The sequence below is a fragment of the Glycine max genome, chromosome 9 (genome assembly GCF_000004515.6).
Source record: "Glycine max cultivar Williams 82 chromosome 9, Glycine_max_v4.0, whole genome shotgun sequence".
NCBI classification, from domain to species: domain Eukaryota; kingdom Viridiplantae; phylum Streptophyta; class Magnoliopsida; order Fabales; family Fabaceae; genus Glycine; species Glycine max.
The window spans coordinates 26,051,485-26,123,573 of NC_038245.2; the positions used below are offsets into that span (position 1 = coordinate 26,051,485).

The window sequence follows — 72,089 nt, forward strand, 5'->3', positions numbered from 1 at the left end:
GCTTGGATGAATCTGAGCTTAAATGACATTTTTTAAAACTTAAATTATAGGCTAAAATATGTTTTTCATTCCTATCAATGTCAAAATGTTCATAATTTATCCCTATAAATTTTTTAGTCTTTTTTCATAATCGAAAAATTGAAATCTATTACTTTTTAGTCTGGACGTAAGTTCGGGTATCCGAACCTACGTGTCACTCTTTCATAGGTTCCATTAATGGTTATGGGAGTGACTATTTTTGGGGGTTAAAAACCGCCACAAAATACAGAAAAAAAATCTTACAAATTTGTAAATCCCTCTTTTCTAACCTTCTTCCCTAACTTTCTTCATCTTTGAATTTAATTAAATAATTTTTTTCTTTTTAAATGTTACGAATGCCAATTCTAATGTTTTATCAAAATCAAACGTCGTCGACAAACTCAACAACCTGACTTCCGAATTCACCTCTCTCTTGGATTAGTCTGGTGGACGAAGATGAAGAAAGTTAGGAAAGAAGGATGTTAGAGAAGAGAGATTTACAAATTTGTAAGTTATTTCCTGGTGATTTTTAACCCATAGAAATCACTCTACTCTCATAGTCATCAATGGAACCAATAAAAGAGGGCCATAGATTCGAATACCCGAACCTACATTCAGGCCAAAAAGTAATAAATTTTAATTTTTTAAGGACAAAAAATATATTTTAGCATATAATTTAAATTTTTAAAAATGTCACATAGGCTTGAATTCATCCAAACATATCTCGGAACTAAAAGACAATACATTACAATTTTATGAAGACAAAACATACCAAAAACTTTACAACGACGGATTACAAACTTTTTAATATTTATAAGGAAAAAAACATATTTTAATGTTTTCGGTAACTTTTGTCTTTATATAATAAAAAATCAGAATATTTGTATCCTCTTATCTAACAAGGAAAAGAGAACACGTTTTTAGCCAATTTGATCTTTCTTATATTTATACAAGACACATCTTTGTCAAACAAATTTACAAAATGGGTACTGCATAGGTTACGTGGCGGACAAACATGTGCCTTACATAGGTATGCATGCTTAGTCATTCCAAAACATGAATTAAACTTCAGCTCTGACACAATTACATAGAATTTAGACAATGCTAATTTATTTGAAGCTCTCTTTGGGGATGTTAAGAAAAATAGAACAGAGGCATATTTGACTGGCACCGTGTGCCTCAAATAGACCACGGATAATTCTTTATAGACATATTGTATACACATAAATAGAGAGGATATTCAGTTTCCTGACTTTCCTCTAGATTAGGATAATACAATGAATGCAAAATACTTAAAGAAGAATATTAGATTTTCAAGAGGGGCATTCATAAAAATATCACTAATAAGAATAGTATACTATTCAAATACTTTGGTCCATTGGTTCAACCTTCTTCCATCTCCTTTCACATTTTGTATTTCACAATCTTAACTCTTATGACTTTCTCTTGAATAGGCTACAGTTAGGATTTGCATTCAACAGTTTTGCTGTATATTATTATGTTTTTAACATCTCTCTTTGCACTAAGAGCAACAGGAAAGCAATATTATAAGTGACTGAATAGGAAGGGAAAAGAGTAATTGCTTTGTACATTTTGTACTCCAGGCCTTCCTCAAATCCATGAGAATGAAAACTATATTGTTTTGATTGAAGACTACAACCTACAAAGAATATTAAACTTGGTGACCAATCAAAGAGTCGTTCAATCAAGAATCAAGATTCAAGAGAAGATTCAAGATATACAAGAACTTCAAGAAAAGCGTCAAGATAAGTATAAAAAGATTTTTTCAAAAGAAAAGATTGAATAGCACAATTTATCCAAAAGATTTTTTCAAAGAAAAATCTTTTACCAGAGCTTTTACTCTCTGATAATCGATTACCATAAGGTAGTAATCGATTACCAGACGCCCAAACAGTTTTATAATTGTTTTACAAAATAGTAATCGATTACCATGAGCATGTAATCAATTACCAATGTTTTTTAACGTTGGATTTCAAATCTCAACATGAAGAGTCACAACTTTTGATAAAATAAATTGTGTAATCGATTACACTATTATGGTAATCGATTATCAGTGACTGATTTTGAAAAATAAATTACCAAAAGTCACAATTTTTAAAGTGACTAGTTTTCAAGAGAGTCGCAACTTTTAAAGTGACTAGTTTTGAAGAAATTGTCAAGAGTCACAACTTTTAGCTTGTTTTTTCAAGAGCCATCAAATGGCTATCAATATGGGACCATGACACGAATTTAAAAAAAGAAGAAGAGGAATTCATTCAATTATTCTCAACATCTTTCTAAGAGTTTTTGTTCAATACTTGCTTTGTCAATAAAAGTTTATTGGGCAAAAACTTGTGCTTATTCTATTTTCTTCTCCTCCTCCATTCTTTCCTTCTCCCTCTTACCAAAAGAATTCAAAGAACTAACCGTCTGAGAATTCTTTTGATTCCCCAAACAAAGAATTCAAAGAACTAACTGTCTGAAAATTCTTTGTAAGAAGCGGGTAGCTTCTTGGTTGTAATAGTGAACACAAGGCAAGGTACATCCTTTGTGGTTCGCTTCAAGTAGAGGGTATATCTACTTGGTTGTTCAAAGAGAACAAGGGAGGGTACATCCTTTGTGGCTCTTTGCTTGTAAAGGTTTTTATAAGGAAAAGAAATCTCAAGAGGTTGCTTGAGGACGGGATGTAGGCACGGGTCGTTGTCGAACCAATATAAAACTTGTGTTTGTTTTCTTCTTTCCTACGCTCTTTACTTTTCCGCTGTGCATTTTTTATTTCCGTTTTACTTTTGTCTAAGTTATTATTTTTGTTCTTTACTTTCTTATATCTTAATAGTAAAACCTAATTGAATCTAGTAACATTAAGAAGAATAAATTTTTAATTAATCAAGACACGTTCATAATTAATTCAATCCCTCCTTTTGAATTATTCCGATGCCACTTGTTCCAACATGTGGAACTTTCAACACAACCCCTCTATCTAGGATGGCCATAATTTAGGTGGTTTTCCCAACACATAGAGACAGGAAAAATGCTATATCATCCCTGTTACCATCTCAGCCATGGGATCTATCTATAACTTCTACAAGCAAGCACAAGTCTAAGACATCTTTTTACTTTTAGTAGACATAATATTATTCTATTCCTTTTCTTTTTCGGTCAATAGTTTTTTATTCCTTCTGAAGTACATGTGTGTACAACACTCTGAATGTGCTTTTTTGGGTCAATTCTCTTTGATGAATGTATTCTTGGCCCATTAATAATCTGTCCATTGTAGATGACTTGGCAATATTTTGATTTCTTTTTTTTTTTTTTTAAGTAGAACAATTGACAGTGGTAGTAAGTAGGAACACATAAATGAAGGGAGATTCAGGGTTTAGGCTTGAAATTCTGCTGGAGAACTTGTTTGTAATTCCTCATATTCAGTGAAAATATCAAGTACAACAATTATCTGTAGTAAATTCCATTTGAGTCTTGTATATTTTTCTTTTCATTTCTTTAGTTTACTCTTTGAGTAGGCCTATGAACCTGGACATGTTTTTTGCTTTGTTCATGCTTTACTTAGAAGAAACATTCTTTGACTGAATCAGTTGGATTCTGTTATGGTCAGAATTAAATTAGCATAGTACCACCCATAAATGAATGTCACTGTTGTTGATCGATTTTCTGAATTTCCATGTTGGAGCCAAAAGTTTGTATATTTAACTATATAGTTCCCATGTCTATAAAAGACAGTTTGAGTGGGGATTACCATGCAAAATTAATCCAACGATGAGAAAGGTCTAAAACATGTGACTTTTTTACTTTATAAAAATTAATAACAAATATTTTTGTTAATAAGCCTAAATCATAAATTTTAGTTGTTTTATCCTTATATCGGCCTTGTCACTATCTGTGTCTATGGGTAGTGTTTTGGTTTGATTTTGAGATATATATTTTGGTTTGAGTCCTTCTGTACTTGTGTCTATTCCATCCTCTCTTGTGTCCTTCTCGACCAAGTGAGTCACTCCTCTGTCACTATAATGCTTTATTTCTTCTATTTCGTGCCTTAATAAAACTCATCATTGCTGTCCTATTAATTTGAAGGGGATCATGTTCTTGCTCGTGATTTGATAAAAATGTATTTGTCTTAATTTTGATCAAAATTCTTATTTGATTTTTGACGAAAAAAAAGTTCAAAGCATATACTTTTTCTACTAAATTGAACTTCCTTTTGATGTTTTATGATCATAATGTCCAATTTCGCAACTGAGAGAAAACTATTAAATTTGAAGGCTTCACCACAATATATTCATATCAAATATCTACCCATAGTCAATATAGCAATAAGCTTTAGATACACAGGCTGATACTTTAAATATTGAGGGTAAGTTTTTGTTTTGAAAGATCTAATAATAAGCTTCTTATTAGTTTTTATGTTCTCATGAATGAGAATGATTTATATTTAATAGAAGAACTCATGTTTGATTCTCATCATGTGTAAAATTTTCTTATGTCAAAACAACGGTGCACCACAATTGAAATTAATCTTTGACTCATTGAGTTAAAGAACATCCATCATCCCTGATGAAGGACAAAAATATTAAGCTGACCAAGGACCACTATATGTTCGAAATATATTAGCCTCAACACAGAAAAATACATGACATAACAGAATTAGTTGATCGATTTAGGGACTAGGTCAGTCATATTTGGGATGGCTTTTGTGAGTAAATTTTGTGACTGCTTTATGCATCCTCTCTCCATTAGTGCTAACTAAAATACAAAATATTAATTAAAAAAAGGGAGAACAAACAAAAGACATGAAGGAGTCTTTAAATACCATCTAATGTGACACGTTTCTTTTGCACCATATCACATGTAACATTTAACTTTTCATTTTTTTAGGCTACCTTGCCTCCTCCGTGTCTAGCTCCGAAATAACCATCATCAGTTGAAGCAATTAATCTCACTTATCTTGAGGCCTACTTTCAAATCTTTTTTCAGACTTAATTTGTCAAGAATCGTAGTATTTGCTTGTCTTCTATCCCTTCCATTAAAGGCAGTGAGTCCAACAAGCCTGTGCAACAATGTTTTTCTAATTACGACTTTGAATTAGATATCCATTTAATTGGTTTCATCTTTACTATCAAGAAGAGATATATCAACCAATATATTGTACAAAACCAACTTATTGGTTCAACCATAAATTTCAACTTGAATCTTAGTTTGGCTTTTTGTTTGCAGATTTGTTACTACCAACTAATCAAAATGTAACTAAAATTATATTTCACACGAATTAGGCTATGGTGGATTGTGATTGGTTACTTTTGCTGTCATTGGTGATTTCAGTGCACATTTAAAATTGCATTAAGCAATAAATAATTTTTTTATTTACTATGGCTTGATTAGGATTACTTTAAAAATAGAAGAGAAAAAGAGCAATGGCAGCAGAACAAGGATAGTGGGGTAGTTTGTTAATTTTTTGGTCAACAATAAATCGGAGAAATTATTAATTTATCATATTTTTAGGGGAGAAATACTCGGTAATATGTATTACTATTGATGTGTTGATGGTGATATTGATAATTTAAACATTCAAATCGATATTTATTTCAAAATTGATAGCATACTAAAGAATTTTTTTTAAGAAAACATTAATCTAAAAAGTGATTATTTTTCAAAAAATATCTATAAATATATAATTTTATTATATGTTAATTAATATTGACAACTATTTTCTGTCTATATATTAAAATATGTATCTACTAACATAAATTTTTATTAATCAAAATATAATAGTTAAATATATTAAAATTTTATAATAATATAAAAAAATATAAATGGTTAAATTAATACTCTTGGAAGGCATGAGGTATTTAGCTAGTAAGTTATTGATAAAATGTAAGACTATAAGCTTTTTTCTAGAGATCCATTTAAGCAAGCAAAGGTGCTAAGTTAAAAAAAAAATGAGTGATGTGGTACAAGTACATCATATTCATGTATCCAAGAAAAATTGTTGCTCTAATAATTTTAATTTTAATGATAGCAAATTCACAATGGTACAAGAGACGGATCCAAAACTTATTAAAGGGGTTGAATTTTTTGTTCTTTTAAATGTCTAACTTTTAAGAGGTAACAATTTTTAACAAATTTTTACACACGAAACTAAAAATAATTTTTACTTTTAATTTTATAAAAAAAAATAATTTTAGACAATTTTACTTTATCACTTTAAACATTACAATAATAATAACAAACACAACTAATTTCACATAATTTTACACTAATTAAAATTAATTATTATTACAATAATAACATGCATAATTAATTTTATACAATTTTACATTAACTAACAAATTCGTCCTTGAATAATAGCAAACACAACTAATAGTCATTTTTGTCTTTGAATGTGTAAATCGCTAACAAATTTGTCCCTGAAAGATTAAAATTCAAAATTTAGTTTCCAAAAATGTAAAAAGCGCAACAAATTTATGTGACAGTTAACTTTCATATGTTACCATTAATAAAGTAGCCTACGTGACACAGAGGGACAACTTTGTCACAAAATTGATTACCAATGTTGTCATGCTAAATAGATTGCACAAAAATGTGAGACAAAAATGTCAATAAGTTATTATTATTAGACCAAAATATCAGTAATTTTTTGTTAGCAAATATACTAATATTTAGGTTCAACAAAAAAATTACTGACATTTTGATACAATAGAAAATTAGTAACATTTTGTTCCAATAATGATAATTTACTAATATTTTTTCCAATGAAAACGTACTAACATTTTGGTTCAAAATAAAAATTATTGACATTTTTGTTCAAGAAAAAATTACTGACATTTAGGTTCAATAATGACAACTTAGTGACATTTTCATCCAATCTATTATGCATGGCCACGATGACAATCAATTTTGTGACAAATTCATCATTTTGTCACGTAAGCTATTTTATTAACAGTAACAAACGAAAGTAAACAATCGAATAAATTTATCACACTTTTTACACTTTCGGGGACTAAATTTTAAATTTTAATCTTTCAGAAACGAATTTATAAATAATTTACACAATTAAAAACAAAAATGAATATTATTTAATATATATATATATATATATATATATATATATATATATATATATATATATATATATATATATATATATGTGCGGAACGACGAGATCAAACGGACAGTAAGGAAGTAAGAATGCAGTATGAATACAGCAAAGTAAGAGTATACTGAAAATGAAAATGAAAGCAATAAATTGAAATACAAATTAAAACATTAAAAATAAAAAAGAAACAGAAGCGGCGACAAAGTCGCACAAGATTTGTTAAGGGGGAGGAGAGAAGAAACCGAAGTGGCGGCAGAGCCGCACATGATCAGTCAGGAGGGAGAAGAGAGATGAAAAAAGAACTTTCAATTTATTGATTTAAAAGAAAAGCTTACAAAGATGTGTTTTCTCCGCAGAGTTTCTCTCTCTAAGTTGTTATCTGACTATCTCAAAGGGTGTCTCACAATGTGGTCGAGGACTCCTTTTATAGCAGATAAAAATACTGTTTACTACAGAATTGATTATGTTACCGAAACTATTACAATAAAATAACATTAAGCTAGTAATGTAACCGGAAAAACAAATTTAATTTAATCATTATTTAGTGATATACCAGAACAATCATCTTCGTTTTGGTAGAATGAATCATCATTTTCTTCTGAGGATTCGTTTTCCTCCTTTTTGGATGACGAACCTTCATCTTCCTCTTGTTGAAGAAGTTGTAGGACTTTCGTCAAATTTTTAGCCAAACTTTCTTTTGACTTTGAGTTGGCTAAGAAAGCAGCTAACCGAGACTTCTAATTAAGAAACAATGAAGTCTCTAGATCCACAACTTTCAGAAATTCTGGATGTGCTTGAAACCAGATTTTAACTTGGTCTGGCACTGCTTTGGATGTGCCAAATTGATTCCACCATTTGATGAATGCATGTCTTTGTACTGACGGAAATTGCTTGTTGCTTTTCATTTTCCCATATTTGTATTGCCATGAGAATATCCATGACAATGCAAAGTTGGAAAAATACATCAGATCGGCAGGGATTCTTGATTCCTGAGAGTTGAACATCTTAAATTGGTCAAATCCTTGTTGGACTTGTTTTGGACAAATTTCTGAGGTTGGTCCGAAGAAATTCCACCATTGGAGAAACCAATTCGGAAAGTTATAAAATGTATTAGTTTTAAAGTAAATCAACCAAGAGTTCTTAAACTTGTTGTTTTGATACCAAAATACATTAGTCAGGCATCAATGTAGTCCCAATAGGTGTAACCTACCGGAACAAATGGTGCAGAAAATTTCTTTGGTTGCTTCAGATTTGGTCCAAAATGTCGGAGTTATAAATCCTTTAAAATTTGGATAGTTGAGTGTGTATTCAAATTTGGATCATTGGCATCTTTGAAATGTTTAATAGACAATGAGTTTGTGTCTATCAATATAAAGTCATAAAATGTTCTTGTTTTATTTATGGCAGAGGGTCTGAAATGGAAGCCTTGTGGAAATGCCTTAGTTGTGGCCTTGAAGGAATTTTTGTCCCAAAATTCTAGCTCCATTTGTAAAACAGTTAAAAATTTATTTTTAGAAATATAACTGTTTGTGGATTTTGGTGGGTTTTGTTAGGATAACGTCTGTTTCCCCTTTAGATTGATAACTATTTTGGATTGTTTGGTTTTTTGGATCTTCTTTTGTAAATCTGTTTCAGAATCTTCATCAGATTCCAAGGCAATATTTGTCTAGGTCTTTTTGGCTAATTTTGAGATTTTGGTCAAACCCATTTCTTCAAAAGCCTTAAGTGTTTGTATAGACCGGGCATAGTCGGCCGCGGTCTGTTTTACTGTTGTAGGTTTGGGAGATTCCTAAGTTGATTACTCAGGTTTGATGGTTGCTATTTGGGTCGATGACCCTTCAATCTTTGGTTTCGGGATGGATGACCCAATCTAGGTAGGTGACCCAGATGATGTTGATGAACTTTTCTTAACAGTTGTCTCTGGTAGAGCCAACTTGAAGATTTTTCCCGAACTCCTCCCTCCCCTCAGGGAGGTTCCTGTTGCCCTAGGCGGCATAACTCTTTTTCTATAAGAATTCATGAGTGAGATAGTCAAGTAGAGAATTTGAGGTGCCCCTGATGTACTCTATATCGAAATCAAAAACACTTAAAATTGCTTGTCATCTAGCAAAAATTTGTTTAGAGGCAATACTTTTAACATCTTTTGGTAAAATATCTTTTGCTGATTTGCAATCAACTCATATTAGAAATTTCTGATTTAGTAAATCAGATTGGAATTTTGAAATACTCAAAACAATTGCTAAAACTTCCTTTTTTGCAGTTGAATATTTCAATTGTGCAGGATTCCAATGTTTTGAAGTGTATGCAATCACATGTTCTTGGTTATGGATTCTTTGCTTGAGTATGCCTCCATAACCTATATCAGATGCATTTGTTTCAACAATTTTGAATGCCTGAGGAATTGGGAGATACATGCATTTTATGGATTGGACTTTTAATTTGATATGTTGGACTGTTTGAGTATGGATGTCAAACCATGGAGGTGAATTTTTCTTCAACCTATCATGTAATGGTTTGACAATATTGTTTAAATATGGAACAAAATCACCTACATAATTTAGACAACCAAGAAATCGTTGTAACTAGGTTTTGTCTAAAATTTGGTTGGGGAATTCGGTAGCAAATTCTATTGACCGATCAATTGGAATAATTGTTCCTTGATATATATAATGACCAAGGAATCTTATTTTTGTTTGGAAAAGATTAATCTTTGATTTAGAGACTGCTAGACCATTTTGTTTAATGACATGGAGGTGAATTTTTCTTCAACCTATCATGTAATGGTCAATATTTTGAGAAAAAATTAAGACATCATCTATATAGACAATGACAAATTTTGAGTAAGGATTGAAAATATCATTCATAATTTTTTGGAATTCTGAAGGGGCGTTCTTCAGACTGAATGACATAACATTCCATTCATATTGTCCGAAAGGTACTGTGGAGGCAGTTTTGTACCTATCCGATTCTTGGATCCAAATTTGCCAAAATCCAGATTTCATTTCAAATTTGGAAAATATTTTTGCAGAGTTTAGTCTATTGAGTAAATCTTTTTTATTAGGAATGGGATACCTAATCCATTGCAGGGCTTGGTTTAGCGGTTTGTAATTTATAACTAAACAAGGCATACCCCTCTCAAGCTCTGCTTGTTTGTTGACATAGAGAGCCGCACAAGACCATGAGCTTTTGGCTTTTCAGATCAGGCCTTTGTCAAGTAAATCCTTGATTTCCTTTTGACAATATTGAAAAAGTTCTTCATTCATTTGAATCGGCCTAGCTTTTGTGGGAATTTGTTTTTCCTTGAAGTCTTTCTCATACGGGAGATTGACAATACGTTTTCTTCTGTTCCAGAATGCATGTGGCAAATCGGAACAAATGGTTGATTCAATATATTGATAAGGATTGGATTCTCTCTTTTATTTGGGGTTTTTCTAATTGTATTTGAATATTATTAAAGGATACTTCTTCTTTTAAGAAGTTGATTTGGCTGATTTTATTTTCTATGAGATTTATGTTTCTGGAGATTGATTTAGTAGAAAAATTGAATATTATTTTTCTTCCTAAATGAGTTGTAGTCATTCCTTCTTTAGATATTTGAATGGGAAAAAGAGCTCTAATGAAGGGAGTACCTAGGATTACTTCATTCTTAAGGTTTTTTACCAGAAGAAAGTTTGTGTTAATCCTAAGGCCTTAGTTTTCAATAATTGTGCTAGATAACTTGTAATTTATTTTTAATTTTGAGTCATTTGTTGTGCTCAATTTTTCTGAAGTTTTCTCAAAGAATTTTGTAGGAACTAATCCTTCCAAAATGTAATTTGAATCAACCTCTATGTCAAATAGGGCCATAGTGTCTAAGACGAAATCATTAATAATGATTCTAATGTTTATGTAAAATTTTTGGATTTTAATCTTATTGATTAATCCCATAAACATTTCATCTTCGAGATTTTCAGTTTCATTTTCTTCACCCTTTTCGGTATTCTCATGGATATCCTCATAATCACTATTTTCTTCAAATTGAGAAAGGATCATCTGATGAATTTTCTATTGTTGACGAAGTTCCTTAACTTCTCTTTTTAAATTATTAATCTCTATTTGGAGATCATGCATTTTTGTTGGTTTTGCCGAAGTATTTTCTAATTTTTTGAATATGTTACTAACGTCGAATTTGTTATTTGTAATAAAATCTTTTTGTCTGGGTTTGGTTTCCAGAGTTTTCTTTAATTTTTCCAGAAAAATGTTCTTTTCTGGGGATCTGATATGGAATTGATTGTCTCAAACAAGAGATCTTGTTCTCTTGTCAGGGTATTGATGTGCCTCTCATCATCGTCCGTAGATGATGGTTGGTCATCTTGTTGGATTATGTTAAGGTTTTCCTCAGAGGATGTGGAGGAAGAAGTTTTTGTTTCTTCCTCTGAGGTTTCAATGAGCAAATTATTAATCTGCTCTTCAATGGCTGGTTCTAGGTTAAGATTTCTCAATTTTTTATTTAACCTACAATATTTGCTAATGCGGCATTGTTTTCCACAGTTGTAACATGTTATTTTCGGTTTTATTTTTGGTTTAGGAGTTTTCGTTTCTTTACTAGTCGAGGGTTTGTGTGAGTATCTCCTTCTTGGAAATCTCTTTTTGTGGACAGTTTTATTTTCATGGGATTCTTTCCTAAGGTTTTGTTTTTTCTTTTGTTTTGGACAGGCTGGTAGTCCAAATTGTTCACAGAAAGATCCTAAATCTCTCTTTGTTTGGGCCTTCTCTTTAGCTAATTGTCTTTGTATCTTGTTGTCTTGACAGATTTTTAAGGCTACTTTCTGGACATAAGAGATCAATTGACCATAAGTTAAACTCTCATATGTAATGTCTCCATTGACAGATTGGCTACGAATTTTATCTCTAACCTTATCTCCTAATGATCTTGGAAGACCGGCTAGAAATTTTTCTTTCCAGAAAGGTTGTTGGCTATCTTCCATGGTGTAAACTGTAGTTAGGAAGGTATCTCTATACCACCTAAAATCTGCTAAAGTTCTACACTTAAGATTTAATAATAATTTTGCAGACCTATCCTTCCAAAGGGACGGGTCTCCAATAAAATGTTGGGCTATTGTAAAAATAAGTGTGTTAACAGCGTCAGGAATTCTCTTTATTATCGTCATTAGTAATGACTTTTTCATTGAGATCCGTTTTGATTACGCTGTAAATTTTTTACTTTTCATCATTAGTGAGATAATTATCCCACCATCCTTTTAGTTGTCCGAAGAATCCTGCTACTAAGATATCAATAATCGTTTCCTCCGGACATTCATGAGATGTTTCGTAAGCCATGGCTACCATGGTCATATGTTGGAGTGTATTCATGATGTTGTACTCCGTTTGGACATCTATATTCCACTCATAGATGTTATTTGCACTAAAAATTTTGAAGTTACTTTCTCCTATTTCTTCTAGCAAAAGGTCAGGGGCAGTTGGTCATTGATAATACAGTTTGGAGGGTGTTTTCCAGTGTTTGAAATTTATAGGATTAATGTATTTTTCCGATACTGAACCTACATCAGTTGTGTTTTCTGAGTTTTGGTCACTATCTTCATTAATAACATTAATTAATTTGGAGGTACTTCTTGTTACCATTTTTGACGTTCTTTCTGAAGGTTGGGGAGTTTCAGGGATGACTCGAAGTAAACTATCAAGCTTGTTTAATAATTCACTATTATTGTCACCTACTCCTTCTATAAGGGACTTGTGTTTCCTTAGTTCCCTAATTTTTTGTTTAGCATTGTCGCTAATCTTGAAAGGTTTGAATAAAGATTTTTCTATGGGGATATTTGATGGAGGTTCTTCAGGAGATTTTTGTTTAGGAATTGTCTTGGTTTTGATAGACTCTCCTAAAACTTGCAGATATTTATTGGTATAATTTATCTGTTCCATTAGGCTTTTGATATCTTTGGAAGTTACCTCTTTGTTGACATCCTTTGTCTTAAAAGGAGTGGCCATGACAGGTTTATCATGACTATCCTTGACCTTTGGTAGTCGGTATTGTGTTGTGGGAGGTAATTTCGATTGGATGAACTCACCATCTTTGATTTGCCAATTGGTAATAGCGTTGGTTGTTGGATCACCTATGATATCTTGTTTCCACGGGTAATCTATGTATTCTCTAATGGTATAGGCATGAAACCAATCAAAGAAAAGAACATTGATTTTGACTCTTTCGACAAATTCACAAAATATGAATTTGTCTTGGATTTGTTTTCTGTTTGAATCCTTAAAATGTTGAAAAAACCATCTCCTTTGAGGTTGATTCTCAGGAGAATAAAAGTCTTTTCTAAGGGTATCCTTATCAATGCTAAAGTTGTCAGATAACATCATAAGGTTCATGCATAGAGGAGTAAGTTGGAGATTGGATCGACTTTTGGTCGTCTTCTTGTTCTTGGTTGAATGTTGTTCTAGGTATACTAGAAGTTGTATCTAAACCTTGGAGGTTTATAGTAGGAAATTGGTTGTGTGACTCAGATCTGTTTAATCCTACTGGGATTGATCGGGATCTCACCGAAAAAGACCTTCTTGCTAACTTATATTCAGACTAGAGGCTTCTATTCTTGATGAAAAAGAATTTCTCCTATTAAAGTTTATTTCTACCTTACCGGAGTTATCTTGCTTGATTTGTTCTATGGTTGGAGCAGGTCGGGGAACTGACGGTGTGACCTTGTCAATGACCCATTTTTCGGGAAGAGTTACTTCATCCCATTTTATGGTTCTTGGGAGAAAAACATTGGCCTTTGTCATATCGGTGATAAACAAGGTTGTCTCTCTTTTTTGTGGTTTTAGAAGGACTCTTGAAGCACAAGTATTCATGACCTTGTACTGAATCCTATAGATTAATGCTGCTGGAATTGATCCTTCTTTCATGTCAAGCCCATGAAAGTGGATGTTTAAGAACAGAGAGTCAAGTATGTTTCTGTCCATCAGACTCACTGTTTTGTTTGGATAGCAATTGAAATAAATCGGACCTTGTCCTAGGCTTGTTTCTACTATTCCTATTAAGGAATTCTCGAATTTGTTATGCCTAATGTCTCTAAGGCACATTAATACTGCAGCATCTATGCCTATATGAATTAAGGGCTTGATGGCTACTTGTACACATCCTATGTGTAGGTATTTTTATTTTCGACTGTGTTCATAAATTGAATTTTTGGAAAGTAAATGAAATTCTTCCACTATATCTTGTCCTAGAGGAATATTATTTTCTACAGTTTTGATTATGTAGTCAAAATTATGTTTGTCTTTAATTGTCTCAGGAACATACAATATGTCCTGAGGGATTTCTGGAATGTTCCAGTCATCCATATTTTGATTTATATCTCCTTATCGAAGAGATTGTGTTTAGGTGCGACCTTGTGGGTCTGGTTTTCTTGCTCATTAAGCAAATTGATGTTTCTTGAAGAGTTGTTTGAGGATGATGATGATGATGATGATGATGATGAGTTGGATCTAAAAGAAATGCGTGAAAATAAACATAAAATATGCAACATAATTGGTTCATCCTCTAGTATCTTTGCCATCATATGATTCCATAGAAATGTTTCCATAAGGTTATATGTTACTAAATTTCTTGGATATGAAAAAATAAAATTTTAACTCTTTGTAATACAAACAATATAGTTTGAACATTACTCCTACACACACACATACATACATACATATATGGAAGCATAATGGCAACCTCAAAAGTGCAGCAATTTGAAAAATTCATATACAATCACTTCATTATTTTAAGAGTAAAAAGATTATATACTGACCGTCTAAAATATTTTGAATACTCATCAAATCATAACTCAACATGTACGATAAGTTTATTGACTTTTAAACTAATTATCTTAAACTAATTCAAACGGTGATTTATGATTAAATAAACTTCGTACCCCATTGCCCGGAGGCTCTTCGCTATGCGAAGGTATGGGGGAGGGATGTTGTACGCAGCCTTACCTTTGCATATGCAAAGAGGCTGTTTCCGGATTCGAACCCATGACCAACAAGTCACCAAGGCACAACTTTACCGCTGCACCAGGGCTCGCCCTCTGATTTATGATTAAATGACCATATAAAACAGTTCTAGATTGTTGATGTATACATGTTAAATTCTTTTTTAAAGCATATCATAAAATGGGATAGGTTAATCAGAGGCACAATTAGTTACATCAAATAACAACAAAAGAAGGGCATGAGGATGTGGTAATTAATTTCAGTACAAAAAATAAAAACGAACGGCATATATCCTTTCAGGTTAAGAGCTGATGCTACTTGTGAAAAATAAAACTACTTTTTCCTTAGAAGAAACAATAAATAATCACTCTTATAATGTATCAAATAATTTTTCTATCTTGATTTGTTGAGAATATACACTATTGTAACGTTTCCAGCTTATAAAAGTAGTACAAGCATAATGCGACCATAATGGATCAAAGTACAAAAAAACAAAAGTTAACATATTTACATCAAGAGTGAGCCCCCATTACTCAATCCATCAATTTTCGATCGATCACCTTGGCCAAAGATATAAGTGGGTATCAGCAATCTACACTTCTGCCTCAACAGTTTCTTTGCAAATCTGCAAAGCAATACACAATTATTATAATAACGAAAAATACAGAGAATGAAAACAAAATGATTAAGTGATGCATGAAATTACATAATTTTGTCACTAAATCAAGGAATTGCTTTCCTTTATTGTAAATAATTGACAAAGACAAACAGTCCTTCCCAGGATGCAAGTAAAGTTGGGAAACAGACAGCCAACGAAGGTTAAAGAAAAGAAAATACAGGAGATAATAGTGAGTTTGGGCAAAAAAAATAGACATCACTTTGTTAATCACAGAATGCCATGGTGTTGTATGAAAGTAGATATAAAGGACAGAAATCTCAGAGTTCTTTGTCCAGAATATAATTCTTGAGACAGAATAGCTTAAGATTTCTTTCTCCACTACATATATGTAGATTAAGGATGATATTCATCCTGCAGTTTACAGATATGCAATGTAATGTGCATACATAGAAATAACACTAAAGAGCGTAAAAACTCAAGCCACTATATATGAATGTTCAATCAAGAAAGCACCGTCAATTATAATGCAGTGAACCCAGAGGAAATCCCACCGTCAATTTTAACCAGACTCAATTATATGGCATAGATGTAAAAGTAAAATACATCAAGGCATAGTCACCTATTTCTTATGCATTAAAAATTACAGGAAAAAAGCAATAAAAGTTCAGGAGTTGATATCTAGGCTTAACTATGCTTTCGATCCTAGGTATCATAATTGTGCAATTTTGATCCCAGAGGTTTCAATTGCACTGGGTCCTCCATGCAACACAATTGTGAGATTTTGGCCTCTCTGTCAATCTTTTGTTAAATATTTATGATTTGAGATTTGCTGATGATGACATGTCAATGATGTGACAACTAACATGTTTGCTGACATGTTAATGTGGTTAATTACATTTTTAGTCCCTTGGATATCACAATTGTAAGGGACCAAAAATACAATTAAGCCACGTCAACATGTATTAGGCAACATGCTAGCCGTCACATCATCATTCAGTGTCATGTCAGAAAATATGTTAAATATTTAATGGAAGACTAAAAGAGGGACCAAAATCATATATTTGTTAATTTGTGATACTTTGAGGAGTGAGGACCCAATTTGAGCAATTGAAACTTGAGGAATCAAATCGCACAATTACAATACCTGGGGAGGCCAAAAAGTGCATTAAGCCAATATTCTACAAGGGGTTGTAATGAGATAGCAAACAGTTTTGGGAGAATGTAATGCTTCTTAACATTAAGCCCTCTCTACAAACAGACTATGCCCAGGCCCCAAGTATGAAAACTTCACTAGAATTCCATTAATTTAGAAAAAAGTGCATTAATGATAGCAGAATTACAGATTTTTCTTTTTTAAAAAAGAAAAACTTATTGGTTAAATATGCTGACAATACTTGATCATTTTGGTGCAGATACATTCTCACAAATTTAAGATATTATATACCTGTAAATTTTCTTGTATAGGTAAGGGTCATAACAAGAGCATACAATAGAGGTGCATTAGGAGGGACCATGCTGGTCTGTGACATAACTAAAAGGCCATCAGTCCATTGTGATCATGTAAGCTGGGAACAAAGCTGACCTTGTGGACCTGACGATGGTGCACTGAAGATGCAGTGGAGTTTGTTAACTCAAGATTTATATAAAGTATGATCCTTCATAACGTCCCATAAAGCTCATCATCATATTTGAATTCTCAATTATGATCTTTCTTACTTTTCTTCAGCAACATTGTCATGTGATTGATATCCTCATTCCCTGTTTCTCTTCTACCCATAAGCCACTGAAGTGCCTCAGCCGCAGCATCTTTTTCTGCATTCTTCTTGTTGATATAGGGTTGGCCCATTATCTGCACTCCATTAAACTCAACGGTAGCCTGAAACTGATTATTCTTCAATTGCTTAGTGCTGTAGAAGGGTGCACCATATCCAGCTCGTGTGAGCAACGTTTGAAGCTGACTTTTAGAATTATCACCCCCGGGTCCACTGTCTGTTCTTGAAACCGATGCTTGTTGCAATGCCATCATTGATGGTTTAAGGAGCTGGCAACTAAATACAAATCTTCCTTCACATTTATCATTGCAAATCAGCAACCGTATAGCAAATAAGAGCTCATGGAATGAGTATATGCTCATCAGCGGAAACTGTAGCTGCAAACAGTAATTTAAAATAGAAATCACAATGCAGGTTGATCCAACAAAAAACACCAAAAGAAGATGCTACATCCTAAGCCTGTTGTCTTAAAATGTGAGTTTGGGCCTAACTCAACCACAAAAGCTAACTCATAGGATGAGGGTTGCCCTCCACTTATATACTCTATCTTAGCACTATCTCTAGCCAATGTGGGACTTGGATTTTTCCCAATACACCCCTTCACGTCCAGCACTTTTGGGCTTGGTGCATGGCCCTTTGAATGGATCTAGGATAGACTCTGATATCATCTTAGAATGTGGATTTTGGACTAACTCAACCCCAAAAGCTAACTCATAGGATGAAAGTTTCCCTTCACTTATATACTCTATCTTGACACTATTTCTAGCCAATGTGAGACTTGGGTTTTTCCTAATAAGTTGCATCAGGAAATTATGCAACTTTTCAAAAATAAACATCAATCTTAGAAAATGAGTTGTCACAACAGTTTAATTTTTAGTAATTCTTTTGATAGTTGGGCTAGCTTTTCTCTGAACTTTTAAATATTAGTCAGTAACCTTGTTGAGCAATACTCACATAGGGATGCAATTTGAGAGCAATCTCAAATTGCATCCCTATGTGAGTATTGTACTCAGTTCAGAGTAGTTAGAGTATGTAAGTTAGTTAATCCAGTTGGTGCCTAACTAACGAGAAGCTTGCTGTGCAAGCCTTAGAATCTTCTTTTACAAGACTGTGTAGCTTGCTCTGCAAGTCTCACAGGTCTATAAAAACTACAGTGTAACTGAAAACAGTGGGAATATAAGTAGCCAATTCCTAAAACGGATTATTTAATGTACTTTATCCGCCTGCTGGGTTACGTGTGGGTATTTTACCAGAGGTTTTGATTGTATCAAATCTACCCATGCGATTTTTGTTGAAGCATATACTCTTTGGGGAGGGTACAGTGCGGACGATTTCAAAACAGATTACTCATTCATTCGATAGAGAAGATCACCAAGATTTCGTGATTCGCTGCAGAACTTATTCTAATTCAATAAGAGAGCTCAATATTATGCCCTGAAGAGGACTCGAACCTCCACGCTTTTTAGCACGAGATATTAGAATTCATATGTCTCACAAATTCTCTCTCTCTCTCTCTCTCACTCTTCTCTTTTCAATCATCTCTTTTCTAATTGGCTCAAACCCACTAATAAGAAGGAAAAGGGAAGCATAAAGACTAAATACTCTGAAATTGATATTAACAAGATATGTTGTAATTTATTTCAAAAACTCTGAATTTGAGTTTACTTCTTAGTTACTTAGTGATTGTAGTTGAATCTTTAGGTTTTTTTTTTTTATAAAAATATTGCATAGCTGTTTAATCTTGTTAAGCAAACTCTATTGGTTTTTGAAAGAACAATGACAAACATGTCACACTTCCACTTTCAATAGTTTCTCTTTTCTCTTGCAGTTTCATGACTCAATTATCAAGGGGAAGTTGGTAGGAGCATGAAATTAATCTGCACGTACTTTACTCCGAATAAGGTTGTCAAGTTCTTTCCTTATACTCTGGTACATGTTAGCAACAGCAGGTTTCATAAAAAACTCCAAATATCCTCCTGACATTTTCAAGTGACCATCCTGCAAAAAAGATTGAAATTCCAGTAAATCAACAAAGCATTAAAAACTAGAGGGTAATTTCAAACTATAACATTTTATAGACAAGACTAAACATTATAACCAATAAAAAAATCAGAAGGAACTTACCGTATCTCCTTTTGAGATGCTTCCACCCAAAAGAAGCACCACTGAATCAGGCACAGCTGTTGAGTCACGAAGAAATACAGAGTTCACTTTTATCTTCTCATTAAAAACTACCCATGGATATGGAATTCTAGTTTCCCGAGCATTCACTGAATTCTAGTCAAATAAAATAAATGTGGGTTGAGGTCAAAACAAACAAACAAACAAAATCAAAAGATAGCTTATAAAACTCGAGTAATTATTCAGTTTCAATACCAGAAGTAAATTATAATGATTTGAATGGACTAACCGAATGTAGGAGCACTTGGCCATCCTCCATTGTTTTTAGAGAAAATGACGTATCCTTATGCTGCAAATGAAATTACGCCATATTTACCCATGACAAAAGTATGTACTGAGTATACAATATGGACCCTAGTGGGATCTACAATAAATGTAACATGTACGCAATGTTGAAGAACATACCACAACCGAGCAAATTCCAGGATATAGGCCATAGCAAACAGCTGCTCGTATGAGATACATATCATAGCTCCAAGCATTGCAGCTGCTCGTATTGCTATCAACTAACCCAATATCTTTGAGCAGGGATAAGAATTCCATTCGAAGAGCATCAATAACTCTCATGGATTGAGCAGAAAGAAAATTTTTCCAGCAATATTCATGTCCATTAAGGTCTTTTTCAGCATCCTTCCATCCCTCATAGGCCCTCACAATGGCAAGATGGTCACTGTAATCTTGGGAAAATTGAGACTTTGCTGCCTCTGCAAGCTTTGATAAATAAACTAGATAAATCAAATAAATAAATGAATCATCATAATGAAGTCATCAAGCAATAACTTGAAAAAGAAAATGGGCTACAATACTGTCAATACATGTTGCTTTCAATATTGGTCAGGAATATTATATTTGAAAGTTGAAACCAAAGGAGATAATATTTTAGAGAATGAATGAAACTGTTTGAGTAAGAAGCATGGGTGAAAATGTGTTAGGGCTCAGGATGTAGTTGACCCAGTCCAACTTAGTCATGGGTTAGGAAGACTTATACTAGAAATAAAAAAGAAAAAAAGGATCAGGCAGACGGGGTAAAAAAGGAAATTAGTGGGGTAGAAGCAGCTTTACAATTTTTACATTTTGTGGGCAGTGGAAAGGAGCATTGCTCTGGGGTGGGTATTGCAGTTTCTTCTTTAATACATCATCTTCAATCTTCAATATTATCCAATTTCTACTGTGTTTTAATTCTGGTTTCTGAAAATTGGTCCAACTTGCCAGATTTAAGTAAGGGAGAGTACATGCCCAAGCGTCAAACAATTAATAACGCTGTCGTGGATGGAAAGAAGTCACAGTGAAGAAAGTAGCAGATGGACAGGCCTCTTTTCAGTGAATGCTAGAAGAAATGCAATGGATGGAGTTGTGATTGTCCCAAGAAACACCTCACACTCCGCCTCACTCAATTGGGTCATCTGGAGGAAAAGGAATCGAAGAACAAACGACAAAGTTTGAAGCCAAGAGGAAGCGTTTGTTTTGGACTCCATGTGTTGCCCATTGCCTAGATTTGATGCTAAAAGACATTGGGAAGATGGCTAAAGTTTAAAAAGCAATTCAAAGAGGCACTAGTCTTGTTGGCTTCATCTATAACCAAACATTGCCCTTCATCTATATCCTCTTTGGATATAAATTGGCCACAAGGAAAAGGAGTACATTGGTTCCTGGTAACTGTGAAACTATATTTTCTCTTTTATAAATTTAATCTCATCACAATTCACGTATTACGGCTGAGTGGTGGAGGAACTATGGATTGCATGCTCCAAATCTTCAAAAGCTTGCTATTAAAGTATTGAACTTGACTTCTAGTTCATCAGGATGCAAATGTAATTGGAGAACTTCTGAGCATGTAAGTTAATATTAAAAGACTTATATAGAGTTTTCGTACAGTGATGGTGAAACTAACATTTTTCTAATTATAATATAGATTCACTAGAAGAAGAAAAGTAAGATTGAGCACCATAAGTTCCAAGTCTTGGTTTATATTAAATATAACCAAGCTCTTGGGCAACGCTTAGACACTCGTGATGTCATTGATCCCATCCTCCTAGATGATATTGATTGAAGTAATGGCTAGTGGGAGAATTTGGAGGAGATGGCAAGGGCGCCAAAGATGATTTGGTTTTTAATGATGGCATTGACATCAACTTGACTTTGGGAGATGTTGCCAATTTAGCTGGTGTGCGTGAGACTTGGGTTACACTAGGCAGCGAGCAAGACAAGGGATAGGTGCTGCTGCTGCTGCACCTTCAACCCAAGCATTTCAAATTGATTAAACTGTCCAAGAGGAGGAAGAGGAAGCAATCTACAGCTGTCACAGTAGTGATAATGATAACGAAGAAGATTTGGATTTAGAAGATCATTGATGATTCCTATTTCTTATCTAATCTAGGAGACTGGAAACTTGTATTTGGTTGGTATTGACTTCCATGTTTTGTTTAAGACACCTATGAACACCCATGACTTTTTGTTGTTAATAATGAATGTCATGAATCATACTTTGGCTAATGTGGAGAGACTTGCTAGTTTAAATTTGTATGACTCTGTTTCTGTTAAGGGAGTTGCTATATGTATGATGTTGTGAATAGAGTTTCTGTTACATATTTAATTCATCTAATGCATGATTATGAGAAGAGTTTATGTTATATAAAATTATATGTATATAATTTACATCATATAAACTATATTAAAAAAAATACAATACTGTTTTTGGGGTTGGCCACTATCTGGGATTTAAAACATTGCTCAGCAAGGCTCTTCAAGGACCAAGATATATTTTCAACAAGCTAGATACCTTTGACATATCTGCTCCAACTTGAGAGGGGAAGTAGGAAACTGGATAATTTAGTGATTCTTCAACTCACCAAGTAGCTAACATACATTCTAAACCAGAGAAATAGAATTAAAGTAATTAGCCGAATTATTTTCCTTTTGTAAATTGCACTCAGTCTAACTTCTAACTGCCATAATTCCTTTGGTTGCAGTTATTTCTTCAAATATATGCCTTCCAGGTTTTATCTTTTTACTATACAGCCTACCAGTATATAACCAAAATACTCCTTATAATGACTTAGGCAATCTTCATCCCTCAAGCAAATCTTTTAACAATTAAGTTCAGTCTGTTCTCAATTCCAATAATATTGCAGTCATTTAAAACAGAAAAAACTTACATCTTTTTTATCCAAAGGTGTTAGAAAAGGATCTCTAACACTAAGGCCAGCAACAATAGTTAATATGGGATCCAGGCAATTGAAGATAACACCAAATATAAGCATCTTGCCAAGTTTGGGTTCCATGGGAAGCATTGTCAAGTTGTGCCCTGTCAATTGACAGACCAACTATTGGGCTTTATACTTTATAAGGAAAATAATCAGTAAGCAGATTTTCATGCCGGATAATGGTCAACCAACCTAGAATAGTCAGATTCTCATTCTCATCCAAAGCTCCAATTGTTTTTAAATATTCAATTGCTTTTTGCACCTATGAAAAAAATAGGTAAACTAACGTGAGAGACAAACTATATAGTAATCAATACCAAATGAATTAGTGAATGTATTTCAAAGATAACAACAAAGAAAAATGTGCATGTATTGGAGATAAAATGATAACACAAAATTAGAGCATTGAATTTATCATTACCGCAAGTATCTCGGGTGACTGCAAAGCCCTAGACAAGAACTCAGATATACTTCCTAGTTTCAAACTTTTTATTTGCAGACAGAGAGATTGCAAGGGCATCCTCAAAATTTCAGGTAATTGATGCTCTGCAAAAGAATCATATACACATCTAGGATAGAGATGATAACATTCTCCTGGTTGAACACGACCAGCTCTTCCTCTTCTCTAGAGAAAAAAAAAAAGAATTTAGTGGGAGGATAGAATAAAGTCGTTAAAAGGTCAAATGGTTTTAGTTAATGTAGGATCATGGTTCACAGGTAATTGCACTTTTGAACCATGATCATTGTGTTTGATTGCAGTTTCCTCACTGATACCTAAAAAACCAGCACATTGCACCCCAATGTGATGATGGCAATTTCCACCAATTCTGTAAGATTTAACATCTATAGATCATATTCACATAGCACTGGGAAAAAGTAGAAAGCTAGCCAAACAAACAGATACATTCAAAAGGTGGAATGCACATACAGCCAATCACTAGAATGGCAAAGCATTAAATCCCAAAGTATGTGTGAAATGTCACATATTGTCATGTGAAATTGACCTTGATAGTCAGCCAGTTCATATGGACTGGATGAAAATGGCAACAAAGTTATATATTAGGATGCAGTGTCCACTTTCCAAATATCATGAGGAAAATACAGCTCGACCTACACATTATCAGCTAGATTATTGGTTACAAAAGAATATAAAATCAATTCTAACTGAATAACTTGATGTAAACAAAGAGCCAACTATTAACCATAATCATTTAGCACAAATATGGTATTCAATTAGTCCATAGCCTTGTTTTATGTAATTGAATTTTACCATATAGTTCTATAAGTATAATGCCAGCATTCCAGTAAACACAAGTTATTCAATTCTAAATGAATAACTTGATTTAAACATTAATCATAAAATCATGTAACATAAAAATGTCGTGTTTGCCAGTCCCTCCCCCATTTTCCAAAAAAAGGACCCTCAACTAGTCCCTAGCCTTGTTTTTGTAATTATATCATACCCAGTCTAATGCCAGTATTCCTATACATACAGCACTCAGGCAACTAAACTGATAAGATACTGTTACCAAAATTACTATTAAAAAGTAATTGGACTAAATGAACTCATTATAATATATCAGACACCAGAAGCAAAAAATGCTTTCAAGTAATATGGAACACAATATCATTATTGCCAATGACATTAAAGATAACATAACCTTACTTGTTGAACTGAAACCTTAGAGATCCAGGTGGGAAGCAAACAAGGCGTGTTGTTCAGTGCATCATATGATGATTTTTTCGCCTTCCCACAGTCAAGAACAAAAACAATATCATTTATTGTGATACTAGTTTCAGCAATATTTGTTGCTAGCACTATTTTTCGTACTCCATCTTCAGGTTCCTCAAATATTAACCTCTGCATATACAATATATAGTTTATCAAGAAATTGCTTGTAAGCATGAGGGTTAAATACCACAACTCTACAATGGTAAACACAAGTTTCTTTATTATCTGACAATGCAAACAAAAATTACTGCTTTTATGTAAATATGTTGCTAGGGGACACAATCATTATGCTTATTTTCTTCAACAACAAAATAATAATATGTATTCCAGCAACAGAATGCCTAACAATCAGATAATAAGTGCAGATTGGTAAGTAAACACAGTGTACAATAACCCATTACCTGCTCCAAACTGTCCATTGAGCTATGGCACATCAGCAATAAAACTCGGCTAGGATCACTCAAGACAGGATGAGTTAGGAGCTTCTCCTTCAGAGCATTTATATCATCCCATCCAATCATAAAAACCAAAATAGCACCTGGTCTTTCATGCTCGCATATATTGCACAAGATATATTGAATGAGGTTAAAACCAATACAGTCAGGATACCAACAAGACAAAGACTCCCTTGTTTGCAGACTATAATCACTTAAATCAGCCGCTCGTAATGCATCCTGGTAATATTTTTCCAAAATGAACTTAATAAATACATTGCAAGGAATGGAGTGACTGTAGCTTGAGAATCTTTAAATACCTCTACAGAAGAAGCAATTTGGCTTTTCCTCTTTCTTGGGGCCTGTTTGTTCATTTTCCAAATCCTTTCTTGACCATAGTCATCAATTTGATTGTCAGGAGTCAATCTGTAGCCCGACATTTCCAGAATATCCTCCAAAAATTGAGTTCTAACAGGGTATGTGAAACCCTATATTAGCCATCACATCCCCAAACAATAAGAATGGGAAACTTTTAGCTTTCAGAGCCAAAATAGTAATGCTCAGTAACATCAAATAAAAACAAAATAGTATTGCTCAGTTAAATCAAATAAAAAAAAGAACATTAGTTATCTTTTCCATCATCTATGTAGAACATAATTTTGAATCTCAATCGCATTTCAAACCTCCTCCCTAGTTCCCAACAATTGAAAATAGAGAGGAAACTAACCATTTTAAAATTACAACAGAAACTACAAGGAATACTCATCATGAATTCTTGAGCATTTTCATTCTCATTTAAGATGATATTTATCTACTTTGCATCCTGAAACTAATTTTATACTTGCAAATAATGTCATTTTAGCATAGTCATCAATCTTGCATAGCAGCACGACATGTAGTGGATGACCCAAAGCCGCTATTGGTGAGATGACTATTATTATGAAATTTATAGATATAATTAAACAATTTATATTACATATATACAAATGCTAAAAAAAATTACCCATAATTAAAGACACTCAATAAATAATTAAAAGTCATAACTTTATGCCAAACACAGAAGTTAATAACAAGAGTCAGGTATTATAAAAGGGGAAAAAAGGGCCACATAAGGTTGCCTACCTAAACAAAATATTAAAAGAAAGATAACACAGCAGTGGAACAGTATCAGCCTTCATCACTGTCGCATCCTTTTGCTCCTGTGTCCCACAACCAAGAGCGTTGTTCGTTGACAACCCACCTCCCACCACCCCAATGCCAATTGTCACCACATGCGTGATGCGTCTCCACACATTGCTTCTTTCTCGGAATGTAAGCTCCAAACACCAGTCCAATACCGACATGTGAGCCCTTTTTCCGGTGACAACCACCCAAAGTTGATCCCTCTAACAAGCATCCTCCCTAGCCTCCAACAACCTCATCCAGACTGCCCCTAGACCAACTTTGGTCTGACCAACAACATTAAGTCTACCTACTAGGCAAGGTTTTAAAAAATGGCTTGTGGATCAAACTAGATTAGTATCAAAGTTTAAGGATGATACATAGTATTGACCTTTTGCCCTAATAGAGTTCAATGAGGATGGGAAATTGGGAATTTTTAAATTCTCCTTGGCCTGAATTCTAAGTATGACCCTGTTCGGGTTTAGATTTTGGAAAAAGAAAAACTCCTTTCTCTATCATAAGTATTTTGGATCAATGATATTGGAAGGAGGCAATTCACTTGATGGTCAGCCTTAGCCTCTGAAAAGGGTCCAATAAAAGGATCATTTGCTTTTGGGAAGTCGTCCACAAAATCTAATCATGAAGATTGTTACACTAAGGAATGGAGCCATACTAAGGAACACATAGTAATTTATAAGCTTCATGGAAAGAAAAAAGTCCTCAAGTGAATTGAAGGATTCAAGGATACCTGACAGAGGTGCTAATTAAACATCTGACTCATTGTGATAGAAGTCCTTCCAATCCCACAAGGTGAAAATAATGTCCCCATTTTCTTTTTTGAACCGCCAAAAGTAATAATATATTGATATAAAAGAGTACCAGGGGTTTTTTATTCTTGTCTTCTGTAAAATAATGTCCCCATACTTAGTAAAGTAGAGCTGGAGCATCTACAAGTCCTTTAATAACTTTCTTAGTAAGCCTTCTAGCAACTGTTCTTTGACTAGGACAGGTAAGAATTCTTTTAATGTCTCTAGTACTCTTCCTGAAGACAGATACTTGGCTCTACTTCTAATCACATGACACTTTCTGTCTCATACTTCTCATCCTACTTCACATTTTGTAGAAAAGCAACACATTACCATTGCTAATGGATCTCAGGCCCCTGTTATTCAATGAAGCAATATTCAACTTCAAACATCCCTATCTTTGAACAAGCTTGCAAATGTCCTCGATGTTCCCAAACAGGCTAATAATCTTGTTTCTATACTCAACCTTACACGGAATTTGAAATGAAATGTACAGTTGAAATTCAGAATTAATATTCTGATTCTATTATTAATAGTGGTTTATAGGAACATAATCTTTGATTTTGAGAAAACAGAATATCCTTATTTATGTATAATTAATTTAAATAACCTATATAAACACGCATCCACCATGTATTATGACATGATTTCATGTATTATGACATGATTTCCAGTTCATTACCTTAGCCGATTTTCTGTCATAATTTTCCTCAATGGATGCTACACCAATCTTCTCTTGTATAACATCATTCCGTATTTGTATGACCACACATTCATTTTAACATTCTCATTTTTGCTACTCTAACTTTTCTCTCAAGTTGTCCCTTTAAAGCTCAACATTCACTACCATATATTATAGCTGTACGATAAAACTTGCCTTTGAGTAAAGTTTGTTACAGTGTGACAACTGCCAGACTGTAGGATGAGAGAGAGAGATAGAGGGAGAGAGACCGAGAGAGCAACAGTGATAGAGAGGGATAGGGAGGGAGAGTGGACCACCGTGAGGAGAGGGAGAGGTAAACAAAGGGAGGGTGAGAGACCGAGAGAGGATCCCAAAACTCACTACGCCGCCAAAAGGCAAGGACAAACCCAAAGGTATCAGCATGCAAACTGGAGGGAAAAAGCAAACATCACCACGTTCTACTTCACAAGGTTCCCTGACCACATAACAGAGAAGGATCTCAGGGCTCAGTTCAAGAGATGGGGAGATGTAAGGGAGATCTTCATCCTCAACCATAGGAATAAAGGAGGAAGAAGATATGGCTTCGTAAGGTATTTTGGGGTCTCTGATGAAAGAAAATTAGAAAGGCAACTCGATAACATCATACTTGGGGGACTCAAGCTGTATGTCAATGTCCCAAAGTATAAGAGGGGTAAGACGAAACTAGAGGAGCACACTGTCAAACACGGCACAAAGCCAGAAGGGCACAACACTGAAGCGGTGGATGGGGGACACACTGGAACGCGTTACTGGAACCCTTCAATGACATATGCGAAGGTGGTGTCCACCAACAAAACAGACGCAGGACTGAGAAGGAACTTTCAACCTTCACACCCCACAATGGTTGAATCCCACTCGTCGCTCCACCTTGAAGTATCAGAAAAGGAGAGGAGGAAGTACACAGACACATGGGTAGGCCATTTGAAAAACCTGGGGGCGTTCGAGAGAGTTGACAAAGAAATACCCTGGGAGTTAGGGGTTAACATTGTGCTGAAATACATCGGCGACGACATGGTACTCCTCCTTGGGCTACTGGACTCCAAAGCTGAGGAGATCATGTCGGAAGAACTCCAACATGGAACATCTCCGTTCTATTCGCTCCAAAAATGGAACCCGACGATGAGGCCAGGCCACAGACTCGTATGGGTCCAATGCTGGGGCATCCCTCTTGAAGTCTGGGACGTAGAGAACCTTTGAAAATTGGTGGCTGCAGTCAGAGACCTCATTGAGGTTGACGACGATGTTGAAGAACTAAGGAGAATGGATAGAGCCCGAATCCTTATCAGAACGCCACGGAGACCACTACTCCACCACTCAGTTGCAGTCTGTATTGGAGGGGAGACGCACACGGTGCACATCGTCGAAGAAGGGTCGAGCGACGTCGGAATGCGCGCCCCCCGCCGTCGCAGTGCCATAGAATCGACGGAGGAGATCGATTCTGACGACACCAACAGTGACATATCGCGCGCGGCGATGGCGCCAACCACCGACTTCCGGCACCTGTTGAAAGGCTTCGACGGAGACCGGGATGTCCATCTCGAAGACCACTGGTCCCAGCCGCTACCCGATGGTCCAAGCCTCATGGACTATCCAACCGATAATAACAAGGACAGCTGGCTTCACCTACCCAGCATCGGCATCTGCGCGAGGCCAGAAATGGAGAAAGGAAAGAAACAAGACCCTAGGGCGCACTCCGAGGTTGACCCAGGGGACCATGATGGGGGAGGTAGGGCGCGAGAGTCTCCAAACAGGAAAGGAAAGGTGATCAGAGTAAAGCCGACATCAATCAGGGGAGGAACATCATGCATGGATAAGGAAAGTCCCATTGCTCAAAGGGGAGATGACCCTGACAGTCCCAGTGGGGCAGCTATGACCCCAATCGGGCCTAGCAATATTCATAATTTTGAAAGTGGCCCAATTACGGAGGTGGGCTTTTCTAACCACACCATAACCACATCTCCACATACCCCTATGAACAGCCCAACAAAACCTGTAACCCCCATTACGCCTCCGTCATCACCCAAAATATCAAATGACATTCAAACCAATGAGGCAGGGCAACATATCGAACTGGGCTTTACTAACCACACCTTAGCCACTAAATCAATACACCCCATTGACAGCCCAAAGCACCAAACAGCAACGAAAGAAGGGGAGTGGAAAGTCTATGTTAGGTCCAAGGGGTGCAAACAGAAGGAGGCCCACCAAATTAAAAAGCACAAATTTCTGGAGGATATTAATCCCCCTCCCCACCACCAGCCCACATCGGGAGCTAGCACACCACCAACTAAATCGGGATACCAACTCATGGCCACTCACTCAACAAATCAGGGCATGCAAAACAACCCAGGGCCGTCTTCAACAGTAGAGGGACCCAATGAGGAGCAGTTCAGAGAGGCATCATCCCAATGGGAGCTTGCAAAGATCATGGGGGTATACAGTGATTCAGACCAGGCAACAATTATCAACAAATTTACAGCTATGGAGGTCAGAGACAAGCAGCAGGCACAGGAGCTGGGAGACAGAAACCTACCATCATGAATATTATTTCCTACAATGTCAGAGGGCTTGGGAGGGGGGTTAAATGGGCTGCAATCAGGAGGCTCATAAAAAAATATCAGTTGGATATGATATGCATCCAGGAAACAAAGAAGGAACAAGTTGATAAGACTATGTGCCAGGCATTGTGGGGAGATTTGGCTGTTGGAAGGGATTTCCAGCCAGCAATAAATACAGCTGGTGGACTGTTATGTATATGGAACGAGCAATCCTTCAAAGTTGATCATAGAGCAAGTGGCAGGGGCTACATCCTACTGGATGGAGTGTGGGTCAGCAAAAACCAGAAAGTAACCATAGTAAACATATATTCCCCATGTGATAATCTGAACAAGAGAGAATTATGGGAAGCACTAAGCCAGCTAAGACACCAAGATCCTGAGGGATTATGGTGCTTCTTCGGAGATTTTAACAGCATTAGACACCAGTCCGAGAGAGAAGGGGTGGCTCACAGGGGTATGGAAGCAAACAACATAACTGATTTTAGTGAATGGCTAGCCGACCTAGAGGTAGAAGAAATACCTAGTGTGGGGAGAAGATTCACATGGTTTAATCCAAACGGGACTGCAAAGAGTAAACTAGATAGATTTTTTGTCTCTCATGAATGGCTCAACAAATGGCCAGGCTGCACCCAATTCATCTTGGATCGGAACTTCTCGGACCATTGTCCCATACTTATGAGAGCTAAGAACATTGATTGGGGACCAAAATCATTTAGAGTGTTCGACTGCTGGCTGAAAGACAAATCCTTTGATCAGATAGTCAGGGAGTGCTAGACAAACACGCAACCTAGAGGCTGGGGGGGGGGGGGGGGGGGCACGCCCTCAAAGTAAAAATCAAAAAACGAAGTGTGGAACAGGGAGCATTATGGAGACACTCTTAAGAAGGTACAGAGGATAGAGGCAGATCTAAATAGCCTTGAAGATGCAAGCACGATTAGACAGCTGACTCCTCACGAACTGCTGACCCACAGAAAATTACAGGAGGACCTTTGGTTAGCAGCACAGTCTCATGAATCCTTGATGAGGCAAAAGGCGAGAGTAAAATGGATTAAAGAGGGGGATTGCAACACTCGCTATTTTCACTTGTTGATGAATTCCAAACGCACAAATACTGAAGTTAAAGGTGTCCTCATTAATGGCAGATGGGTAGAAAACCCAATAAGAGTGAAAGAGGAGGTCCACAGATTTTTCAATGATAGATTTAATGAACCTGAACAGTGCAGACCAGTTTTGAATGGCACTAGATTTCATGGTATTGGACTGCATCATAATGAAATGCTGGTGGCAAATTTCCTTGAGGATGAAATAAGGGCGGCTGTTTGGGAATGTGGTAGTGAAAAAAGCTCAGGTTCGGATGGTTTGAACTTTAAATTCATCAAACAATTTTGGATGCTCATGAAGCCCGACATCAGCAGATTCATCGCTGAATTCCATGCAAATGGGGTCTTCCCGAGGGGCAGCAATGCATCCTTCATTGCCTTGATCCCAAAGAGAGATCCACAAAATCTTAAGTGGAAGACAACTGCTTCACAGTGTGGTGATAGCCAACGAGACGGTGGAAGAAGCAAAGAGAAGCCATAAACCTTGTTTGGTGTTCAAAGTGGACTACGAAAGAGCATATGACTCCATATCATGGGAGTTCCTATCTTACATGATGATCAAATTAGGCTTCTGTCAAAAGTGGATCTCCTGGATCGAGGGCTGCCTCAAATCTGCTACAGTTTCTGTTTTAGTAAATGGCAGCCCTACTAATGAATTCATTCCTCATAGAGGCCTTGGACAAGGCGATCCATTAGCGCCTCTACTCTTCAATATTGGTGCAGAAGGATTAACCGGCCTAATGAGAGAAGCATTGGATAAGAATCTCTATAGCAGCTTCCTTGTGGGAAAAAACAGTGAACCAGTTAACATTCTCCAGTACGTTGACGACACCATCTTTCTTGGTGAAGCCACAATGAAGAATGTGAAGACAATCAAGTCCTTGTTGAGGAGTTTCGAACTAGCATCTGGCTTAAAGATAAATTTTGCAAAGAACAGCTTTGGGGCAATTGGGAAATCTGTCCAATGGACGAAGGTGGCAGCTGAATACCTAAATTGTAGGATTTTGTCCTTACCTTCCCTTTATCTGGGTATCCCCATTGGGGCTAACCTAAGACGTACGGAGTTTTGGGACCGTATAATCCGAAAATGTGAGAGAAAACTCACTGCATGGAAATACAGACACATATCCTTCGGGGGGAGAGTGATCCTAATTAATGCAGTTTTAACAACACTTCCTATCTATTTTTTTTCCTTTTTCAGGGTACCATAAAAAATAATAGCCAAACTGGAAGGCATTCAGTACAGATTTTTGTGGGGAGGGGAATCGGAGTGTAGAAAGATCGCATGGGTTAACTGGAAAATTGTATGTTTGCCAAAAGCCAAAGGTGGCCTTGGTATCAAAGATCTTAGAACCTTCAATACAGCATTACTAGGCAAATGTCTATGGGATCTTTTCTACAGCCAAAAGGAACCATGGGCTAGAATACTGCACTCTAAGTATGGCGGCTGGAGGGCATTGGAGGAAGGGAGCAGAGGAAGCAAAGATTCCACATGGTGGAAGGACCTAATCAAAACACAGCAACTGCAGCAAAACTTCCCACTCAAAAGGGAAACAAAATGGATGGTGGGTGGGGGAGATAAGATTAGATTTTGGGAGGATCATTGGACAAACACTGATTTACCACTAAGGGATAAATTCCCTAGGCTATACCAGATTTCATGCCAACAACAGCAAATCATACAGCAGTTGGGGACAAACACAAATACTGGCTGGGAATGGCAGCTGAATTGGAGGAGACCTCTCTTTGATTCTGAAATAGCAATGGCGGATAGCTTTCTTGGGGAGATAACTCAGCAGCAAATACACTCTCAAAGGGAAGAAAAATGGATTTGGAAACCTGAACCAGGAGGACATTACTCAACAAAAAGTGGATATGACCTGTTATGGGGGAAGTTGACGGAGGAAATTTTGGGGAAATATGGAAACTAAAAATACCAACCAAGTCAACAGTGTTTGCATGGAGACTAATCAGGGACAGATTACCAACTAAGACAAACCTCAGAAGGAGACAAGTTATGGTACATGACATGCTCTGTCCATTCTGCAAAAATAATGAAAAGGGGGCTGCTCACTTATTCTTTAACTGTACCAAAACCCTCCCTCTATGGTGGGAGTCAATGTCTTGGGCTAACCTCAAGACAGCAATGCCACAAAACCCTAGACATCATTTCCTACAGTATGGAACTGAGATAGCTGATGGTGTGAAATCCAAAAGATGGAAATGTTGGTGGATTGCCTTAACATGGACAATTTGGCAACATAGAAACAAGGTAGTCTTCCAAAATGCAACTTTCCACGGAAGCAAGGTGCTGGAGGATGCCTTACTCTTACTATGGTCGTGGATCAAAGCTATGGAGAAGGATTTCACATTACATTTTAACCAATGGTCTTCTAGCCTGAGGGATGCATTTTGTAACTAGGGGGGGCTAGGTGATGGTGGAATTATGTAACACATTAGAGTGTATCTAGCTTGTCCCAGCCAAATCAATGGATAAACTGGATCCTTTTCTATTCATATGTAAATTTAGTACCACTGGTACTTTTCTATATATATATAATACACCTACTTTTGCTGAGCAAAAAAAAATGATTTCCAGTTCATTATTCCTCTGTTTTCTCCTATTTTAACATGGTGTCAAAGCCTGATAGAGGTATCTCTTGAACTGTGTTTTCCTGGTGGACCCACTGTCCCCCAAGATAAATGTTTAGCAAACTGTGTACAACTACAGTTCGCCTTCTACTTGCTGCTCATATTCCAATGAAGAATTTTCTGGCCACCGCCTTCCACCGATCTATGCCACCCCATTGACAGCATCTTGAAAGAACCACTAACATGCTCTGACGCATGCCTTTTCAGTGTGCCAAACAGCTCTCTCATCAGAAGCGTTTCCAGCATGTGACGACGCCTCCAGCCGCCGTTTTGGCAGCACTTCTGGCTTAAGGGAGTATTTAAGTGCTTGGTTCTCCACCCTTAATAGCTAACTTATAAGGGACGGTTCCCCAAGTGCTTGGGTGTTTATCTTTATCAAATTATTAGAAGAATGAAGGCGGCAAAGGATTCAACTTGTGACAACTTTGCCATAGGCATTTGTCAGGACCACAGGGCTTAAAGGCGAAGCTCTTAAGAATGATTAAACTTTAACAACCATGCCTTCAGGTTAAATGTTAAACATATATAAGTACTTTCTCTCTAAGATTCATGATCCATCAATCGTAGTAAATTCCTAGTGATATATATCCCTTTGACAACATAAACAAGCTATGTCATTTAGTTTATGTAACATACTGGAATCTTCATAGTTGCAGCACCATTAAAATATGAAGAGAACAGCTCAGCATCAAGGGTAGCACTCATTAAAATCAGTTTCAGTTCTGGTCGGCGGGCTAGGAGATCTTTAAGAACAATGAGGAGAAAATCTGTCACACAAAAAAATGCAAAAGCATTATCATAAAAAATCTTCTAAATATCAAAGACACAATCAAGTTCAGAAATCTACCTTCATTCATTCCACGCTCATGAATTTCATCAACAATAATATGAGTTACACCTATTAAGTTTCTATCATCTAGTAATCTTCTTAATAAGATGCCTGTGGTGCAAAAGAGAAGATGAGTATCTCTCCCTCTCATACCTTCAAGTCTAACTTTATATCCAACCTTTCAGAAAAGAAGTCAAACAAAGGAGAGACAGATGCTTTAAATTCCAACAGACTATATAACAGAAAATTATTGCGCTGGAATAGTAATAAACAGTAACTGTCTTTGAAAAACTCACAGATTCACCCAATTTCTCTCCTCTTTCAAAGGCAACTCTTTCAGAAACAGAAATTGCTGCAATGCGTCTTGGTTGTGTGCATATAATATTACACACAGCTCCACGAACTGATTCAATCTCGGATTCTAGGATAAATTGTGGAAGTTGTGTTGTCTTTCCACAACCTGTTTCACCTGAAATGATAAGTACCTGAAAAATATGTCAATTAATAATTATTAATAATTAAAAAGAATTTGAGAAGCCAAACTTTAAAAAGATTCAAATAAATACTACAAACTAAATTTCAATGATATATTACTATAACAGTGTTTTACTGTGTAATGTACTAATGTTGTGTGTGAGACCACACAAAATACTCTTATTTATAACGAAGGAGGTTTACAACATAAAGAAACTAAATAATGAGCAATAAGGGAGATAATCTCATACTAAACTGCTATAATTAAAACATATCAAATCATATATTTCACACTCCCCCTCAAGCTAGAGCATATATGTCATATGAACCAAGCTTGTTACAAATGTGGTAAACCCAACAAAACTAAAGTAAAGACAGTTCCAGTCGGAGTCGGATGGTTGCACTGAAAAACCTCGACTGCAGCCAACGAAGGCCAGTAGCTGCAATGGGTGTTCACCTGTGAATAAAGCATGCCCTGAGGTGGAAGGAGACGGTTCCAGTGTGACGCTCGCTGGAGATGTGTCATGCATTGTGTGCATGAACTTCTCTCCCCGAAAAAGTGCCCTGCGTGGGGTCGCTAAAGCGGTGTGTTGTGTTGGTTGCGCACATGGACGGCATGGCGTTCTTGAAAGGTCACTGATGCAGACCAACAAGAGGACGGTGCACTGGCTACCAAACAGGCCCAACAGTGGGTGCGGGTACAGTTCACCTATAAAGAAAGTTGTGCATAGATGTGTCTATGCGAGGAACATTGGTGAACGCCATAGTGGAAGCGGGGTGAACGTCATAGGGGAAGAAGATTCTGAAGGAGGGTAAAGGCCATGAAACACAGCGAAACGGCCAAATGAGGTTGTTGAGAGGGGTGTTTGGTTTCAAACTGAGCCAAACAGGTCAGAACAAAGGCTGGATAGGCTCGCTGGAAGTAGAGAATGGCAGTACTTGAGATTTGAATTTTTGTGTGTATTTTCACACAATCAATCTACTTTTCATTGCTCTCTATTAAATATATATATAGGGTACAAAAAGGGAGGGAGACAGCTGTTTACACTTACACAATACAGCTGTCTCCTCAATAAAGCTGACTTACAAACAGCTACAATACACAAAACTACACAAACTTTAACACTCCCCCTCAAGCTGGAGCATACAAATCATATGCACCAAGCTTGGAACATATAGACTGAATCCTAGTTCCTCTTAAGGACTTAGTTAAAATATCTATTGGCTGGTCATTAGAATTGATGAACTCAGTGATAATCTCCTTGGACAATAGTTTCTCTCGAATGAAATGACAATCAATCTCTATGTGCTTAGTCCTCTCATGGAAGACTGGATTTGAGGCAATGTGAAGAGCTGTCTGATTATTACAGTACAACTTCATTTGCACCACTTCACAAAATCTCAACTCTTGGAGAAATTGTTTAATCCACATGAGTTCGCATGTAACTATAGCCATAGATCGATATTCAGCCTCTGCACTGAATCGAGCAACAACAGTTTGTTTCTTGGTCTTCCAAGAGATAACATTTCCCCCAACAAAAACACACTATCCTGAGGTAGATCTCCTGTCTATGGGACAACCAGCCCAATCTGCATCACAATATCCAGAGACTTGAGTGTTACCCTTGTCTTCATACAACAATCCTTGTCCTTTACATATCTGAGAATACGCATGACAGCATTGCAACGATCAACATGAGGATTTTGCATAAATTGGCTAACCACCCCAACAGCAAAAGAAATATCAGGTCTTGTAATGGTGAGATAAATGAGTTTTCCCACAAGTCTCCTATATCTCTCGGGATCAGGATAAACTTCACTTTGATCTGCCATGAGCTTTAGATTTGGGTCCATAGGACTATCAACAGGCCTACAATTTTGCATGCCTGTTTCCTCCAGTATATCAAGAGCATACTTTCTTTGTGAAATCACAACATCATCTCTTGATTGAGCCACCTCAATACCAAGAAAGTACTTCAAATATCTCAGGTCCTTGGTCTGGAAATGGCTGAATAAGTGCTCTTTTAGCTGGACGATCTTAGTAGTATCATTTCCTGTAATCACTATATCATCAACATAGACCATTAGATAAACACACTTTCCAGGAGATGTATGACAATAAAAAAAACAGAATGGTCAAGGAAATTGCTTCAACCCATAGAGAGATCGGTGTAGCTTGCACACCAAGCCATACTCCCCTTGAGCAACAAATCTAGGGGGTTGCTCCATATAAATTTCCTCCTCAAGACCACCATGAAGGAAGACATTTTTAATGTCAAGTTGATGGAGAGGCCAATGACATATGGCAGCCATAGCAAGAAACAGTCGAACAGCGGTGATTTTAGCTACAGGAGAGAAAGTATCACAATAATCAAGGTCATAGATCTGAGTGTATCCTTTAGCTACTAATCAAGCCTTAAGCCGATCAACCTCACCATTGGGCTCGACCTTAATAGTATAGACTCATCTACAGCCAACAGTTTTCATGCCAGGAGGAAGAGGGACAAGTTCCCAAGTACCATTGTTTTCAAGAGCCTGCATTTCATCAATCATGGCTTGTCGCCATCCAGGATGATCAAGTGCCTCATGAATATTGTTAGAAATAGTAAGAGAAAACAAAAGAAAAGTATGAAGGAGACAAACAATGATAACTCAAGAAATTATAAATAGGATGAGGATTACAAGAAGATCGAGTACCTTTCCTTAAGGCAATAGGCCAGGCTAAATCAGAGTTATGAGAAGAAGTGGAGGAGGAAGGATCCATGGTTTGAGGATCTGTTGGAGGAGAATGGGAATCACGAGGAGAACACTCGGGCACTGTAGAACTAACTTGTCGTGTCTTGCGTTGATATGTAATGAGAGGTGGAGGAGCAACTTCAGTTGAACTTGGTGGAATAGATGGGATTTCACTAACACTTTGATTGGAATTACCCAGTGGACCAGGAGATGGGACTGGAAGGACTTGCTGAAAGGAAGAAGGATAGTCCATGGAGGACGAGAAGAAAGGTGTGTCCTCAAAAAAGGTAACATCAGCAGACATATAATACCGTCTTGTAGTTGGAGAGTAACACTTGTAACCCTTTTGAAGACAAAAATACCCCAAAAAGACACATTTAATGGCCTTAGCAGAGAGTTTGTCTAAACCAGGAGAGAGATCATGGACAAAACAAGTACAACCAAACACTCTAGGAGAGACGTGAAATAATGGATCATGAGGAAAAATAATTGAGTGAGGAATTTTATTTTCAAGAGTAGAAGAAGGCATCCTGTTTATTAAGAAACAAGCAGTAAGAACTGCATCTCCCCAATGGTGTGTAGGAACATTTGAGTTTAACATTAAGGAGCGTGTAGTTTCAAGGAGATGACGATTCTTCCTCTCTGCTATGCCATTTTGTTGTGTATATGAGGACATGTGAATTGATGTAAAATACCTTTTGAGGATAAAAAGGAGGATAAATCATGAGAAAAATACTCTTTAGCATTATCACTTCTGAAAATCTTAATAGTTTTTCCAAATTGGTTCTTAATCTCATTAAAGAAAGACATGAATATAGGCAAAAGTTCAGATCTGTCTTTCATTAAATAAACCCAAGTACATCTAGAGAATTCATCAATAAAGGTTACAAAATATCTAAAGCCAAAAGATGTGACACGACTTGGTCCCCTAATATCAGAATGAATAGTAGAGAAAGCTGAGTTACATCTTTTTTCAATTTGAGGAAATGATGACCTAACATGTTTCCCTAATTGACAAGATTCACATTCTAAGACTTGAAGATTCTTAAGACTAGGAACCATCATTTTCAATTTCTGTAGACTTGGATGACCCAGACGATCATGCAAAAGCTTGGGTTTTGAAGTTGCAAAACAGGACACGGGAAAGCTGGATTCTAAGTAATAAAGTCCTCATGATTCACGTCCTTCTCCAATCAGACGACCCATACCATGTTCTTGAATAACAAAAGAACTAGCATCAAAGGTTACTGAGCAATTTAACGAACAAGTCAACTGACTTAATGAGATTAAGTTATAGGGACAATGAGGAATAAATAATACAAAGTTCAACTTTAATGAAGGAGACAAAGAAACTTGACCAATTCCTTGAGATGCAACTTTGGACCCATTGGCTACAGTAACAAAGTGGGGAGCTTTTGGAAAAGAAATAGATGAAAAAGCTGATTTGTTACCAGAGATATTATTACAGGCACCTGAATCAAGTATCCAAGGACTAGGACCTTCCATAGATTGAAAGATACATGCTGTTGAAACACATGGTACCGAGGAGGATTGGACTTGGTTGCTGGATTTTTCAAATTTGAGCTTCAAATATTCTTGGTGCTCTTCATCAGAGAACTTAGACTCTAATTTTTCTGATTTAGATACATGTGCTACCTTGTCAAGAAAGCCATGTAAGGAGTAACAATTTTCTTGAGTATGATCCATCCTGTTGCAATAGGTGCATTGAGGACGTCCACTCCTTCCACGGCGGCCTCCTCTGTTGTTATGACCTCCTCCTCTTCCACGAAGTGCAACCATGACTGATGTTTCCACAACTTCAGCTAAGTTTTCATCTTTCAACACATGGGGCACACAAAGAAGTCTAGTAATTAGAGAGTCCATTGACGGAACTTGATCACCAGCAAGGACTTGATCACGCACGTGATCAAAATCTGAATGTAGGCTTCTCAAAATAAGAACCATGTAAAACTTGTCCAGCTTCCTATTTACTTCCTCCAAAGAATCAGCCACAAGAAACCTTTTTAACTCTTCCACTGCCGCTCAAACTTTACCTATATGTGCAATCATATCGTGGCTGGTCTGTTTGAGTGCAGCAACTTTTTGGGTTGCATCGAAAAGACTTTGAATATCATTGGCAAATATCTTTTGAGCCTTCTTCCAAATAGAACAACATGTTTTGAATGATCTAAGAATTTCCAAAACATCCGGCTCAACCGATTGCCACAGCACAGCACATAGTTGAAAGTCAAGTTTTTCCCACTCAGATTTCTTGTCATTTGGGACAGCATTAGCTCCTTTTTTCAAGTGGTCATGATATCCTTGGCCAAGAAACCACAACTCCACTGAGGTAGACCAAGATAGGTAGTTCTTCCAGTTGAGTTTTGCAGTAGTGATGGTGGGGGTTCCAGAGAAGGAGAATACAAGACCGGCAGAGGCCATTTATGATCAAATAACGAAACCCTAACGGAGAAGGAGAAGGAAACACAAGGGCTGGAACGAGCAAGTTGTCAATACCGGATAACAAGGGCTGAAACGTGCCCAGGAGAAGGTGAAGCAGCTGGTACTGGTCCAGTGAACTTCCGGAGGGCGGCGCATGGACCTCACGCTCCGAAATTCGCGCGGGTTGGTGGCGGCACGTGGCTGGGATTCTGGCCACGTGACTTCCAGGGGTGAGTCGCGCTCTTCAAGGCACACCCAATCCTGGGTTTGCCGGAAGATACGATGGCCGGAGACAGTGGCGGCGGACAGCGACCGGAGTCAAAACGGTTACCCGCTTTGATACCAACTTGAGATTTGAATTTTTGTGTGTATTTTCACACAATCAATCTACTTTTCATTGCTCTCTATTAAATATATATATATAGGGTACAAAAAGGGAGGGAGACAGCTGTTTACACTTACACAATACAGCTGTCTCCTAAATAAAGCTGACTTAAACAGCTACAATACACAAAACTACACAAACTTTAACGGCAGTCTAAGATAAACTGAGAGAAAAAGGAGCTTTGAATTATTACTCAAATGAAAAATGATTACAATGGGAGTATATATAGAATATAGAGGCTGGCCTTATTGGTACAGAAAAGTGGTTAACAGAAAATACTAACTTCTAACAAATTGTCTGTTAACGGTTCTAACAAACTAACTGCTTCACAATTGCTTCACAGTTCTAACTCACTAACTGTCCACTATAGCTAACATTTAACATACTATACTCTAATAAGCAGCAGAAGGGTTGCCAGAGGATGGGTCTCACCGGAAACAGCACCACATGCCAATTTGTGAAGAGCGTGTGAGTTACACATGCCGGAGAGAGGAGGCACGTGTAGGCACATGCAGAGGAGTTGTGGGTCGTGGCTCTGGCTTAGAGATTGTCAGTGGATAGCGACTCTGGTCGTAGTTGGTCGTCGGCGAAAGATATCATATATTTCACAATTACCAAGTAGGAACAGTTTGTTCTGGACCTTCAAAAGGAACAGTTTGTTGTATATTCTGTGACACGTTTGTCAAAAGGAATAATATTGAGCCCTTGACCATTTCCTATGGTTATTTGTTCTGGACCTTCAAAAGGAACAGTTTGGTTGTATATTTTGTGACACATTTGTCACATGATGAGAAACCCCCAAATCTGGATACCGGCTAGTAGAGGGAGTTGATGATGATGCAGGAGCACTCATATGAAAAGCTTGAGGAGGTGCTCGAGAGATAGGTCTTGCAGGTCTATTGTAGGTGTAGTTAGGTTGAGTGTATGGTTGAGGATATGAATGAGAATATAGTTGAGGAAAACCAAATTGAGATGGTGGTGGCATTTGCTGCTGAGAGGATCGAATGTAAGGTACTGGAGGTATAGTCCAGAAGAGTGGGTACCATTGAGGCTGCATGTTCAGACCTTGAGGAGCAATCGAAACATAGTTCTCATAAAATCTGTGATAACAGAAAGAAGCATAATGCCCAAATTTCTAACAAACTTGGCACTGCACATTAGAGTAACGGCCACCAAAGTTCCGGCCACTGCCACGACCACCACGGTTAAAACTCCAGCCACCGCAACCACTGGTGTAATGTGGTAATCATTGTAATTCATATCAGTGGAGGAGGGCTGAGAAGTCAAATTGACTTGTGCTTGCGAATTAGAACTTGCAGTAGGATTAGAATTCACATTTCAGGAGTTACCAATTGCACCTTCAGTAAGATTGATTGAAACCAGAGATCTCTTATTATGTCTCTTGAAGGAAGTTTTTGCTCCAAAAGAAGAGTTTCAACCTCGTCAACAGTGAAAGGCTCGAACTTGTTACAAACAAGCCAAACAGTGGACTCATATTCTTCTGGAAGACCATTGAGAATCATTTCCAAATGCTCCCCAGGAGAGATAGAATCACCAATAGAAGTATGCGAGTTTACAAGTGTTTGGATCTGAAGAAAATTCTCAAAAATTGGGTGATTCTTGAGAGAAAGGCTTCGAAGCTCATTTCTGATCTGACAAGCTTTGGCGCAAGTGAGAGAGTGAAAATCTGAATGGATTTTATCGCATAGATGCCATGTGAACTTGCAACCAATCACTCTTGTAAGCATTTCACCAGAAATAATAGATTGATCTTGTTCCCAATCAAGATAGGCTTCAGAGACATTGCCAGCATCTTGATCAATGTTATAAAAACTGGTCAAACTGGTTGGACCAGAAACTGGAGCTATGGCCGGATCAAGTAGGCTTGCGAATCGGTTATGCAGTTGACTCGGTCAGAACCAATCAACTTGGCTTGGAACCAGTAAAAACCAGTAATGACTCAGTCATTTGACTCGGCCCGGTCTCATGAAAATTTGAAAGAAATGCAATGTTACTTGTCTAAAAGTCTTAATTCTGAAATGCACTACACACATTGCAATTCAATATTATTACTTTGCTGCTTCACTTCTACACACATTGTTGGGTGTGTACCTTTTACTTTTTAACAGTGTGTACCTTTTTACTTTTTAGCTTTTTAAGTAATGCACAATGTTTGCTTTCTTATTAATTTGTTAATCTCAAAGTTTCTTAAAATAAACACTCGCTGCACTAAAAAGTGAAATTGCTAAACTAAAATGTAACACATAAAAGAATTGAACCTGGAATTAGTTACCGAACTTTCTTTGTTATTTAGAATATTAGCTACTTTAGATTTGGAGTAAGGATTGATTAATCAAATTATGTTAAATATGCTTGTGTGTGTATAATTTTTTTTATTATATATCGGGCCAATTCCTGACCCACCGGTTCAACCACTGACCCACTACTTCGACCAAGTTAGTGACTGGGCCGGTTTTCACAACACTGATCTTGATCTTCATCCATGAGGAACTTCTACAGAATTGTTGGATTGTGAAGAAAATGTTGAAGACAATGACTCTTGATCACCGACTCAACTTGTTGGCACCATAGAAAGTAGTTTTTGGTGTTCAACTTCTCGGAAATAGAGTGACTGAGTGAGTCAACTTAGAACGAGCAGAAACCATCGTGGAGTGCGGTGGCAGAGGGGAGGAAGGAGAAGTAATCGGACTTGCGGAAACCATGAACAGATCTAGGAATCAGCCTAAGCTCTGTATACCATAATAGAGTTTGATATTGAGAGAGAGTTTGAGATTGGAGAGATAATGTTATTCAACCCAAATCATTGAATGATTACAAGCTTTGTTTATATAGAGCCTAACTAACGTAACAGAAACTAACTAACTACAGTTAATTATTTAATACAGCATGCTACAGCTGTCATAACAGCTGTCTACAGTTGTACTAAAGAAAAATAAAACAATCAGAGTAGGTATACTTCAATGTTGTTAATGGCGGATGGCGGTTCATGGCGGAAAGCCAAAAATCCGTCATAAAAATATGACGGATGGCGTAGCAGAAAATGGCGGATGTCATGGCGGACAAAAAAAAAATATACATATATATAAACTCATTGAAATTGAAAAAAACAAAAGAAGACTGAACAGGAAAAAAAAATTGTGGTGTCAAATAGGAAAAAAAAATGGGACTGTCAAAAGTAAAAAGAGGTTGTCAATTAGCAAAAGGAAAAAAAAGTTGCAGACACAAAAAAAGGTGTCAAACAGCAAAAACAAAACAAAAAAAAAATTACAGCTTGCGCGCACCACTTCGCAAAGGCCGCGATGTTCACTACCTTCGTGCGCGTCGTCGCCGCCGTTCGTGCCGGTGCTTGTCGCCGCCGTTCGTGCCGGTGCACGTCGCCGCCCTTCGTGCCAGTGCTTGTCGTCGCCGTGGGGTCATCGCTGCTGGCTGAGTTCTGCGTACGGGGGGTCGCGGCTGGGTGAAGGGGTTGAGCTTTTAGTTGGAGGAGGGCTGCGTTCTGATTGAGAGGGGAGGGTTGTGCTTTTGACTAAGTTACCAGGTAGGGTTGGGTCGGGTCAGCCCAACTCCTGCGGAAAAAAACAAAAAAAAAACGCTATTTTCCGCCATGCCGCCATGACCGCCATGGCTATGGTGGCCACCATGGCGTCGCCATTCGAAACCCGCCACGCCTTTCCACCATGGCGCCACTGTGGCCACTTTTTAACAACACTGGTATACTTTAATACTGAGTTTCGGAGAGCAAAAGGTTTAGTAAATTAGGAAGTTCACCCAACACAACTCGTTGCTTTTCGCAGTTTTGTTTCTTAACCATGACTGTGGTAGCAATGTTTTCCTTTCTCTTTGCAGCGGCAAGATTCTGCATCTTCTTCCTTGTGTGATAATTTTGAACAAAGCTAAGAGATGGAAGAAGATGGAGTTGGAGTGTTGGATGTGTAAAATGAGAGAAAATACAAAGGGATAATTGAGAATAAACTGTGTCAGAGTACACAGTGGATGCTTGTTTATATAGACAACTAATATTGATTAATTAAAGGAAATTCAGTTTCCTCTAAATCAGATATCATATCCTACCACATCATTATACATTAAATTCCTGATTCTCAACACTCCCCCTCAACTAAAGCTTACTAAGCTTTAACTTGTTACAAGAAAATTTATTCCCAACTAATAAATATAAACATAAAATTGAGTTCCACCAAAAAACAATGTTTGAAAGACAACTCATGTATGTTGGTGAAGTCGGGGAATAATGCTAGAAAGGTAACATTGCCAAAGAGCTAGAATAACCATCAGCCTAAGAAATTTATAGCAAGCAAGTTATGACCTTCTTAAGAACCACAAAACCAATATTTTGAAGATAACCCTGGGATCTTGTTGAAATTGGGGGATATTACTTGAAAAAGAGAGAGCTAGAAAACATATCAGCCTAAGAAGGTTCAAAGCAAGTTACATTCTTCTTAAAACCAAGATTTGGAAGCCTCAAATGAAGTGTGGATGCCCAATTATTCAACCTGCAGAGACGAAATCGTCATAAAGTGACAACGAATTGAGATAAGTCACTGAGAAACACACCGGAAAACGACAGCAACAGAATAGGCAACTGGAAAGTTCTTCGCTGAAAAATGAGTGACGAGATAAAGGCAGTGACCAGAAAACATGCTAAAAAGAGACGACGGTAGGATAGGCAACTGGAAACTTCTTCGCAACAATGCAAAACGCATAAAAATAAATGGACTGCATAGTGCCCAGCCCAAAATCGCAAACCAAACAGTACTTAAAGAAGGGTAAACAGAACGAGCTCCAATTGTGTGTCCGCATGGATGCTCCGTTTGAGGCAAAACTCTCAGGTTATGCTCGCACAAGAGGAGCGACTCCTGCAGTAGAAGTGCAGCCCAAGACGGTGCAGGTGCCAAAGAAGTGTGTTGTTTAGCTAAGTCTGGCGCGCAAAAGAGTGGACGCATAAAGGAGTGTTGCATGCCTGATTGAGATGTGGTAGCCACCATCGTGTAGATCGGTGGACGACGATGCTGGTGGTGGGTTCACCTGCTGGAAACGTCCCCAGAGCTCCATCGACGGACAGCGGCTGCCGGAAAAGGGGGAAAATTGCTGGAAAGGAGGCAGCAAGCAGAAAGGTCAACTGGAATGCAGAAAAATGTCATTGGAAAGCGCCGAAATAAGTGCAACAGCCAGAAAGGTCCACCAGAAATAGGAAGAAGACTGATAGAAGAAAGGCAGTGAGCAAAAGGGCTCACCGGGGACAGTAGGTCCCCGATGAGGGATGGTTTTCCTTATTTCCTTAACCTAGTTCTAGATACCATGTAAAATGAGAGAAAATATAGAGGGGTAATTGAGTATAAACCGTGTGTCAAAGTACACAGCGGATGCTTGTTTATACAGACAAGTAGTATTGATTACACATAATTAGAGGATATTCAATTTCCTCTAAATCAGATATCATATCCTATCACATCATTTATACATTAAATTCTTAATTCTCAACAGAATGAATCAAAGAAAGTGTCACCATGTTTTTGTATAATGGGTAGACAAAACAAAGCTGTTTTTGAAATGATAATGAGAAATAAGAGAGGAATTGGAGATTACTCTTGAACATCTTTTTGGGTCTGATTGAATCTGGAGTCAAGGGTAGTAGTATGTTAAGCTCATCTTCTAGGCGCTTGTTCATGCTTGCACCCACAAAGCCCCCTCATGTTGGAACATATTCCACCTCCACTTCCCTAAAAGTGCATCATTGAAACTCTCCAACTCCCTGATACCCAACCTCCCTTCTTTTTTTGGTTTAAAATTTTTCCCCCCCCCTCCCCAAAAAATTTTCCTTTCCAAGTCTTTCCCCCCCCCCCCCCCCCTCCCCCCCAAAGGAATCATTTGAGTAATTTCTATTTTTTTCTCAAACCCTTAGCCTAGGAATATTTTTTTGAAGAGTCCCCAATCAAAGACCATTTAAATTCATAACCCCCCCACCCCCCCGACTTGAATTGGATCTATGTTCTAGTCTTCTAGACTCTAGTATTGGCCATCATACAACACTTCATCGAAACAACTTTACCCAGCCCAATTCAAGGTCAAATCGTGTTGGCCTGACACAGAATGTGTAGACAGGGGAGAACTAGTAGATTCCAGCAGGATTCAGTTGAATGCAAAGCCCAACGAAAGTATTTTGGAAGAAGATGCAAATTGGAATGAAGAAGGGGGGTACTACTGCATAGGTAGAATTTGGGGAAACAGTAACATAAAATATGTTATCAGTCAGTTCCTTTCAAACATGAGGACAAGGTTGACTTTTAGGAGGAGTGGTATTGTTAGGAATGTGGAAAAGGGAGGAGTTAGTAAGGATAGTTAGAATATTAGTGAGTTAGTTAGAGGGAGTTACCGACATAAATAAATAGGAGGACTAAAAGCATAGGGAATTCGGTAAGGTTGGTTATCATCCGTGAATTGAGCTTTGCTCTTTGTGAAAGGAAAAATCATTTTTGATTGGGAAAGCCTTGGAAGAGAGATATCTCTCATTTTATATTTAATCTCATTATATCATTAAATTCTTAATTTGGTTTGTAACATTTAGTCTTAGTGCTCTCTTCTCCCTCCCACTATACCTAAAACCCTAGAATTTCATTATATATTATAGCCTTAAGTTTATAACTACTAGCAAAACAAAGAGCCCTATTACAGGCAGCAAATCAGTCATTATAAAGAAAATAACAAAAAAAAATCTGTACATACAAAAACAGAAATAACTATCAAATACAACTATACGATAACTCTCAACAAGTCTCTCTAATAATAGTATCCAAATGAAAATTAAAAGAGACTTTTAATATCTATAAGGTGCATTATTAAGTAGCATTAGAGACTAAGCAATAACAAAATACATTGATTCAACAAACCTGATTCCTTAATATGGCTGATAATATTGCTTCCTTCTCTTTATAAGCAGGTAGACTACTACGAAATTCCAGAATTGTTCTTCCTTCTGGAGATTCCTGCAATAGAAAGACATTAAAACCCCTTTATCTTCTAAACTTATACAGGTAATGGGAAATGACAACTAACTGAAGCATACATGAGCAATATTTTTATTTAAGGAAAAAATAAGAAATTCATCAAGACTGAGAGAAGAAAATTACAACAAAACCAATGGATAAGAAACAAGTAGTTAGAATCATATGAATCATGTGATTCAACTCCCGATTCAATATGATAATGAAGGCAGGTGATAAAAATCAAAAGGTGAAACGTTTTTGTGTCTGTATCACAAGCTGAATCGCGAGTATCATACCTGAGTCGGAACAATCGTTATTTCTGAGTTTGTGGCATTACTCAATGTGTGGGTCAGGTGTCAATTCTGTGGTATTTTTTGCTAGAGAAAAAGTGCAAAAAAAATTCGCTCCTTTATCATTTGACCTCCCACTCTCCCTTTCTCAGATACTTTTTGGTTCCTTTAAGTTTCTCTCTCTGCAGTTTGCAGTGCATAGTTGAAGGCAGCAAGTAGTCTCTTTCTCCCTGTTCAAGACCTGTTTCATGGTGGTCCCCCTCTACCTCTGTTTTTTTGTTTTTGTTTTTATCCCCTCTTTTATTTTGACAAAAGCACACCCTCTTTTGTTAACGGACATGACCTATGGCTGCCTCCTCTGCCCACAACTTTTGTCTTATTTGATTTGTTGGAATTATATATATATATATATATATAGAGAGAGAGAGAGAGAGAGAAACTTTTGATGTATTTCTTTAAAATGCTCTTAGATTTATGTTTTTTAGTTATTGATCTTGAATCTTATGATTCACTATTCGATTCGATTCACAATTCAGAAAATAGGTCTTCCGATTCATGTTGAGTCCCAATTCAACTACCAAAATGAGAAAGAGGTCTTCGCATTCCACAATGGGAAGAGCAAAAAAAATCATGATCAAGAACAAAGAGCAACTAAGAGGATTTTGATGTATTTCTTGAAAATGCTCTTAGATTTATTTTTTAGTTAATGATCATGAATCTTACTATTCAGAAAATAGGTCCCACTTCGCGTTTTGCATCACAATTCAACTACCACAATGAGAAAAAGATCCTTCACATTCCACAATGGGAAGAGAAAAAAAAATCATCTCCGCAAACAAAGAGTAACTAAACGGAAACATCAAGTTATTCTCATCAATAGATGAAAACTGCAATATCCCTCGCCATATCTGTCAAGGAAACCCCTAAAAAAAGATCAGGTGCTTTGAACCAAAATCAGTTCAGCCATAGAATCCACATTAAAAATTAAAATAGAGCTTGGCTCCCCATCTATATACACTAAATAGTAGCATGGAACCCACAAACAAACAATCATGACCACCAAGAGGACCCATACATTTTTTTTATCTTATTACCACAAAAATTAAGCCCAACCTTGGGTACAATGGTTCCCAGCAGTTAAAGGTTGCCTCAAATTCAATCTACAAGAGATATTGCCAAAAGATACATTAACAAAGTAAATAAAACCTAGGAAGATGTGCTAGTTGCATTTTGTCTCAGTATGTGTATGCACAAGTATCAGTTTATGTCAGGCCCAAGTGGATAGACTAATACTAATGAGATGTCAATACTCAAAAGAAAAAATGAAACTAAAAACAGATAAAGACATTTTTTAAATTGTAGTCAACAAATAGAACATATCACCCAAATGCTTAGACACCATCTCAATGAAAACTAGCTACCTAACTTCACATATTCTCTTCCACATCCCATTTGAATAAAAGAAAATTCTGTAGACTAAAGTAAATTACATAGTTATGATTAAGTTAATATTTCTGTTTAAAAGTAAAATTAATTGTGTTATGCTGGGCTTCCCATCCCATCCTACTGTTTTAGTGTTGTTAGGACTTGTAGGTGTAGCATTAGCGTATTAACTTTTGAATTTCTAATCTAAGCTTTTGATGAATTAAAAATTTTCATGAGTTTTATCCCTGCTCTTCTTCTAAAATATTCATTTATCCTCTTTTGTTCCCAACCCTCCACACCACATAAAAGTAAATATAGTTAGTTCATGGCATGCATAAAATTATAGCCATAAATGTATAGTTGTTTCCTTTGAGTATTTAATTCACAAATGTGCAAGGTGTCTCAAACTGTTTGAACACCACATCAAGAATTTTGATCATATCCTATGATTTTTTATCCCATCTTCCAAAAGCAACATTATAACTCACTGTACACCTTCCCTCATCATATTATCTTCCCTATATCTTATAATTATAGACCAGCACTTAAACTTATGGAGATACCCTCCTTTCATATACCAACCACTCTTAATTGAGCAAATGCAAATAGAAATTAAAAACTATACATGGCAAGAGCTCTTTTTCTTTTATCCCCTTACAACCCCGAAAGACCCTTTTAAACATCTACAAGGAATGCAGACAATTAGGGACAAGGTTTGTATAATCATCTTACACAAACAGACTTTAGAAGCTGCCAAAGAAAATGCCTTCAAATTTGAATTATGAAGAAAACATAAAGTAATAAAACAAAATGTGGATATGAAGTCTATCTCAGAAGGAGAGAACACACACCACATTGGTATTTTCAGTGAAGATTACCTGCCAAGCTCGTTGCTGATCACACATTTGTAAACTTCTTTGACAGAGAATTTTCCCCACTACAGCCCTACTGGATGCTAGTGACCGAGGTGGATCAAAAACCCTTTCATCTGTACCAATATTACCGTTATTGGCTGATCTTGCAGACCACATATCTGGAAAGCTTTCCTTCATTCTTGACTTTTGGGTTAGGTATTCTTGAAGATATTCATCAACTCGCCTTAACATAGTAGTAGGTAGGTTCACCTGTCAATGGTTGAAGCTTTACTAAAGTTTCTCTCAAAGACAGAGATAATAAGGGGGGTGTTTACTTGTGTTTCTATTTCCTGTTTTCACTTTTTAATTACAACACTGTCACCTTATTTTCAACTTGTTTCCTATTATTGAAGATTTGTACACGAAATAGAGAAGAAGAAAAAAACATTGTTTTAACAATTTGAAACAAAGTGACAATTTACTAATTAAAGAGTGAAAACAGAAAATAAAAACTCAAGTATACGCTCCAATGAAAAAATAAAAAATAAAAAGTAGCAGATGTAAACAAGAGGAAAAGGAAGAACACTTGGGGAAAATTTTGATTAATCATTAATGTTAGACTTCCTCAGATGATTCAGGAAGGTCCAGGGTAGATGATGGAACTTGATCAACATACCTCCCTCAATGGCCGTTTATCATCCAAATCATATCTGTAGTTTGGAAGAGGGACTTTACTGACAACAACAACTTTCGCATACATATGGCTGCCATATATAAATGCAGTTAAAAACTACAATCCCCCACAATAGATAGATAGATAGCAAGAATTGTGACTCAAGCATTTATTGTTAAACCATGAGAATAGGAAGATTGTGTATACCTAAACAACCCCATTTTGGTTGCCAAAGCCTCTATTTTCTGAAAATCACGCCTATCCTTTTTCTCCCTTGAAATCAACTCTTGCTTACTCTTGTCATCTAAAAACATGCTTAATTTCTGCTTCCAGTAATCACAGGGGAAATCACTCTGAAAAGTAAATTATCAATACAAAGCACACAGACGGACATACGTTTCCATGCAAGTTTACAACCAGACACTTTTTTTTGGTAATCATGGTATTGGAACGAAGTTGTCCTGCCGAATGTAGTGATAAATATTTGTCAGACCTTAAACGCACACAAGATGGGTTTCTCCTCCCAACACGATTTATTCCATTCCCAAGGGCCAACCAGGATTTGTACCCTAGACCAAATGATTAAGAGACACAAACCGCTACTACTTGTGCCAAACGTTGTTGGTGTTACAACCAGACACTGATACAGCTTCGGATACAGCAGCAGAAACGAAACTTACAAAAGAAAATCTTTTAGGTAGAAAAGAAAGAGAAAAAAAGGCACAGTGGCACACTGACAGTAGTAACTAAATAAAAATAAAAATACTTTGAAAGTTAAGAAAGTACCAGTTGAATAGCAGGGTAGGTATGTTGAAAAATTAAGGGGGAAAGGTTCAGAGCAGAGAGAATAAAACCACAGAGTAATAAAGGAGCATTGTGTTGAAAGTAATCTTACTGGTAGTGAAGAAGCCCCAAATTCAACATCACGATTAACCCCGTTGTCAGCAGCAGCAACCTGAACGGGACGGTGAGAATTCATGGCGAGAAATGGAAGGCGAGAGGACATGCAAGTGCAAGCAAAGCCCCGAGCTTAGAGAAAATAAATTAACGTTTAGTAAAAATAATTTAGGCTTAATTATATTTGTAGCCCTAACTTTTAAATTTGTTGCAAATTTTATTTCCAGCTTTTTATTTGACGCATTTTAATGATTTTATTCCTAACTTTTACGAATTTTATTTTCTGACATAATTGAACTTATTATTCTTAATTTATTGTTTTTCTAATTTTTAATGAATTTTTTTTTACAAATTTTACCTTCAACTTTTGTACTTATTAATGAATAAATTACAGAAAATCAAATTTACAAAATTCTTAAAAGTTAAAGTAAAATCATTAAATTAAAAAATTAAAAATAAAATTTGTCAAAATTTAAAAAATTATAGTAGAAATATAATTAAGCCTAAGTAAATAAAAGTGCACCTATATGATAAAGGCACACTTATATGAAGGGCATGGGCTTTGTTATTTCTCCTCATTTTATATGTTAAGCTCTCACCCCCTTTTTTTTTTTTGTCTTTATAAGAATCCTATTTTGTTTTCTTAAAGTAAATTTCATATTTTATCACTTCTTCTCCAATTTTATTCACCTATCCCACCTTAATCCCCCACAACACACCTTCCCTTTCCATTATTTCATCATTATTCACTTTTGCACAAGGCACAACACCCCTTTAAATATTTTTTCTTCTTCTAAAAATATATTTTTCACAAAAACATGATTATGTTGTCAAAATACACAATGGAATCATGTCTCAATTCAATACTTCATCGAATGAAGTAATGCACACACTAACTTGTAACTTCCCCGCTAACTCTTCCTCCTTAAAATCATGGTTGAAACCAAACCATGGCCCTTCCTTCTCCTTGCACTCTTCTCATGTACTCTCTTCATCCCCCTCCATGCTTCCCATCCCCCCCCCCCCCCCCCCCCAATCAAAATCAGCATCAACTATGGCACCAACGTCGACAACCTCCCTCCACCATCAACCATCTCAACCTTCCTCAAATCCCAAACCACCATCGATCATGTGAAACTCTTTCGTAAACTATGTGGTGCTTGTAATGTTGTAGTTTTCTTAATTGTGTGAGTAAGTGTTAGATTTAAATGCAAGAGGAATTAAGCATAAATTATGTTATTTGATATAATAAAATTAATTAAAATGTTATGTTTTTGGTGTTTGATATGTTTTGGCGGGTTTAGATGAGTTTGAGTTAAGTTCTTAAAGCCTTGTAAATTAGTTTAGTTGTACAAAAAGGGGTGTATTTAGAGGGAGAAAAGGTGAAATAAGTAAAAATCCTAATTTCCCTACCATTCAGCCATGGGAACTCACCTTGCCTTCTCATTTCCTTCATCTTCTCCTTCTTCCTCTCTAAGTCTTTTATTCTCACTATTAGAAAATATGCTTTCTACATCGGTTATTTATGACTTTCAACATCGATTTTTGAACAGATGTTGAAAGTACCGACGTTGATAGTATTATCGTTAACATCGGTTTTTTTAAAAACCGATGTTAACGTAAAATGACCAACATCGGTTATATAAATAACCGATGTTGCTAATATGAATTACACCCAAAAAATGTATATTAATGTTGAAAGTTAACATCGGTTTTTACAAAAAAACCGATGTTAACGAATGTGTTAATGTTGACAGTTAACATCGGTTTTTTCATAAAACCGATATTAACGTTAGTTAACATCGGTTTTCTGTAAAAAAAACTGATGTTAACGAATGTGTTACTATTGACAGTTAACATCGGTTATTTATAAAAAAACCGATGTTAACGAATGTGTTACTATTGACCGTTAACATCGGTTTTTTAAAAAACCGATGTTAACGAATTTGTTAATGTTGACAGTTAACATCGGTTTTTTCAAAAAACTGATGTTAACCCATGTTAACATCGGTTTTTTATAAAAACCAATGTTAATGAATGTGTTACTATTGACAGTTAACATCGGTTTTTTATAAAAAACCGATGTTGTTTTCAGGAATTTTTTTTTAAATAATGTCTCTGTTTTTACAAAAAAAACCAAAATTTAACCTGTAAATTTAAAATCAGACCACACAGCACACAACATATATCATTTGCATTCTGTTTTCAAATAGATTTTAGCAAAAAACTAGCTATCAACAAAGGTTATTGAATGTTAAGATGAAACAACAATTGTAAAAAATGTAATGCAAAGTATGTAAACTAATTAATTAACCTAAAGTTACATAGTTGCCTAACATCCTATATTTGATTTCTAACTTTTAGATAATACTGTGCCCATGTCTTGAATCTCTCTGCTTCTAATGGTCTAACTTCATTATAATATTGCATGATCAAATAAAAAATAAATTAATAATGTAATAACAATTATAAAAAAACCAACTTTGTTTGAAATAAACAATTACCGTCTCCCAATTATTCTTGAAAGATCCTAAGATTATCGTGGACATCCAGTGCATCACGTAGTAGTCACATTTAGTGATTCCTTTTTGTCTATTACACTAAATATATAATGAAATTTGGATATTAATTAAACATTAACTACAATTAGTGTACACACACATAAAATATATATAAGTAGAACTTTTATTTAAATCACGTACCTTAAAAAAATATAATTTGTAAAAACTAAAATGAAAAAAATAAATTTACAAAACATAAAAATAAAAAAAATACTAATTTACAAAAATGAAAAAGATATTTAAGTTATTCATGAGAGGCTTTACGTAACATAGGATAAATATTTGATTGGACTGTAAAAGATAATTTAACTTTAAGAACAACTTAACATAATGATGTGTTTTGTTTATGTTTTCAAAATTTAGAAGTAACCAAATACTTTAAACTACAGTGATAGCTGAGTTGGGACAGTGTGTGAAGATCTGAAGGTCATGTGTTTGATTGACGTTCATCCCATTTTAATTTTCTTTTTTCTCATTTTTTAAATCCAGGGTAACACCAGCGTCCATGATCATATAATTTATATAATTTTATATAAATTATATGATCATTTTAAGACTTTTACCTTGGTTTATTGATAAAAAGATAGAGAAAGATCGAGAGGAAGGTTCCATAATTAGAGAGAAGAGATAATGGTAAAGGATTTTAACTTTGTTTATTATTAGAGCGTACGTATGTATTTTGTCATAAAACAAAGTTTTTATTCTAAAGATCATAACTAAAAGATGCCTTGAAGAATAGCTTTTTTATATATCAAAGGTTTTATTAGAGCATAGAGGCATTTTTTTTTTGGATCAGCAAACAAGTTTTCATTAAAAGGAAATGGTACAGTGCAAGAAATACCACTCCAAAGTAAATGGAAGACACAATCATGAAAAAAAATCCACAACCTATATGGTTATCTAATATTTATATGATGCTCCCCCACCTAAATATTCAATAACAAGAAAGTAGGAATCCCACATATACCCATCAAAATATATACTACTGCAATGATCATTAACCACAAAAAACCAGCCAAGAGCCACTCATTATGCTCCATCAAATTCCATTTATATTGATCATATATATGATCAGAGGAATGGTCTATTATTATAAGGATTTCAAACTTTAACAGATTTCAACAAATCAATGTAATTGTTTGAAAGAAATATAAAAACAATTTTATCAGAGCATAATATATGATAGTAAGGCAAACAATCATCAAACAAATAAAACAGATCATTCAAAAGAATACAATGAAAACATTCAGAAGATGATTGATCAAGTTGATCAATAAACTTGAAATTGCATTAAGATGTTTTCCCATCAACATGGTGTGTTTTGTCCAAAGAAAACTAAAGGAAAAAAAAAATCATATATTTGAAGGCTTGGTTATGTTGGTATTTTTCTCATTGACTTTCTATACTAATTTAATCCTAATTTATCGGTCTTTTAAATCCTAATTTATTCACAGTCCATGGTCTGGGAATGCATCTTCCAATCATCCTAATTTATTCACAGTCCACAGTCTCGAGTTAAAAGAGCAACAAATGCCCTTATGGCATTGTCCAACATTTTATCTACTTTCACTCATCCATTTTATTTTTATCCATCATATTACTCTCTTTTCTACCAAATACTTCAGTAAGAAACAAGATTGGTATTGCTCACCAAAATTCTTGGTTTCTCACAGCCAACCATGCCTGGTATGTTAATTAAGTTAAATTCTATTATGCTTTCATATTTCAATCAATGGGTATTGATATCTTTCTCAAGTAAGATATCTTTCTTAAATAAATCAATAAATTATAAACACGTGTACTTATAATATTCACTTTATCAATAATATGAAGTAAATGTTACTCATTAGGATGTTAAACTTAAGAATTTTTATATAGATTTATGGTTGAAGTAACTGGCATGACAATTTTTATATAAGTATAGTTTGCTCATATATATATATATATATATATATAAAAGTAACAATATCAAGAATTGTAAAACAATTTTAGGACGTATTTTAGGTTCTTAAAGATGATACTATTAAAAAAAAACTAGTTGAAATTCTTAAATATAACATTGTAAGGTAAAAAACAAGTTAAATAACTCCTCCACAATTACACTTCTCGAGAAATTCTTACACATCAAGATCAAGTTACTATTATTGGCCATTGTCAAATATCTTTATCCAGGTTTCCATTTTGTGCAACACAAAAAAATAAAGATGATACAGTAATAACTAATAAGGAAAAGACCACTACAGAAGTTTAAATAGCACAATATATTGATTCAAATTGAATGCAAAATATTTGAAAAGTTGAATCTATCGTAACATCAAACTAATTAAACATCTGTGATTTCAAAAGCAATTATGCTTCATGTTCAATTCAACGTGTCTACCACACAACCAACATGTGTCAGGTCTGTTGCTTGAATTAATGACCTTAGCTTAACTCATTATTCATGTTCTGTGCAGGAGAATAAATATTTTTAACATGCGTGTAAAGAAAAAAGAAAAATAAATAAATAAGAGATGCCTAATGCTTTCAAAACAAGTATTGAAATTTTTTTTAGACGTACTAGACAATCTCGTCTACCATGCCTAATGCTTTCAAAATATCATCTCATCTCAAATAGCTACAATCACGTGTCCATTTTGCATTTATTTTATATATACTAAATCTTATTTTGGTCTATTACATTTTATCATTTTAGCCTTTTATATTTTTTTTACTGCAGCCTTTTATGTTTTAAAATTCTCATTTTAGTTACTTATGATTGCGATGTTGCTCAAGATAATTCTTCTGTCAATTTTAAACTAACACGGTTAGTGTTTTCATTTTCAAATAATTAATTTTAATGCAGTGAGATGATTAAACCTGATTGCGGTGGCGTCTCAGAGGTGTGCGGCTGCGCCGTGGTGCTGATTGCAGCAAGGGTTTTGCGTCCCAGCGCAATGCAGAGAACCTTCTCTGCCCGACGCGAACTCCAAAAGCGATGGGAACCCTGTCCTCCGCCACAGGTCGCTACCGTCGATGAAGCACCCACTGTGCAGACCGTCGACGCTTCTCTTTTGCCGAGTGAGTGACTAAGAAAGGGAGTGATACGCGCTATAGGTTTTGTGTGTGCCGCCGAGTGAGTGAGGAGTAATGTGTGCGCTTTAGCTATTAGGTTTTGTCAAATTTAACTACTTAATATATTAAAAAACAAATTATAGTAACCTTTAAATTGAAGGTGTGAATTATTATTATTATTATATTTTGAAACTATTTTAGCAAAAATAAAAAAGTTATAAGTAGAACATATTTTTTTAAAGGTTAAATTTGATCTTTGTAATTTACATTTTAATATTTTTGGTCTCTATGGTGTGAAAGTAATTTTGTTTAATTATTATAGTTTATATTTTAATTCTCTAGTTCCTACAAGGATTAAAGAATATTTTTAGACGACAGGAACTAAAAGAGAACTAAAGGTAAATTATAAAAACTAAAAAAATTACTTTATTATAGTCTATGGTGTGCCGTCTCTCATATTTTAGATAATTTAATATTTTAAATTAATTAAAATCTCTTAGATCAATGAATAATACAATAATTATTATTCACTTATTATGATTATTGGTCGGAATCATGGATGACGTGATGGTCTTAAACTACTTAACAATATTTTTTTTCATCTACGAGATCTAAATCCAAAATCTTACTTTAACCCACTACTATTTGGATCAACAATTTATCGATATACAACTTAATATTTGATTTATTTTTCTATAATCAAAGTTTTCAAATAAAAATAAAAAAAAATCAAGAATACATGGATACTTATGTTTTTTTTATATATCTAATCAATATCTCTTATTTATCTCTTCATATCTCAAATCTCATTACCTATAACATTTATACTTTTTTTTTTTACTTTTCTTTCTCTCTCACTAGGTATTGTTAGCATATTAGGTATTTATCAATAATTTTTCTATTCTTTATGATATACTTCCTCCTCTGTTCTTAAAAATATAAGATTATTTTTAAAAAATCCTTAAATACAAGGCATAGTGCATTTTAATTATTAACAATTATTTTTATATAACAAATTGTAAATTTTTTCTATTTTAAATAATCATGATAATTAAAGTTTTTGACTCTATAAAGCTCAATATAATTTTAAAAATTTAGATCTTTTTGAGCAAATCATTATAATGTTGATTAATTTTCATGGGATATAATCACATTTTTTAAAATATGTATCTTTTTAACAGCATGTATTTAGTATTATGCAAGAATCATATCTTAAATTAATTTTTAAATTTTTTTTATAAATAACAATGATTTTATATTTATTCTGAAATATATCCATTGAAATAAATTATTTTATCGGTCAAAGATATCTGACTAAACAATTTTTTTTTTGTCTTTTCTTGGTTGAATAGTTATTATATATTTTTATGTTTAATTTTTACGAATAAAAAAAATTAATCAATCCGACCCTACACTTACTTGGGTAGTAGTCACACACTACATTTGGACATTTGCGGTAAACCGATCTTTGACAAAAAAAAGTTACGCAAGATTTTAATTTTTATAAAGAAACCATATAATTTTTTTATATCATTCATTAGTTAAAATTTATTATTACTACAATTTTTAGGATAACTAACATGAGAAAAAAAATTGTACATAATAATTTATTATTAAATATTAGTGTAAAAAATTAAATTATTAACATACACTATTTACTCTTTTTTTAGTAGCATCCACTATTTACTCTTAACACAATGCATTTGGTAATAACCAAAATATTAAATTTCACCTCCATTTGTATGTTGGTCATTTAAGCCGTGAAGAAAAAACTTTGCCTAGTCAAATGACAAAAAATATGGCGAAATCTAGTCAAATTTTATTGATTAAATAATAATAAAATTAAAATTAAGAAATTCATTTTTAAAATTTAATTTAATTTTTAAATGTTTACCTTTTGAATTTATAATTGTTTCTTAATTATTATATTTTTTAATTAAAATATAATTAATAACGCAATATATGATTTTTTTAAATATATAAATAATTTAAAAAAAAGTTTATATTAACATTGGTTTTTTGGAAAATCGATGTTAACATATCATACGTTAACATCGGTTTTTAAAAAACCAATGTTAACGTGTATGCATTAACATCGATTTTTTGGAAAACCGATGTTAACATATTATACGTTAACATCGGTTTTTGAAAAATCGATGTTAACGTGTATGCATTAACGTCGGTTTTTTGGAAAACCGATGTTAAGAAGGATACTTTATTTATAAATATGTCACCGCGTTTAACTTAACATCGGTTTTGTACAAAATCGATATTAATAAGCCAATGTTAAAACTGTTTTTTGTAGTAGTGTTTATTGTTCACCTAACACAAGATAAAAGAAAATGATCTACATTCAAGGACAAAACATTATGAATTTATCCATGAGTTTCAGTTGTTTACCTTGGAAAAGACCCACTCTTCAACAAAAGACCTTGGAAAAAACTTCAACAAGGGTAATCTTCTCATGAAAAGCTTACATTGCTAATCTTTTAGCATTCCTTGCCTTCTCACGAGCTAATTTCTTTTCCTCTAAAGCCCTCTTCATGGAAAATCAGAGAAAAAAATTAGCCAATGTTTTTTGGAGAAAAGCAAAGTATGCCAGCTTATTTGTAGCTAGAGACATAAATAAAACCAATTAACTTTGAGCCAAATGCTATCCATTAACAGCAAGAGCAAAGGAAACAATCTGCATCGTAAATCATTTAAGAAAGCTTGAACTGGCTATTCTTCAAATTGAATCTAAACACAGTTTCTTCAAAACAAATCTAAAACATGATAATATTAGAAATCAATGAAGTCACAAGTGAAATTAAAAAGCTAACAATAGAAAAAATATATTGAATCACAAATTCTTATATAATTATACAAATCAAAGCTCATTGGAAAAGAAGAAAGAAAGAAGAGAAATACTGACCACAAGAATAATTAAGGATAACACTATGCCACCTGACACAAAGCTTAACCGATGTGGAACTTGCAAAGGCCCTGAGAAGAAACAAAAGGTTGTGTTTATGAATTGCATGAATTCAAAAATCAAACACTAGAAACATCATGTGCTAAAATTCAAGAGATCTCAATCAAAGGGAGAAAAATCTCAAAATAAAAATTAAAACAATCTTAGACAAGAATCAACAGAAATAAATACCAAAAATCAGAAAGGAAAACAAAAGCTCTCATAAGAAATCAATACTAAAAATAAACATATCTAAAAAAACCAGAAAAGGAAAACAAAATCACAAAAAAAAAACTTTGCTTTCGACGTAGTCTTCCACCACAACACCCCATGGGTAGTAACAATAAGAAAAGCAACTCCACTTCCGAGGAACAAACCCTCATCATCGACGATTCTCTCAAACCACTCCATAAAAAATAGTATCGCATGATGCCCACGCAAAGACTTGGGACAAAGTGAGGCATCGAACTGCAACCCAACCCTAACTCAAACCTGTGCCTCCGTCCATTGGTTTGCCTAGCACCAATGGCAACACACTGTCGGAGTTCAACATTGGGGTGTTCAAGGACATGGTCGTGGTGTCCGAGTCAGCGAGGGAGCCACCATGGAAAGACAGATCTAAAGGTCACGTGGTGGTTTGAGTGAAGGTCGTATGGGTCGGGTTATGGAGGTGGTGATGGCGTCGAAGTTTGTATGGGTGACGTTGATTCGCCCAGGTTTACTCAATAATTTATCTAGTAATAGAATAGTAAATACCATGCATGGCATTAACATTCCAAACATGACAATGTATTCAAAATAAAAAGAGAGAAGGATGGTACGTTGAGGAAAATCTATTAAACAGATTCCAAAATAGTATATAGTTGCATTTAATAGTTAATTACAACCACACAATGTCAGGCTAGTGGAGAAAAGGAAGAATGGAAGATTGATAATGATGGCAATTAAAGTAAGCAAGGAGAGAAGAGAGCAAAACTTAGGCCAGCCCTAATGAACTTTGACAGTGATAACGATATACCCAAGCAGAGCGAGAAAAGAAGAGAACACAAAATTGGATTCGCCAAGAAAAGGCATATCCTTTGGACTCCTGAGCTACGTTTAAAGATTACAGAAGCCCTAGAATATCTAGGCAGCCTTGAGAGTAATGGTATGTTTTCTCCCATTCTATATTGAATTCTCATTAATATTATAGTCTATCAATCATGGATTATGCTCCAAATATCATTGATAATAATCACTAATCACATATTTAATATGAACTCTTTGTTTTTGTATTCAGTTGCTCGTTCAAAAGCAATACAAAAATTAATGAACGTGACTGACCCGACATTAAGTAAGATAACAAGTATACGGGTTTTTTTGTGACTTCAATTTAATTAGACATACCATAGTTCTTTTAATCTCTACTATATGCATGATTTTCATATATATATATATATATATATATATATATATAATATACTTTGCTGGTATCATACAGCTGCTACATTTAATTGCAACTTACATCGTTTTAAAGATAAATGTGTAATATTACTAAATAGTTAATAATTTAAACAAAGTGTCACGGTATATATAAAACTGGGACACACATTTTTGTTTTTCTTGTTTTCCTTTTCTTACTTGCTTTCACAATTCTTGTTGAATCACAATGTCTACTATGAAAAATTCACATGTTCTTTGTTTTCCATTTTGTAAATAATCAATTGCTAATACACAGAAATACAAACTTCAGTTAAAGCGAAATAAGGTCATGCACCAACGATGATTCACGTCAAGCGAGTACATTATCAAACATCAATGGCAAGAGTATGTTTCCTTCCTGGTTAGGGAGTTCATACCAAGGTAGGTTGTCAAGTGCATAGGTGTTGAACAAAATACAATAAAAAAATCTCTTTGGTTTTAATAATCTTATATTACAAATTGGTATTTTTTAAGATAGTAATTGCAACACATATTTTTATTTGACTATAATTTATTAACAGGTGATAAATTATGAGATGAATGTAATTAAATAGGAAGTGGGATTTGAGTCAAAAGAATATATGCCTAACATTTTCTCTTTCTCTTTTGTTGACCATGACAATAGAACAAGAGCATATGCATGATTCGATAAATCAATCATCAATTGAATTTGTTGTAGGTATAACTACATTTTCTCCCTTAAATTTAAGTCTAAAATAAGACCTGAACTATGCTGGAACTTAAGAATCAGATATACACAAAGTACAGTGTCCTAAGCAATTCAAATGAATTGGCCAACCAAATTGATGGTGCTATGGTGGGAAACTCTTTTCCATATGCTTCTTCAACACTTCAAAACCTACCTAAAAAAGAATATGAAGACTTCGTCAGAAAGCTTGAAGAAGATATTGACACTGATAATTTTGGAAATTTCCGTAAAGCCCGATGAGGCATTGTTGAGCTTACCGAAGACCTGTTATCATATAGTACTTATCTTATATATGTTTACAGCATTTTATGTTGAGTTTTAGAAATGTTTAATAAATTGGTAAAAGTACTATCCAGTTCACAGTAAACGGATTTTATTGTGATAAAACTGTTCACTATACTAGTAAACATGTGTTATTCGCAGTGAAATTACTACAAAACCATTTTAAATTTCTATTGTTCTTGTATGTCCATTGAGCATGACAAAATTCACAATAGATTCCAATCAACAATTACACAAAGATGAAATTTTGACACACATGCTACACTGGAGATGATTTTTTTTTTTGGCAAAAATTATAATTTAAGAGAGATGATCAAAGACAGAAAAATTGCCAGCCACACAGTCTTCCTGGTCGGCAAGCCCAGCACCGGCAAGACCGCCATTGCCATGGGCATGGCCAAGTCCCTCGAGCTCGAAACCCCTTTCACCATGATCACCGCTAGCGAAATCTTCTCCCTCGAGATGTGGAAAACCAAAGCCCTCACCCAGGCTTTCCACAAGGCCATCAACATCGGTATCAAGGAAGAAACCAAAGTCGTCGAGGTTCAGATCGACCATCCCGCAGTGGCTGATGCCATCGTGAAGACCGGGAAGCTAATGTTGAAGTCGACCTGGATGGAGACATATCAAATGTCTTGCTTCAAAGGAAAGAGAGTACATATTCTAGGGATGCGGAGAAAACTTTCCATGTCTATGCAATTAACTACATTGTAACTAAACTTACAGTTTAGTTTTCTGTGCACTCCCACCGGCTCCTAAATCGGCAACAATGCTTAAGCTCGGAAGTGGAAGCTATGGAAACCCCTTGAGCTCCACTTGTTAGAGATAGTTTCTTTTGGGCCAACCATAGTGTTTCATTCTATGTCTCGCATTCTATTTTTGGGGAGGTCTATGCCTTATATAGAAGCGGTCAAGGACAACTCATCTTGGCTAGTTGGAGGTGGGCAGCACCTATCCAAAAGTAGCGAATTTTGTGCATAGCCAAGCTTGGAGAATACCCGCTAACTAGCAAGAACAGTATCCGAATTTGATGCAAGAGCTCAATACTGTGACCATTCCTTTGAATCTATAACATCCTAAAATTATAATATAATTATTATTCATGTTAATTTTAGTATAAATTTTTTTATTAGAATAATAATTTATTTAAATTAAAAGATTAAAAAATTATTATTATTATTATTATTTTTGGACCAAATACTTGTTATATTTAAATTTGTGATCCTTCAAAAAGATTTAAATCTTATATTGTTTTATCTTGAAAGAAAATAAAATATTAGTTATTGTTAATAGCTAGTTAAATCTAAACAATAGGTTAAAAAATATAAAAAAAAGATTTGGTCAGCCAAATCTATTAATAATATACCTGATGTGACACAATCTTAATCATACATTTTTATTTTTATATAAGGATGAACAATTCTCTTTTTTAGAATTTTATAAAAAGTCTTTCTTAAAAAATAAAAAATTAGTAGTGTAAAATTGAGAAGAAGAATGCAACAAAGAGAATAACCTTGTTGAGCCACTAAACAGAGAAGAAAAATAATAAGCAAAGAATACAAATGATCATGCTTTCAAGAGGTGAGTAAAATTTTTTTTTCAATCTACATGGTATAATTCTTTTATGTACAATTTTTTTATGCAGTGTTCTATCTATGTTTTAAACATTCACATAGTATCAAATATATTTCGAATGGGTAAAATTTCTTTAATTAATTGATATGCAACGTGTTATGCTGGATAGAATTTCCTCTTGAAACATGTAGCAAAATATTATTATTGTTGTTGTGCTGTTATCATTGGGGGCTTCCCTTAATTATATATGTGTATGTGCAACTGATGAGAACCTTATCAAATGCGGGATAATCATAGTTTCAAGATGTGATCATTGTTGTATTGATGCAGAAACAGTGAACCATCTATTTCTTACCTGTCATTTTGCAACTCAATTGTGGCAATGGTTGGGGGGTGTGGGGCTCATTATAAAAGACTTGGGACTTGTCTTGTTAGTAGCTGGTCTTCAAGGTCTAGCAACCTCCTCAGAGGGAAGAGAGATAAGAGAGAGATAGAGGAAAGGGGTATTATTTCTTCTTATTTTTGCAAAGCGCTTTCAAACATTTATAGTTTGTTACAAAAGGAACAAAACTCAATGGCTACAACAGAAAGCCTAACTGCCAGTTAGTTACTCTAACAGTATTAGCTTCTAACGGTTGTATTCTTCTCGAAGCTGCTTGCCTATTTTGTGTATGTGCATGACTTAACTATCAAGTACGTAGTCCTTCAGGTGCAAGGGAGCATTACTTTGCCTTTTGGGCTTTGCTATTTGTAACTTGTTTCTGCCAGATGTATCATTCCCACCGACTTCGAATAACACCTTGTCCTCAAGGTGATGAAGGGACTTAATGGTTGACCATTCTTCCCACGATGCTTCATCAGGATGAAGACCCTGCCATTGAACTAACACTAGGTGTTTTGGGCTTGTGTTCGAGGGTACGGTCTTGTGAGCCAAGATAGCTAAGGGAGCTGGGATTGGTTGGTTGTCCATGGCCAAGGGCGGAAGGTGCATAGCCTGTTCTGATGTCGGAGATCCGATGAAAGGTTTTAAGATAGAGCAATGGAATACGAGATGGATGCGAGAATTCTCTGGTAATGCCAGCTTATAGGCAACTGGTCCCATTCTTTCTATGATATGGAATGGCCCATAAAAACGCTTGGCAAGCTTGGAATGTGCTGCACCCGAAACCGTTGTTTGTTGATATGGCCAGGGTTTAACCAAGACCTAATCTCCGATATGAAACTCGTGATCTCGGTGATGACCATCCACAATAGCTTTCATATGTTCTTGAGCTTTAAGCAACTTTTGACGTAATAACGTGAATACGACTTCTCTTTGACTCAGCAATTCATCTACTGCTTCTACTTTTGCAATGCCTTCCATATAGTGAGGATAATTTGGCGGTTTACGACCAAAGGTTACCTCGAACGGAGTCAATCCTGTTGCTGAGTGAATGGAAGTGTTGTACGACCACTCCGCCCACAACAGAAATCATCCCCAAGTCGTGGGTTTGCGATGAACAAAGGTGCACAAATACTGCTCCACCACTCGGTTTGCAACCTCTGTTTGTCCATCCGTTTGTGGATGATAGGCAAAGCTCATCCTGAGTTTAGTGCCACTCAAGGAAAAGAGTGTTTGCCAAAACCTACTAACAAAAAGTGGGTCTCGATCATAAATGATACTCCTAGGCATACCATGGAGTTTACCTACTATCTCCATGAAAAGCTGGGCAACACTTTGCGTTGTGTGATGTGAGGGCAGCATGCCGAGATGAAGACCTTTAGAAAAACAGTCTGTTGGAACTTGTGGCCTCAATAATCTTAAGAGGGATAGGCTTAGAATGCAGAAGAAGCAATAACAATCAATTTAATAATGTTCTATAAACATGCAAGGCAAAATTGATTGCAATAACATAAATGAGATAAGGGAAGAGAGAATGCAAACACAGTTTTATACTAGTTCGGCCATAACCCGTGCCTACATCCAGTACTCAAGCAACCCACTTGAGATTTCCACTATCTTTGTAAAATTCATTACAAAGTCTGAACCACACAGGGAAAACCCATCCCTTGTGTTCAGGAATCCTTTACAACAAGAGACTCACAGTCTCTTAACCAATCTCATTGAATAAGAAGAATGGAAGAAGAATTCTCTCTTCAAGAGAAAAATATTACAATAAAGATCATGTAGGAATCCTTATAGATTTTGCAAGTGTTTGGCCAAGGATTTCTTTTGAGAGAGCATTTGACAATGAAGTTCCTTTGGAATCTCTCTCATGATTTTGATGATGTCAAAAGAAGAATCAAACAAGGCTCATTTTGCTTCAAGATTAATACAAGATTGTTTCAACAAACAAAGCCTTGATTCAAGATTTCTTCAAGATCAAGCCTTGTCTCACAATGAAAGGTTTCAAGTCATTCAAGGCACATGTAATCGATTACCAATGGTTTGAAAGTGTGTAATCGATTACACATCATATGTAATCAATTACCAGAGACTCTGAACGTTGGGAATTCAAATTTTAAATGAAGGGTCACATATTGATGTGTAATCCGATTACACACTTTCAAACCATTGGTAATCGATTACATGTGCCTTGAATGACTTGAAACCTTTCATTGTGAGACAAGGCTTGATCTTGAAGAAATCTTGAATCAAGGCTTTGTTTGTTGAAACAATCTTGTATTAATCTTGAAGCAAAATGAGCCTTGTTTGATTCTTCTTTTGACATCATCAAAATCATGTATACATACAAAAGAACTTCATTGTCAAATGCTCTCTCAAAAGAAATCCTTGGCCAAACACTTGCAAAATCTATAAGGATTCCTACATGATCTTTATTGTAATATTTTTCTCTTGAAGAGAGAATTCTTCTTCCATTCTTCTTATTCAATGAGATTGGTTAAGAGACTGTGAGTCTCTTGTTGTAAAGGATTCCTGAACACAAGGGATGGGTTTTCCCTGTGTGGTTCAGACTTTGTAATGAATTTTACAAAGATAGTGGAAATCTCAAGTGGGTTGCTTGAGTACTGGATGTAGGCACGGGTTATGGCCGAACTAGTATAAAACTGTGTTTGCATTCTCTCTTCCCTTATCTCATTTATGTTATTGCAATCAATTTTGCCTTGCATGTTTATAGAACATTATTAAATTGATTGTTATTGCTTCTTCTGCATTCTAAGCCTATCCCTCTTAAGATTATTGAGGCCACAAGGTCCAATATAGTCTACCACCACGAAAATGCAGGTGTGACCGTGGTATGCCGACAACCCCACTATGAAGTCCATTGACAGGTCTTCCCAGGGCTGAGATGGCACGGGCAGTGGGCAAAGTAAACCCCTTGGTTTTGCAGTTTCATACTTCATAAGTTGGCAATCTACACAACTAGCAACAAATTTGCGAGTGTCCGTAGTCATGTTTTTCTACGTGAATTTTTCTGATAAACGATTCAAGGTTTTCCTAAATCCCATTTGACCACCCGTGGGAGTATGGTGAAACTCAATAAGCAAGGCATTGATGAAGGAGCAGTTGGAGGGTAACCATATGTGTAACACCTTGATATATATATATATATATATATATATATATATATATATATATATATATATTATTAGTAATTATGTTTGATGTTTGATTATTTGTTGCGTTATTTTCATCCGTAATAATTTTTAAGGAAGTTAATTTAGTTAATAGAGGGGTGGATAGATAAGGATGTAGCTTCTCAAAGAAGCCTCTTGAGAAAGCTTCTCGAAGAAGCCACGAGGAAGCTTCTAGAGGAAGCCTCTTAATGAAGCTTCTAGAGAAAGCTACATGAAGCTGCCTCGGTAAAAACACTGCCCAGCCTTCATTAACCGTTGGATCTTCTCGAACTTTGCTCTGCAACTTCACAAGACACTTGTCCATGATCTGACCGTTGGGATCTTTGAGAAGATGTCTGGAGTGTGCTAGAAGCCTCTTAATGAAGCTTCTAGAGAAAACTACATGGAGCTTCCTCGGTAAAAATGCTGCCCAGCCTTCTTTAACCGTTGGATCGTCTCGAAATTTGGTTTGCAACTTCAAAAGACACCTTTCCAAGATCTGACCGTTGGGATTTGTGCGAAGATGTCTGGAGTGTGCTAGAAGCTTCCGTTCCCGAGAGCATCTCTTATTTAAGCATTTCAGCCTTTGCTTTCTTGTAGCTTAGGAAAAATGCCATTTCTTCTTCTTTCTTTCTTCCAAATCCATTTCTAAAGTTACAAGTACTTTCTCCATCACCCACATCCACCATTAGCCACCACAAACCATCATTGTTCTCCATTGAAAACCCACACCGAGAGGAACCCTTCAACCGAAGCAGAATTTCCAACTTGGCTTGCGGTTTCGGTAGAGAACGAAAACCCTAATCTGATCTTTCATTTTCTTTCGAGGTAACTATGGTTCTATGCTTGTTTCTTGTTAGTTTCATCTTGTCTTTGCATCTTTTCTAACTTTGCAACCGCCATTGCATGTCTTATGCTTCCTTTGAAAAACCTTAGAGAAAAAGACTTTGTAAACATGATCCTTTCATGAAATGCATGTTATTTTCGTAACCTACACTGAACCCCGGTCACATTGGCGTGGTCGGAATTTCCAAATTACGTTCCTTTGTAAAACCCGAAATTCTCTCAGCTCTTTCATGTAGTGATGTGGGTGTTTGACCCAGAGCACTGTTACTAGCTTTGTTTTCTTAAATCCATACTAAGTCTCCTTCGTTTTGGCATGGTAGAGGCTTGTGTGGAATCGACAAGCAAGGACAAAAAGGAATCTTCAAGTGACGCGACGAGGAATCCATGGGGTAGCTCACTATAGGTAAGGGGAGTTTATTATAAAATTTACCATTTTAACACCATAGTTAGGGTCAGGGAACCTAACTATGAGGATATCTGCCTGCCCCTGTTTCATGCTGATTTTTCTTCAAAGAAAATTACGTTTTAACTAATGGGATGCGATATATATATGTATTGTGATAAATGATATTGTTTTGGCTGTTTGAAGACTGTGCGTGTGGAAATGATATTGTTGTGTTTGTTTGAATTGTTGTTGATGTTGCTATTGAGGATTTTAATTGATATGTGATGATAATGATGATTATGATGATATTGATTTGAGATGACATTGTTAATAAAGACCATGTCAACATGAATTGTTATTATTGATGAATATGTGAATATGAAATGAGGTTGTTGTTGTTGTTGATAATGTCATTGAGATGAGATGATATTTATGTTGTGAATGACATGGAAATACGATTTGTTGATTGATGTTGGAAATGCATTGGCATGTGCATGTTGTGTATGTTCGTGGAGGGGCACTGTGCACTGACCTTTCAGGGTCTTTGGCACTAGCTTTTGGTCACGTTCATACGTTGGATGTTGTGTATGATCGTGGGGGGCACTGTGCACTGACCTTCTAGGGTCTTTGGCACTAGCTTTTGGCCACGATCATACATCGTATGAAGTGTATGTCATGAGGGGGTAGAGTGCACTGACCTTGTCGGATGGCCCAGACGTGGGTAACTAGCGTGGTTAGAGAATCTAAGCATTCCTGAGGGGATGCTTAGGTGCTTTAATTGGTCAATGGTCTTTGGCATTTACCTTTGGCCGTGATCATAGCTCATACGACACAGGGAATAGAGTAACTGTGGCCAAGTGTACTTTGTACTAGGGGGCTGTCACTTGGTAGGGAACACCTTTGGGCTCCCAGGATGATCACCTATGGGAGGGGGGTTGTTACGTGCACAACCGGGTGGTCTCGACAAACTCAGCACAGTTCCCTAAGTGAGAGTGTCGTGTAGACACGCTTAGGCTATTTCCTGATATTTGGTTGTTGTTGGTATGTACCACATTGCATCTGAGTGTTGAGTTAGGTGCATGCATCATTCTGTGCAGTCTTGATTGGGTCCATGGATGGATGATGAGTAATTGTTGGATGTGAATGATGAATATTTGTTGGATATGAGTGTTGAATAATGATTGTTGTGTATGCTTATCATGTTTGCCTATGTTCCTTGCTAATTGTGGTTATTTGGAATTGGTATTGGTTCTTTTATAATAAACTCACCCTTGCAATTTTGTATCGTGTGGTTGATACCTGTGATGATCACGAACCTTGTTCGTGGGAGCAAAATGATAGTGGCAGGGTGTAGGGAGTAAGATTCTGGTGAGGAGCCGCCGAGCCGACGTGATGACGCTGGCGTTATTTTGGGAGAGAGTTATGTTTTGTAATCAACTCCTCCGTAGTTGGTTTTTAAGTTTTATTTTGTTGAGTTAAAGATGTAAAACTGGAATTTTAATTATATATATATATGAACATATTTAATTTTCGTTATGTGTATGACATGTACCGAATTATTGTTTCTATGTAATTATGCATAATCACTTAAGTAATGGCGTGTTGTTGGATGAATTTATGTTGTGACAAAATCACTTCTATTTTCATAATAAAAAAAATTAAGGGAGTTCTTTTTATAAAAATTGAAATTATCGAATATTAGAGTGTGGATACCGTAGCGACGAGGCGGGTTGTTACATTTAGTGGTATTAGAGCAGGTCGAACCTTTCGGCCAGTGAGTTGTGAGTCTGCTATGTTTTTCTGTGCATTCTCTGGTTGGTTTGCTGAATGCTTGGTGTTGGTTGTTTGCTGATGTTTGATGTTTGTTGTTTTCTATTAGCACTTCCTCACTAGTTGTGTTTTAATGAGCCATAGAGATTTGATTGTTGTAGTCGTATTGAATTTGTTTTTTTGATGTCTGCTATATCATGAATTTCAATGCCGGGTCACAGATTATCAGACTGGCCACCTGTATAATTTGTGAAGGGCAATGGAATGATATGGCAAGCGATCAGAAAATGCAAATGATGGAAAGTGGGTGTTAATGTCTTGAGTCATCATCTCTCAAGAGTAACTGAGTAGGAATTTGTGATGATTGTTGTGTGGTTCTTTGTTTGTGTGCAGAAAAACTTAAGCTTTTGTGTCTTCTTTAAATAAAGATCTAGTAGTAGAGACCCCTACTAGTGGTTCTGTGTTAACTTCAGATGTGTTTTTGAATTATTCTGTGGAGATTTCTGGTAGGATATTCTTGATTGATTTGATTTGTTTGCCTTTGAGCCAGATTGACGTTATTCTTGGTATGGACTGGTTATCTTCCAACCATGTCTTGTTGAACTGTTTTGATAAAAGTGTGGTGTTTGATGATTCTGGAGTGAGTAAGGATATGATGTTTATCTTTGCCAACCAAGTTGTGACATCTTTAAAGGAAGATGCTCAAGTGTACATGATCTTGTCTAGCCTAGAAGTAGAGACAAAGGTTTCTATGTGTGACCTCCCTATTGTTAGAGAGTTTCCGGAAGTGTTTCCAGAGGATATATCCGGTCTGCCACCTGAGAGAGAGATAGAGTTTTCCATAGACTTAGTATCTGGTGCTGGACCCATAT

The 72,089-nt window shown here is 35.8% G+C and overlaps 1 protein-coding gene across 5 annotated transcripts; it reads right to left on the reverse strand.

Annotated features, from left to right (window-relative positions):
* Nucleotides 1-15,454: 15,454 nt before the first annotated feature.
* LOC100808902 (DExH-box ATP-dependent RNA helicase DExH5, mitochondrial) lies at nucleotides 15,455-57,764 on the reverse strand. 5 transcript variants are annotated; one of them, XM_014762097.3, is made up of 21 exons: nucleotides 57,484-57,764; nucleotides 52,062-52,121; nucleotides 51,374-51,519; nucleotides 51,170-51,257; nucleotides 50,518-50,763; nucleotides 47,829-47,924; nucleotides 35,162-35,350; nucleotides 34,884-35,043; nucleotides 34,673-34,803; nucleotides 25,359-25,526; nucleotides 25,006-25,278; nucleotides 24,539-24,733; nucleotides 23,294-23,497; nucleotides 23,065-23,134; nucleotides 22,825-22,973; nucleotides 20,075-20,380; nucleotides 19,899-19,958; nucleotides 19,613-19,765; nucleotides 19,376-19,486; nucleotides 17,161-17,865; nucleotides 15,455-15,722 (listed from the first exon to the last, which is right to left on the reverse strand). In XM_014762097.3, the coding sequence occupies exons 3-20, from the start codon at nucleotides 51,478-51,480 to the stop codon at nucleotides 17,413-17,415; spliced, it is 3,159 nt and encodes a 1,052-aa protein (XP_014617583.1). In that variant the 5' UTR covers nucleotides 51,481-51,519; nucleotides 52,062-52,121; nucleotides 57,484-57,764; the 3' UTR covers nucleotides 15,455-15,722; nucleotides 17,161-17,412. The 5 variants fall into 5 exon arrangements, with proteins under 5 accessions (XP_014617583.1, XP_006587223.1, XP_003535131.2 ...); XM_006587160.4 differs by having other exon boundaries at nucleotides 17,299-17,865; nucleotides 52,062-52,195; XM_003535083.5 differs by having other exon boundaries at nucleotides 52,062-52,195.
* Between the last annotated feature and the right edge of the window lie 14,325 nt (nucleotides 57,765-72,089).

Excerpts from the sequence above, each read along its gene's own strand:
- LOC100808902 (XM_006587160.4), bottom strand. The coding sequence starts at position 52,172 with ATGTCCTCTCGCCTTCCATTTCTCGCCATGAATTCTCACCGTCCCGTT. Across the intron at positions 47,925-50,517 it reads ATCAGCAACGAGCTTGGCAG|GAATCTCCAGAAGGAAGAAC; the intron begins GTAATCTTCACT and ends TTTCTATTGCAG. Across the intron at positions 23,498-24,538 it reads CTAAGGTTTCAGTTCAACAA|AGAAGAGGAAGAGCTGGTCG; the intron begins GTAAGGTTATGT and ends TTTTTTCTCTAG.